This window comes from Micromys minutus (assembly GCF_963924665.1).
Source record: "Micromys minutus genome assembly, chromosome: 33".
Lineage (NCBI taxonomy): Eukaryota > Metazoa > Chordata > Mammalia > Rodentia > Muridae > Micromys > Micromys minutus.
In genome coordinates this window covers 1-56,714 of record NC_137968.1, presented here as the reverse complement: position 1 = coordinate 56,714, position 56,714 = coordinate 1, and the positions used below count along the sequence as shown (strand labels likewise).

Here is a 56,714-nt window from a genome sequence, read left to right as displayed (position 1 = left end):
TTCTTTTTCTGTGAAGCACCAGGACCTTAGTTATCTGCACCACAGTGAACCATACCTGGTACTGTCACTAGGAAGTTCTCTCCTATAGTAACTTAGGGTCAGTATGGTTTGGCCCATTCAACACTATTAAGCAGTATCTTGAAAACCACTTGTATATTATTTTTAGTCTTAGAATATTGGAATCATGAGACATTCTGTAAAAGAGGCCAACTGGAGAAATTGGGTGAAGAGAAAGATGACTAACAAAAAGCAAAACAAAAAAAATCCAGCCAGTTTAGCATGTCAAGTGATATGAGGAAGGCAGCAGTGTTGAGTATTCCCACCGTTGCAGAAACACCCAGCTGAGTCAATTTGGGAGATAACCTGTGTTGAGCCACTAGATTCAGAATTGGTTTATTGTACACCAGAGTTACATGTGTGTTAGATAATCCTGAAACTAAGGATTGCTAGGAGCCAGATATAGTCAGCGTCTCTCTGATTACGTACTGACTTGACATTTAAGGTTCTAAAATACATGTCTAATGTGATATAGATGTGTTTTCATCAGTTCTCCAAGGGGTAAAATGAATAAATAAAACACCTGAGAAAAAAAGCAAAGATTTGCCTGGTCTGTCTATGTCTGGGAACTTCATTTTGCCTTTATGACCAATCTACTTGGAATAGGCTAGCTTGGAGCTAGCCTAACTTAATCAGGCAAGTGCTACTCATACATGGAAACACCAGTTTAACCCCCAGCACCCAAGTAATAACTGAGGGCTTTAATGCACATGTAATCTCAATGCTGGGGTGATGGGAAAAAAGGATCCCTTGGGCTTACTGGCCAGCGAATCTTGCCTAAATTCAGTGAGAGATCGTTTATCAAAAGCCAAGGTGAAGGGTGGTTGAGGAAGACACTGAGCTTAGACCTTTGGCATCCACATACTTACACACATACATGTACACATACATGCACAGATATTGACACACAAACACATACAAACAGAGGCACACAAAGGTTAACTGCACTGCTATTGTGGGCAATCCTAAAATTTTAAGCAATTTTAAAACTTAAAGGTTTGTTTCTTGATGGTGTCTATCTTGAGAGGAAAAGTGGCTTAATGATACAGAATGATGTATCCTAGACACTTTGATTATGACTTGGGTGTTAGCAGTCTACTAAGGGGAAGAAATATTGAAGATTAATCTTTAAAACTTTTTTTGCAGGTGTGTGTAATGTGTCAATGCATCACATATAAAATGTCTAAAATTTAAAGAGTCAAAGCAGTGTAATTTCTATGCTAGGAGGAAAGAATTAAACATTTAAAGAATATTTTTAGTATTTGTTTTAGTAATTTGTGTGTATATGTGAATGTTCACACATGCACGAGGGCAACCACAAGACCAGAAGAGAGCAGCAGATCTCTTAGCGCTACAGTTACAGGTACTGATGAGCTGCTTTACATTGCACCATGGAACCGAACTGAGGTCCTCTGGAAAAGCAGCAAGTGTTTGTAGCCACTGAGTCACTTCCCCAATCCCCTAAAACATCTCAAACCAACATTAACAAGCACGCGCAACCATCAAGCCTTAGGCTTACTGCGCATAAGACTGGACTTTGTGACTATCTTAGATATATGATACTTTTGACATACCTTGACATATGATCTTCCCCTTTAGGCTCTTTCACCCTGGCGCCGAAACTTGTCAGGATGAAGAGTTTAATGAGTACCCTTTGCAAAGCAATGTGGCAATGTACAAATGTACGTATTTGTTCCTTAAGACTTTATGGTGGCCACTGTATATACTACCAGAGCTGAGCAATACAATGCAACAGACACAGAAGAAAAGGGGAGAAGGTAATGGAACTGTAGAGCTTGTAAGTAAAGCCATTAAATAACATCTTGTATTCATGAGACAGTTCTATGCTATCCTAGGTCTCAACTTAAATCTGAAAGGCAGCATGATAAGAACACTATTAAGTCACAGTCAAACACAACAATAACCCCATTTTTTGTCCTTAGTTTTATGTTTAGCCTCTACATGTTGGTGTTGAGATCTTGTAAGTCTATAGTCTATACAGTCTTTTTGCTTGCTCTGCTTTTAATACTATTCGCAAACTCTAAATATATCTTAGGTTAAATATTTTGTTTTGATTTGGGTAAGGTCTTGCAGAACTCCATCCATACCGAGGAGCTGTGTGCCTGAAAATCATCTACGACATATACCTTGGCAGTCTCCAAGCAAAGGCTCCGTTTATACCGTAAAGTTCTTTCCCGTAACCGAGCATTGAATAACACTAATTTCGCACTACTTCTCCCAGCGTGCCACGAAGAATGCTTCTTGTAACAAGAGATCAGGCTAATGTGTGGAGTCCATTCAGATAAGAGACTGAACGTAAACGCCTCTCACGTCAGAGCCGCTCCCCGGCGTCCCTCCCCCACCCCTCCGAAAGTACGCAGGACGCCTGCGCGCGAGCCCGGCGCGTCCTTTAGGACTTACCCAGAAGGCAGCGCTTCACTCTTAGGTCAAAATGGCGGGCCGACCTGCAGGTAAGTGACCTGCTCCTCCTTTTTGGGTATTGTGGAGAAGCTGTATTTTCTCCCGAACTTACTCTCCTTTTGCTTTAGCTAAGTAGTTAGTTTGCGATAAGAGACGAGGTGGCCCAGCAATTCAAAGGACAGTTTTTGCGGAGCCAGGCCGGTCCTGCCCGGGGGTTAGAACCGGGACCTGTGCCGGAAGAAGCCCGCCGTGTCTGACAGCGGTCGGCCTCCTTCCCCTCCGCCTTGGAACAGCTTAGGGAGGTGAGGAGGTCCGCAGAAGACTGCCGCAGCGAGTTGGGGGCATTTGGAGTCAGACACGGGCCTTTTGAGTGACAGATCGGAGCAAAAAGCACCTGAGCCCGCGTGCAGCTCCTCGAGCTCTTCAGAAGAATTAAATAAAGGGAGGTAAGATAGGTTTACAGCCAGGTTTCAGGTTAACCTTGGCATATCTGGACCGTGAGCTGGAGCTGCAGAGCTTTAAGGACTTTCGTTTAATGTAGGCACTAGAACAAATTTGTCATGGGATAGAATGCCAGAATGTTTTCACATCAAATAGTGCGCCTCACCCCGCCCCTCCTATTTTTTAAAGCTAATCTGTGTCCTCTGACGGTATAAATTGCAATAGTCTTTAAAAAACAATACTGATACTTTTCTTATGGCCCCTGAAATTCTGAAGGCATCCATTTTACCCATTTGATACACTTTTAAGGAACCTTACAAAATTTAAGGCATTCTATTTATTTGAGTTTAATTCTTACATAAGCCTACTTTCTTTTCTGCAACAGACTTCTGACCTAGCCAATGTGGTAAGGGCGAACAGAGTAGTGTCTGACACATACGTGTTAAGTGAATATTAATTGATATCTCAACCACTGCAATGTTTACAATTTGGTTCCTATGGACTTTTAAAAAATATTTTTATTTTTTGAGCCAAGGTGTCATGTAGCCCAGATTGGATGTGTATTGAAGGATGACCTTGAACTTCTGATTCTTTTTCCTCCACCCTAAAAATGCTGGAATTGCAGGAATTCACCATTATGCATGTTTTATGTAGTGCTAGAGTCCAGGGCTTTGTGGTGTGTGCTAGGGAAGCAATGTACCAATTGAACACTAGCCCTTAACTATTTTAATTTTCCCTTAGAAACAATTTTATGTATGACTTCTAATTTCTAAGGCTAGAGGAAGCCACTTAGTAGTCTGTACTAAGGAGTAGGAAGTCAGAAGGAGATAATTGAGGAGGAAGCTTCTTTTTTTCTTCTCTGGTAAGAAAGTAGCCTTAGACAAAATTTTAAAAGAAAGTTTAGGGACTGAGAATATAGCTTAGTTGATAAAAAGTTTGCCTTACAATGTAAGTACAATCCTGATTTCAATTCAAAGAACCCATTTTGTTTGTTGAGGGGTTTTTTTGTTTGTTTTTGTTTTTTTAAATAAAGCCTGAGTTCCAGGCCAGCCTTAGTCCATGCTTTTAATCCTAGTGCTAGGGACCAGGAGACAGGTGGGTCTTGGGGCTCACTGGCCTGTTAGCCTAAAGTACTTGGCAGTTCCAAGCCAGTGAGAGATGCCATCTCAAAAATGAAAAAAGATGACTAGGACCTAATGTTGTCCTCTGGCACTCACACGTTCCCTCCCCTATCCCTCACATTTTAAAAAGAAAGGTTAAATGTGTTCTATCTCCTTTCCTGTACCACATCTGGTCAGCATTAGGCACTTTCCTGCTTCTTTGACCTCTTCTCAGTAACCTCTCTTAGTCTCAGCCTTATTACCCAAAGAGTTTTCAGTTGTCTGTTTTGTTTTTTGCATGCTAGGCATGAACTTTTCCAGCCCCTATTTTAGTTTTTGTTTGTTTGTTTATACAAGCCTTGATTTCACAGTCTCAACTTCCTGCAGGCTGCGATTACAGGTGTGCTCTGTTACATTAAGAAATTTAAATCGAGTGTTTCTCCTTATTCATGTTCAGATACTATTATTCTCTTAATGAACAGTTTGCTATTTGAGAAAAGGAAAGTGGGCTTCTTTTACTAATATTTTGATACTTAAATCAAAATATTATTTTGATATTATATTTTGATAGTGTGAAAGTTTTTCTAGAAATAATTATAAACTTTAATTATTTAAAATTATAATTTTAAAGATGATAGCCAAATAAGACAAGGTAAACTAAAAATTTTGGAGACTAGAAGCTTGCCACCTAACCTGACTCTCATAGCTCCCCTTCCTTTGAAAAAATGCTTCAGATCCTTTCCTGTCACCTGTCCTCCGATTCTAACGGTACCTGGTGATGTCAGGGTGGACAGATGTTGGACTTTGAGAACCCAAGTAGCAGGAAGTGTACCTGTGGCTATTACACACCTTTAGTTTTGAGTTTACCATTTGTTCCACAGTGTCATGAGTGAAATAAAGGCTGAGCCATCTCTCCAGCCCTATTCTTAGGTTTATAAGAGAACTGGTTCTTTGCCAATTAGTCCCTTTGTAACTATATTGTAGCAACTAACAGTGTGGTAATTTTAGTTGCAGCATCAAGCAAGTGGCTGGATGGTTTTCGAAAGTGGTATTATAATGCTGCAGGATTCAATAAACTGGGTGAGTATCCATTCTGTGGTCCTCCTTTTGTTCCTGAATTCAGTGCTTTAAAAGAATTCTTATAATTCAAAGAGATACTTAAAATAATATATCATTTGCATATATGCCAGGGTGTGCTTGTGGAGGTTAGAGGAATTCTGGGGGGCTTCTGGGAGTTAATTCTCCTTCTTTCATGGTGTCCAGGGATCAAATTTTGTACAGTAGGTACCTTCACCTGCCACCCATCTCCCTGGTCCTAGTTACATAATATCTTGATCTCACATTAGAAGAAGAGATCCGGTTCATATGGCTTCAAGGTCAGGATTTGCTTTCTGAACTGTTTCATATGAAACAGGACTTTTCTGAGTACTTTTAAAAAGCCTACGTATTTCTTCAAGCGATAATGTGGGTCTAAAATGCATTTGATTTCCATTTTTCCTGGTAATTTGGTGCTTTTTCGAGCAAATCTTGAGTTTTAAGACATAAAGATACTTTGTTCATTAGAAAAGAAAAACTGTATGGAGGAGATGGCTCAGTGACTCCACAGGCCTGATGACCTGAGTTTAGAACCACATAATAACTGACACAGTATAAGCTGCTGTAGTCCCAGTGTGTGCTATTCTGGGAAGATGGGAGCAGAGACAGGAATCTATAGAAGTTGGTTGGTTACCTTATGCAGCAGCACAGAGACAATCTCAAACAAGGAGAAAACTCAAGGACTGATACCGCAGCTTTACCCTTTGGCCTCCACATGTATGTACCTGTACACACACATGCACATGAAAAGTTCCTACTAGATATGGTGAGTTATGTGACTTTAGTAATGGGGAGGCAGAGGCAAGAAGATAGTCACTTCAAGGCAAATGATTTTAAGGCTCAGTAGGAAGAAACACGGTTTTCTATGAGTTTGAGGGTGGCTAAGGCTACAAAGTGGGGCTATGTCAAAAATGGGAAACAAACAGAAATCTCTTTTTTTTGAGATTGTTCTTTAATCTGGTTCTTCTGTTCCTATTGCAGGGTTAATGCGAGATGATACATTACATGAAACTGAAGATGTAAAAGAAGCCATAAGAAGGCTTCCCGAGGACCTTTATAATGACAGAATGTTTCGAATTAAGAGAGCCCTAGACCTGACTATGAGGCATCAGATCTTGCCTAAGGATCAGTGGACAAAATATGAGGAGGTAAAACAGGTTTGATGCGTCTAGCAGTGTTGGCCACTCAAGATGCAGTATCAGAAACAGGAGAAACACACTTGTTTGTTCAGTGTTCTATGCCACATAAGTAGCATTTCAGCAGCCAAGTGAAGTAGAAAGCTGTCAGCTCAATTTTAAAGAACAACAAGGTGAGACTTGGAGGTGAAATGACTTCTGATATCATTAATCTAGTCTTTAGTATGGAAGGCCTGGGCTAGAATTCAGATTTTCTGCCTCCTCAGCCATTGTGGCTTTCCCTCTACTCTGGTTTCTGCTCTATGAAAAGAGTTTTAGTTCTATCAAGTCCGTTGAATGATTTTGTAGCTCTGAGCATGGACATCTGTCCTCAAAAGTCATCGAAACCAGGCAAGCCTAGAAGCATTATACAGCTACTGACCAGCTCACTGCCTGATCTTTCTGAGGTTTTACATTTAAAAAGCAGATTTTTCCTAGAGGTTCAGATTATATTTTCTTAGGTAACAAGCAAACAGTAATTCATTGCAATGAACTTCACTGGAGGTTTAATAAGGCCTATTATTTTCTTCTTTATTCTTTAGGACAAATTCTACCTTGAACCCTATCTGAAAGAGGTTATTCGAGAAAGAAAGGAGAGAGAAGAATGGGCAAAGAAGTGATCTTGTAGTTAAGATCTGTGGATGTGCCTGATCTCACCAGATTTTTAATGAAGTTATTTCAACCTGAATCACAATTTAAGAATTATTTGCTCTACATATGCCTCACTTTAAATAAATGTCTGTTGTAACCATTGTTGGATTATTTGAGTTCAATTCAAACTCTTACTCTCATAATTTTTGTTATCATTTTTCTGCCATATTTTTTTCCAGACTTCTAAGATGTTTTTTGGTTACTGCTTAACTGGAGGTGAAAGGAGCTGCTTTAATCATCTCTTCATTGGCTCGATAACTAGACAGCATACCGAAAGATACAACATTTTATACAAGCTGAATAGTGAGCTTTAGATTCCCTTTTCTGGACTCCTGGGAAGTCCTATCAAGGCCTATACAGGTGTGAGATGAGGGATCAGGCAACCATCACTGAACAGTTGGGCCATCAGCTTTCAAAAGGAGAAAGAAGGGAGAATTTACCCCAGGTTCATTACCCAGGACTTGGGACATAGCCTTTCAGAACATTGTTCTCTACCTGGATTTATTTTGCATCCTGCCATTTAGAAAAAGTCTGTATTCCAATATGGGATTATATAACTTACCTATGTATGTGCAGGTGCACATGCCCCTTTGCTTATTATCAGTAATAAGTAACTAGAGTAATAAATAATAAATAACAAATCAGCCATTAGGAAGACAACAAAAATACAAAGGCAAATTACGCTTTTACGTTCCTTTAAGAACTAGCTTAGAGGTCTTGTGGAAGAATTGGGAGAAGGTTTGAGGGACCCACAGAGGATGGGACCTCCACAGGAAGACCAACAAAACGGACTAACCCAGACCCTTGTGGGCTCCCAGAGACTCAACCACCAATCAGAGAGTGAGCAGGAGCTGGATCTGGGCTGCCTGCTCATGTTTAGCAGATGTGAAGCTTGGTCTTCATTAGGACCCCCAACAACTGGAGCAGCCACTGTCTCTGAACTTGTTTCCTCCTATGGATCCCATTCCCCTGGGTGGGCCACCTTGTCTGGCCTTGGTGCAGGAGGGTGCCTGGCCCCGAAATGCTTTGATGTGCCAGGGTGGGATGGTACTGGAGGGAGGGGGCTCAGTCTTCTCTTTGGCTCTATTCTCTGGTTAGTCAATTCTTCAACTCTGTCTATCCTGTTTCTGTAAAACTGGTAAATGTTGAAGTCCCCACAGCATACCTGTAGCCATTTTCTTTTTCATGCCTGCCAGATATTTCATATTGTTACTGACATGGAAAAAGTGCTTGACTCAGAGAAGGGTCATGTTGACCACATACCCTGTTATGTTCTAAGTTTTTTAATGTTAAATTCCACAACCATGATCACTTGGACCAATCAGAATAAAGTTCAGAACTGTTCTGTCTAGCTAGCCAAAATAGCTTGAGTCAAAACCAACCACTGGGCATGATTCCCGAACCTGCACATGAGCTCATTGTGGGTTTTGCCTATATAAACTGGCCCTGGGGAACATTCCTGGTCACAGTCAGCTCTCTGGGTGAATTCTCAATAATATATCCCTGTCTGACTGAGATCAATGTGCATATGGTTTGTGGGGCGACTCTTGCATCCCAACAGTAAAACCTGCCTCTGAATTGAACTCAACCAAAGCAGCTGCTGAACTCAGCTGGATTCCACTGCACTCTACCCAGAAGACACAGACCTAGGAGGTCTTTAGATGTGATCTCTTTCCAGAGCAGCCATGTTACTGGATTAAAATAGGTCAATATGGAAAGATAAATTACATACCCCTTTCCTTTAGAAACAAGAATCCCTTTTTTTTTTCTTGATTTTCTCTGTATTTATATTTCAAATGTTACTCCCCCCCCACTTGTACCCCCTATCCCCCTCCCCTTGCTTCCATGAAGGTGCTCCCTTTCAAAACCACCTTCTCCCACCTCAGCACCTTGACATTCCCCTACACTGGGAAAAGGAGCCTTCACTGGACCAAAGACCTCTCTTTCGATTGATGCCAGACAATGCTGTCCTCTGTGCATATGCAACTGGAGCCATGGGTCTCTCCTTGTGTTGTTTTATTGGTTGTTTTATTCCCTGAGAGTCTGGGGGTTTTGGTTGGTTGATAATGTTGCTTTTTCCATGGGGTTGCAAACCCTTTCTGCTCCTTCAGTCCTTTCTCTAGCTCCTTCATTGGGGTTCCCATATTCAGTCTGATGGCTAGCTGCAAGCATCCTCAACTGTATCAGTATGACTCTGGCAGTGCCTCTGAGGAGGCATCTGTATCTGGTTCCTGTCATTAAGCACTTCTTGGCATCAGCAATAGTGCTTGGGTTTTGTGGCTGCACATGGGGTGGATCCCCAGGTGAGGCAGTCTATGAATGATTCTTTCTTCAATCCTTGTTCTTCTTTTCGTCCCTGTATTTCCTCCCAAGAGTGTTTTGATCTCTCTTCTAAGAAGGATTGAGGTATCCACATTTTGGTCTACCTTCTTTTTGAGCTTCAAAAGATCTGTGAATTGTTTCTTGGGTATTCTGAGCTTTTTGGGCTAGTATCTGCTTATCAGTGAGTGCATATCATGTGTATTCTTTTGTGACTGGGCTACCTCACTCAGGATGATAGTCTCCAGTTTTATCGATTTGCCTTCGAATTTCATGAAGTCATTGTTTCTAATAGCTGAGTAGTACTCCACTGTATAAATGTACCACAATTTCTGTATCCATTCCTCTGTTGAAGGACATTTGGTTTTTTTCCAGCTTCTGGCTATTATAAATAAGGGGGCTATGAACATGGTGGAGCATGTGTCCTTGTTATATGTTGGAGTATCTTTTGGGTATATGCCCAGGAGTGGTATAGATGGGTCCTCAGATAGCACTATGTCTAATTTTCTGAGGAACTGCCAGACTGATTTTCAGAGGGGTTGTACCAGCTTGCAATCTCACCAATAATGGAGGAATGTTCCTCTTTCTCCACATCCTCACCAGCATCTGCTGTCATCTGAGTTTTTGATCTTAGCCATTCTGACTGGTGTGAGGTAAAATCTCAAGGTTGTTTTGATTTGCATTTCCCAAACATTCAATGGAAAAAGGACAGAATCTTCAAATAGTGCTGTTTCAACTGGCAGTCAGCATGCAAAAGAATGCATATCAATCCACCTTTAGTTCCTTGTACAAAGTTCAAGTCCAAGTGGATCAAAGACCTCTACATAAAACCAGGTATACTGAAACTAATAAAAGAGGAACTGGGGAAGAACTTAGAACACATAGGCACTGGAGAAAATTGAACAGAACACCAATGGCTTGTGCTCTAAGATCAGGAATCGACAAATGGGACCTCATAAAATTGCAAAGCTTCTGTAAGGCAAAGGACACTGTCAAAAAGACAAAATGGCAACCAACATAGTGGGCAAAGATCTTTACCAATCCTACATTTGATAGAGGGCTTATAACCAATATATACAAAGAACTCAAGAAGTTAGACTCCAGAGAATCAAATAATCCTATTAAAAATTGGGATGCGGAGCTAAACAAAGAGTTCTTAACTGAGGAAATCCGAATGGCCAAGAAGCACCTAAAGGAATGTTCAACATCCCCAGTCATCAGAGAAATGCAAATCAAGAATCCCTGTAAAACAAGGACTTAAATTTCGCCACTAGATGGCAATGCACCTCAGCTTTTCAACTTGAAGCTCTAGTTCCCAGTGGGAGATATATCTATTTTGTTCCTTCACCAACTCTTTATCTTTCTGGATGACAACCCCTTGCTGTTTTATGGCCATCATTAGAACTTACGGCTAAGCTATATATTGACCTAATAAATCTAATATATGCTGTTATTTAGTTTGAGTATTTTATTACTTCAATAGTGTGTGACCGTATTTCTTTTTTATGATTGCTCACTCTTTAAACATACTAGATGACTGTACATGAAATATGTAATAAAGTACATATATATTAAAACATAAATGTTTTCATTGACTTGCTAAATTTATTAAACATATGATTATATATTAAACATTTGGTTATATAGGGTTTTGAGATAACTCAGTAGGTAAAGGTGATTTCCACCAAGTGTGACCCAAGATCAATCTCTAGAACCCATATGGTAGAAGGAGAAAATTGACCTCTCAAGTTGTTCCCAAAACCTCCAACTTCACACCTGTTCATGCTCACACTGTCACGCATACACACAAATTAATAAGCATAAAATATAGAAATACTGGTTTTAAAAAATCAGCATTTTAGAATCTAAGATGTCAGATATATTAATGTGCATAATTTTTGCTATAAAATTTGCTTGTCTGTGTTAATAATTGAACATGAAGAGTTGAATCATTTCTAAGGAGCAACATTTTATGCCTGTTGATATAATGTTTTGGGACAAACTACTTAGGTAATTTCAAATTCTGACTAAATCTCCTATACTAGAAAAAAATGTCCTGTTTGTTTACTTTGTATGAAATGTAATTGTAATAAAAGTCTCTGTGAAGCTTCTAATATTACCAAAGTAAGATAATTCGTGGTTAATCTATTTTTTAATTGTATATGCTTGCAAATTTATAATTTGGACAAGAAGGGATACTTTTTTGGATAATTAGTTTGTAGTTTCCTTACATTTATATTTTGCTTTGTCACTAAAACAGATGTGAGGTCACATATTTGACAAAGGCTGACTCTTGCGGTTAGTTCTTTCCCTACAAAGTTAAGGGATTTTGCTATAGAGCTGTTATAACTTATTTCAGCACCTTTGGGGGACTTTGGTCTAGTCTTTGTACTTTATTGTGAAAATTAACTCATACTGATGTGTTGTGGAGTTGGTGTAATGCTTGTATTATGTTATTGGGTTCCCAAAATTGTACAACTGGGGTCTTTGTCCCCAGTTCATCCTGATTGGTAAATAACGTTGCTAGTAGCTAACTGCTAGGCAGAAAGACAGAGTTAATACTTTAGGATTTGTGGGCAAGGGGACCAAAAGAACAAGGAGGATTTAAAACCATGATAGGAAAGGAGAGGATATAGGCCTGAGAAGTATAGGACAAAGAGACTGCCAATATATAAGACTTGGGGGCTGGGGGAGGGGCTGCAGGCCTGGGTCTCAAATGGCCAGGATGGGATATGGGTTTTAGCAAGTAATAATTCAGGAATATCAAGGGGAGAGTGTGCTAGCTGCATGGAGGATTAGATTAGCCCAACCATTGAGCTGCTTAAGGTATATTAAAATGAAAGGCTGTGTGTGTGTTGTTTTTGGTTTTGTTTTGTTTTTATTCAGGAACCCAGAACAATGGGGTGAGTAGAAAGGAACTCAATTTGAGTAGCTTTAATCGACTACCACAACATTGATGAAGCACCAGCCTTGCCCAGACGTTGCTTCCACATTATCTTCCTTTCTCTTCTTTGCATCCTCATGTCATAGATATTTTGCCCATAAAATGGAGTTATAAACTGATCTTTAAGGTTTCACTCAACACACATGCATCTGTACATATTTAAACACGTGTGGACAAATACACTGACACAAGTGCACATTTTAAATCCACATACTGAATTGTGCAAGCATAACTCCAGCATTTGAGAGCCTGAGACTGAAAATCTCCAGTTCAAATCCAGCCTGGGATACACGGTGAGACTAAATTACCCAAAACAAAGTTCATTTGGTACTGTTTCAATAAATATTTCTGTGGAGTTTGAGGATAGAAAATGTATGTATTTATGTTCTGACAAGGAGAAAACAAAATATAGAACATGGGATTTACATTATTAACTTTAGGGGCTGATTAAGTTGTGGAGACCCACCTAGAACCATTGACTGGCAACATCTTTGTCTTCTCTACACTAAATACTGTTGTCACCTCCTTCCTCTCAGTTATTTTGTTTCTGCAAACCAAAAAGATGGTTCAATGAGTAAGAGCACTTGGTGCTCTTACAGAGGACTAGGATTTAGTTCAACTAGGATTTAGTTATATAGAATTATATATAATACACATATAATCATATACCAAATACAATATGTATAATATATAAAATAAATAAATATATAAACAATTGAAGTATTTTTAATTTACCTTTTATAAAATATATATTATAAATTACATATAATTTAAAATAAATATTTAAAATATATGTGTGTTATATATTTGTATGTAAATATAAATAGTATATTTATACATTGTGATTTTTGAAACCTGGTTTCTTTGTGTGTCCCTGGCTGTCCTGAAACTCGCTCTGTAGGCCAGGTTGACCTGAAACTTACAGAGATCCATCTGCTTCTGCCCCTCAAGTCCTGAGATCAAAGGCTTGTGTCACCACTTCCTGGCTAGAATGAATAAATTTTTAAAATATTTTCAAATTTTATTGAGGAAGTAGAATCTTCTCCACTTTGAAAACCACCAATGAAGGGAACATGAGGATAACAATCAACATGGCAGAAACAAATGTATAATTAGATATGTAAGTTAATATGAACATATTATGTAAATTATGTATAATAATTACATACATGGTGTAATAAAAACATGGAGAAGGGAAACTGATTCAGCAGATTCAGGATATAAAAACTCTGACATCTGAGCTGTTTCCAGAAGAGTGAGACAAGGCAAGAAGGAGGTAAAAGAGTTTCCAAGTAGACTAAAATGAGCAGAAAATGTTTCAAGGCACAGAAATAGTTTTCAATTAATAGAATAACAAATATCATCTGGGGAGATGTGGGCGATAAAACTACATACCATACTGAGCTGCTTGGACTTGATTCTGTGTGGAGAAAGTCTTGCTGTATAGATGTTTAATGTTTCACAATATTTAACTGCAAATTCACTTTTATAAAGTTTATAATAACCTATTATCCTCCGATCAACTCAGAAAAGTCCTTTTTATTTCATCTCTCTACTAACACATTTTCAGTGAAAGCAGCCTTTGTGAATCCGACTGGAGAACGTTTCACATTAAGATCTGCATTTCTGGTGTAGGAATTACTCCATTGTCTGGGAGCTTCTGTCATTGGGAAGAGATCTGCTCTCCTGAAATCGCACCACCAAAAGCTTCACCGCAGTTCCTGCCAGAGACTCCAGCTGGCTCAGCCTCGCCCAGTGTCCTGGGCTGCCCAGGCTGGAGGCCTGAACACCAGCAGTGGAAGCAGCAGAACCGGTTTCCCCCTCCCTGCCTGAGTTCTCCCCCCTCCCCGCCCTCCCCTAATCCGTGTACCAAGTCAGACCAGAGATCTCCGTGTGAGGCCTCCGGAACCGAGCCCCACATCTGGCGATCATGTGGAGCTCCAACAGTGACCTAACTGCGTGGACGGATACTGCAGGAAGATCCAGTCTCCTCGGACCTGCCTGGGACAACAAAGCTGCCTTCTTCCAGACACCTCGTCGGACCGAAGACTCCTGAAACACACACTGAGATCCAAAGAAGACAGATTTGGGACCTTCCAGCTACAGATGAACTTTCTTGCCAAAGCCAAATAGCTGCTGAATTTGGGGAAAGTTATATGACATCAAAGAAAACATGATGTCTAGCCAAATGTTTAATACGGATGTTAATACCCTCAAACTGTACAGCCCATTAAACAATTACTTAGTTCAATGATCCTTTGTCTTCCCAACCCCCACCCTCATCCCTCCTTTCCCCTCTGGCCTGTTTAGTGTTTTCTTTTGATACATCAATCACACCAAAATTTTTCAGTACAAATGACACCTCCTTTTTTAAAAAGCAAAAGGGAGAGCTGTAGGGCCATAGTGGTGAAAGATATCCTGATTCCTGGTTGAGATAAATTGAAGCCCTGGAGATACTAAGGGACAGCAGGCAGCTTCCTAGTCTTCCGAGAAATCAGGCCCCTCTCACATAGCTACAGTCCCCCACATCACCCTGTAGAGAGGTTTGAGTTGTGTAGGTCACACCTCAAGTCCTTCCTCCAGGTAGGCTCAAGCCAGATCAGCCATTCCCCAAGCCCCTCCTCTACAGGCTAAAGAGGTGAGCACACATCTTGTAGGCTCAAAACAGAAGCAGGACCACACCCACAAATATGTAGATGAGGTATTCCTTCTTGTCAGACTCTTAAACCATCCCAAAACTGTAGATATGAGGTCTGTCTGAAATTAAAGGTGTGCAGGAATTAACAAGAACAACAATAACAACAACAAAATCTACATTTTTTTGAAAAAACTTTTTTCACTTGGTCTGCCTTCTACTTATGTATTTTTATTTTCATGGTTCTATTTTCCTTACTTATTGGTTAGTTTTTGTCTTAGCAATCCCTCCAAAATTTGTTCAGTTTTTACTGTTAGGTTTCAAAGAAACCCAGGAAAACTCTCACTCAGTACCTTTGGCTCGTCCCAGCACTTCTCACCCTGCCCTCTCCCCTAATGTTCTAAATGTTCCATCCAAGGGTCTGGTCCCTTCTTCCAGCTTCTGCTCCCTATATAACCCCTGCCATTTTGGCTGCACAGTCTCTTGGTCACTTGATCCATGGTTCCTCATCACCACCACCCCCACACACACACTTAAATGAGCATACATTTTTCTCTTCTATTCTCATACAATACACCTTGATGAATTTGCCCTCCCTCCGTCCAATCCTCTCAGGCACCCCTCACATGGATCCACTCCTCCGTGTCCCTTCAGAAAAAAGCAGGCCTCCAAGAGACAGCAATCAAACATGGTTATGCAATATGATAAAGCAACAGCCCTCCTCATACTGAAACTGGATAAGGCAACCCAACAGAAGGAGAAGAGTCTTAAGAACAGTCAGTAGTGTCAGAGACACATTTGCTCCCACTGCTAGAAGTCTAATAGCTGGTATATACATATATTCGTGGTGTAGATCCATACAGGCCTCATGCTTGCTACTTGCTCTGTGGGCCCATATAAGCCCTGATTAGTTGATTCAGTGGTCCATGTTCACCGGGTATCCTCTTTTCCCTCTGACTCCAGTCTTTTTTTCCACAGTGTTCCTTGAGCTTCAAGGGGAGAAACCCAATGGAGACCTTCAATTTAAATTTCCATTTAATGTCTGGCTGTGGGTCTCTGGACCTGTTTCCATCTTCTGCTAAAGGGAGGTAAAGTGGAAACTTCTAGTTCTTTGGAAGGTTAGTTATGTCAAATGATGTTTTGCTGGGATACACAGGTGAAAGGATGTTGTGTTAAAGCAAACACTGGAAAGACTATTTTCCTTAGGCAGATAACAGGTAACAGGATGTTTGATGATGGAGTATAAATATGACCCCGCACACAGTGGGGATAAGCACTGAGCATTGGTTTGAGTTGCTTGTCCTTGATATTCTTTGCTAAAGACACACATGTATTGGTTTGCCTTACATAGCATGGTTGAGCTCAATTTGTAGTAATGCTGTTGTTGAGAGAAACTCACCCAAGAACTGCTTGATAGGTTCCTGGGGCAGTTTGTCACTTCTGCAACCTCACCTCAGGCCAGTTAGTGAGCCTCATGGTTTCTTCAGGATTGAACTACAGTTTCCTGGTGTCTGCTTGTTGGGAGGACTGGACTATAGCAGTCAGTTCAAGCCTGGTGTCTGCCTGGCTAGAGGACTGGTCTGCAACTGCTAAGTCATATTTGGTCCTTGCTACAGGACTGAATTGCTGCCCAAGAAGCTCAAGCTCCCCCAAGGAGCTATGCTGAACAGGTCTACTCCCCTCATATTCTAATACCTTTTCTCTTCCACTACTTCTGCTGGGTGGTGGGCTAGAGGAGAAGTTGAATCCTTATTAAAAGTAGGTTGCAAAAAAAACTATGCCAACAGGAAGGAAGCCTTTCTGATGACAACTTAACAAAGCATTATCTATGAGTATAGAGAATATCATTAGAAATAACTTTTATTGGGTTTTGGTTTTTGCCAGTTGTATTTGGTTCTACCCCAAGTCTCTTGGCTATTTAGTCTCCAGTTCCTGGGTATTCAGGCAATGTAGGGATCTCTCTGGTGAATGGCCAAGCATTTGTTGGATACTCTTACAGTTCTACACCACCATTTCCCCAGCATAACTTGCAGGTAGGACAGACTGTAGGTTGAGGATTTTGTGCCTGGGTTTGTGTCCATGATTCTTTCTGTAGCCTGCAGAGTACCTTCGCATGCAAAGAGACAAGAACACAGGAGTGAAGGCTCAATCTTTCTACATTCAGTGAGCTATGTGAATGTTGCCCTCAGCAATAGAGAGTTGTTGTCAGGTTTTAGACAGAGACCCCGTGTCCTGGCCTCAGCATGAGTTTTTGGAAATCTTCATGGGACCTCCTACAGCCAATAACTGAATGCAGCTGAGTTCTACCACTTGAATCATTGCCTGGCTACAAAAGATGGCCAGGGCAGACTGTTTCCTCCACTACTAGGAGACCTCAATAGGGTCAACTTCAAAGATTCCAGGAAGTTTCCACTGCACTAGATTTATACATTGCATTACAAATGCTGCCCCCAAATTCCAGCTGTCCATCTTTATGTTCTTTCCCTACAAATCCCCCATTTATTGTTTCCCTTACTGTCACCTCCATCCTCCCAGTCCACCCACAAAATCTATTTTATTTCTTAGGAACATCTCGGCATCCCCCATGGCTATTCTCTTTACTTAACCTCTCTGAGTCTGTGGATTGTAGATTAATTATTACTTACTTAACAGGTAATATCTACTTATAAATGAATACCGTAGAGAGATTTTAACCCAGCAATGTGGCTACTCTAATTGGAATGCAGACATGCCCTTAGAACACACCTTTAACCCCTCTGGCAAGAATACAAATATGCTTTTAGGAATACTATGAAGGAAAAGTTAGTTTGTAGAATGAAGCACCCATGTTTGAAAGTGATATCTAATTGAGGGGCAGTCAAAGTGGCAAATCAATGAAAGTTTTGACAGAATAAGATATGCCCAATTTTCATAAAAACAAATATATATTATATATTTATAACAAATACATATGATATATATATGTATATGTATGTATGTATATATATATATATATATATATATATATATATATATATATATATATATGAGAGAGAGAGTGAGCAGTGTTACCAGGACAGTTATAGAAAAACAGGTTGCAGAGCGAGAGAACACACTATATCTAGGTGAGAACAGAATGAACCAGAGAATAAGAAGTAGTCAGATGATTAGAACTTACTGCTAAAGTGGGAATCAGAAAGAAGCCAGTTTGAGTCATTCTGCTTGGAGAGGAGTTTGGAGCCAGAACAGCTGAGTTGAACCAGCCAGCCAGAGCTCAGAAAAAAATGAGCTTATTCAGCAGTAAGTCACAGAGGCTGAAAATATTCTAGGTCTAGAGAAGATTGTACAGAGACTAGAAGGTTCCAGGACTAGGTCTAGGTTAACAGACTGAGGTAGTAAGCCTTGGAGATGACAATTACATTTGACAATTAAAAGTTACTTTTACAGAATACACACTTTCCTGGGTTTTGGTTGAATTTTTTTCTTCTACTTGCCTGTATTTGCCTGATAACTTCATGATGTCATTTTTTTTTTTTTTTTTTTTTGAAAATTCATTCACTGATTCAATGATAAGTACATTGCAGCTGTGCTCAGACACACCAGGAGAGGGCTTCAGATCCCATCACAGATGGTTGTGAGCCACCATGCAGTTGCAGGGAACTGAACTCAGAACCTCTGGAAGAGCAGTCAGTGTTCTTAACTGCTGAGCCATTTTTCCAGCCCGATGTCATTTTTCAATGGAGTTCTGATTAAACAATGAATCCAGCACTGATAAAACTCTTCTGCTATCATCATAGTCACAAGCTCAAACTTTTAAATTTCATATGACTGATTTTAAGTATAGATTTAAAAACATCTCTGTCCAATGTACAGAGCCACCCTCTCTGAATATAAAGGAAATATGTTCATAATTTTAATCCATAATCATTTTGGGATTTCCAAGGTTTTGCTATTACTCAGGGTGTGAATCTTCTGCTTTTTTTTACAATGTGGATTTCATTACAGATTACAGACAGTGGTAATGCTAACATGTCTAAAACATTTACCACTTTCTGTAAACTAAAAAAACAAATTTAAGTAAGCTTTAGGGAATTGCCTTGGATCCATCTTTCATAGGTTAAATGAACTCCAGACAAGCTTTCCAATCAACTACAGACTGAACACTGCCTTCAATGGGCCAGTCCTAAATGTTCCTTTGGAACCTTCATTTTAGACTGCTCCAAAGCTGCCTGTAATTCCTAATCCCAGGTAGTCTGGCAGAACTGAACAGCTAGTAAAACAAATTGCCCCCCCCCACCCCCTGTCTGCATGCTTCTCTACCTTTCTATGCTTTGATCCCCAATCCAGTCTTTCTGGGTACAACAATGCCCCTGTTTTATCAGGAAGTATTTATATAAGAGATTATCTCACTCCTTATTATCAACAAAAGGCATGAATGTCAGGTCTCAAAGAAACCCGGGATAAGTCTCACAGTACTGCTGGCTCTTCCCATCACTACTCACCTCACTCTCTACCTGAAACGCTCCAGGCTAAGGGCTAAGCTTCCCTTTCCCTAGCCTCTGATCCCAAGCCTCTTGATACCAAGAGACAATGGGCCACATTGTCTCTTGGTATCACTTGCTCTTGGCCTCTTGATTCTCAGCTTCTCTGCTGGTCTGCTTGCACTCCTCTTCTTCTTTCACATTTTCTGCCTCCTCTCATCGCCTGGTTCAGTCTGCTGGCCATGTTCAGTTTGAACTATATTCTATATATCTACAATAAAACTTCTTTTTAAACACTGCCTTGGAACAGCCATGCCATCATTTTTTTCTTTCATTCAATAATGAAGAAAACCAGGCTTGGAGTACTAATATATATATATGATGAATCTTCTCCCTTGACTTCCAAGTTGTTAAAATTTTAAGCATAAGACATCATGTCTGATTGCAGAGGGAAAAGGTACAATATCCAATACCTATTCATGATTAAAATGGTCAGTTTTCAAATTTTCATTTGAGAGAATGTGAGGAAAGTCATGGCGGCAGTAATCAGATCTGAGCAGATATGCTTTCTAAAAGTTCAGAGGGAGAAATGATGGGGAAACTGCCTTGTGATGCAGCAGTATAGATAAAGCATCATGTACTGCCCAAACACAAGCCTGCAAGGCACTACATCTAAACCTCTACTTATGTAGTACAATTGTCAAAAAAATTTACATTTAAAAATAAAATTTACGCCACCCAGACCCCAATCCAGGCATCTGAACTAGCCCCATCCCAAAAATCTGTGAATGGTTGGGACATGAGAAAGGTATAGCCTGCTGATCCAAAGCTGTAGAATCTCCACAACACAGGGCAACAATAGGAAAAGTGGGTGGGCGGAAGCCTGCTGAGGATCCAATTCTGATGGTGTTCCAGAAGCCAGAGATCTTGAACAAGACACCAATGATTACTTCTATGAGCATTTGCAAGTAAAGTTGTGGGGATAGAGAGATACATTGTGATACACTACAGCTTCTACAATGAGATGTCTGTTCCTTTGTGTGGTTGTATGAAGCTTTTTTTGGTGGGGGGGGGTTGCAAAGGTGAAGGGCTGATGTGAGGGACTAGGGAGATGAGCAGGATTGGGGTGCAGGACATGAAACTCACAAAGAATCAATAAAAAAATTACAAAATAATAAAAAGAATATTAACCCTAAGAAAACCATATGTCCCATTAACAGCCATTCTGCTTTTATCTGCACTGAACTAATAAAATCATTTTCACAGAATCTGGAATTAATCTAACAGAAGTCATCGTTTAATTATATTATCAATTATGCAGATTAAAACTGAGTGAACATTGCGTAACTTGTTTATGTCAAGTCTCTTGAACCTCCTTTCTCCATAATTCATTATATATAATATATATGTATATATATATAATGAATATAATAGATGTATTTGTAAATATGGTGATATATACTATATAACAAACCAATGTCCATGAATGTTAATTGACTCTAAGTTTGCCCTTACTTGTGATTATAAGAATAAAATTTAAAATGTAGTTAGGGATTACTCTGGTCAAGCAAAGAGGCAGTGTTGTTATTTTACTAAGGACCATGACTTTATTACCTTCAAGAAGCTGGATAGATTTTCAGCATCAGGTATAATTTCCCACCTTTTGAGTAGACTTTTAAGTCCACTTACGTGGTTCCTGCATCTGTGGCTCAAGGAACATTGCAGAAGAGGGAAAGAAAAAGGTGATACAGTTCAGAACACCAACAATACATATACAAGACCAGGTAACTGCAAGATCAATGGGCACTTTAACACGGAAAGAGGAAATTTCATGAGGTCCATCCCTCAGATAAAGAACTACAGGCAACTTTTGCCTGTGTGGAGACAGAGAATTAGCATCTCTCAAGGAAGAGCCACTTTTTGGTTGTTCAGTTCACAGTGGTCAGCTCTGATACTATTTACACATACACAAAAACTGACTCAGAAGAGGTGTGTGTGTGTGTGTCTGCATGTGTATTAAAAAAGTAAAATTTCAAGAGGGTAAAATTAGTATATTAAAAAATAAAAAGCAGTCTATTAACAATAACCTCTATTTTCAACACGGGTTCTCTGTTTATCTCTGCTACCATCTACTCCGTTCCATCTTTGCACGCTACATCTTATTTCCACACACTTTTCTTTCACATCACGGTCACCCCAGCAATACTCTTACTTTGAAACTACATATTTACATCTATATGTGGGAAGCCACCACATTCGCCATTACAAGATGGTGCCCAGCCCGAAGGAAGGGTGGCCAGTTTTGAGATAAACAACCTAAGTGCGCATGCACACATGCCTGTTTTGCTGACTCATGCTGACTCAGAGTATGCTAATTAGGGCGCACAGAGTGCACCAATCAGGTGGCGACACAGACCTCCTAAGCATATATAAGGAGGGTTGGTTTCTGGGCTCAGAGTCTTTCGCCACTCCAATCAAACCCACAATAAACGCCTGTAGAAGGATCCTGTTGTGGCGCGTCTTACTTGCTGGCGAGATAGGCGATCGCTACATCTATAAAGTTATTAAATTGTCTAATCAGCTGGCAACCGGGTTCAGAGGTTGATTTGTCTCTTTCTATGTAGACCCAGATCAGGCAAGAGGTGACACACCAAGCTGTGCATATTCCTGGAAGAACTTACGCTGGAGACTTGAAAGGGGCTCTGCAGCTAACCCGCTCACCGTTGCAGCCTGCTTTTCAAGACTGTGACTGTTGCCCAGAATACAGAGGTCCAGAGACGGCCCTTCTGGTTCAGAGTTGGCATGCATGATGCTGAAATGTGGCACCCTATGTCATCCGGAAAACAGTTCAATAGGACCTGCGTGTACTGGAGACTGCATCCCATTTACCCAGAAGGGTACACCTTAAGTTTCTTCAAGTCATCCACACAACGGTCCTGTGAGTTTGTTCCCACCATGCCCACTCGATTCACCATCCCTATACCCTGGCACACTAGGCCAAAAATGGTATGTTTTCCATCTAGCCATTGCGTGGGGGCCAGGAACACAAAGAACTGGCTGCTGTTGGTCTGGTCCTGCACTGGCCATTGTGAGAATCCCAACCCCAGTGAATTTCAAGTCTGGATGGAGTTCATCTTCAAACTGTTTATCATAATTAAATGTGTCATCTCGACCTGTGCTTGTTGGGTCACTGCCTTCAATCATGAAGTCCTTGATGATCCTGTGGAATTTGGTGCCACTGTAGTAGCCCCGCCGAGCCAGCTCTGCAAAGTTCTTGCAACTCCAGCACAATACTTCCCATGCTAGTCTCCAGGTAGATGTTGGGTGGCTGCCAGGTGTACTGAGCGGAAAGGATCCCCTAGCAGTCACTACTTCCAGCGGAGGTTACTGGGGACCCATCCCTGATGCACCCATGTGTTTCTCCATACACAATAATACAAGGACACACAGGCACATATCGACTCATATACCCTGTAAGCTTGTCCACAAATGGATCCAATTACTTGCATATTAGGTACTACATGAATTTCTTCTAATCTATTAAATAAAAGAAGTTTAACTTTATTAAATACATCACAAAAGTTGATGACAAATGTAGAAATGTTTTTGAAAAAATCGAGTATTTATATCGATAATATTTCTGATAAAATTGAAGATTCACATTGAAAAAACAAGATAAAATAGTAGATAATGAAAGCATTACTCAAAAAATTGAAGAGGCATGTAGAAAATATTTATTTATTTATTTATTTATTTATTTATTTATTTATTTATTTAGATGGTTTAGGGATTGAACCAAGTCCTTGCATTATGCAAGTGCTCTACCACTAGGTTATATCTGTAGCCCTTTTTAATTTTTTATTGGATATTCTTTGTATTTACATTTCAAATATTATCCCCTTCCCTGCCACTTCCACCCCTGCTCCCCCTCTACTTGCTTCCATGAAGGTGCTCCCTCTCCCAACCTCTCTTTCCACCTCAGTACTTTGGCATTCCTCTACACTGGGAAAACACTCCTTCACTGGACCTAAGGCCACTTCTCCCATCGATGCCAGACAAAACTATCCTCTGCTACATATGCTACTGGAGCCATGGGTCTCTCCATGTGTGTTCATTAGTTGGTGTTTTATTCCCTGAGAGTTCTGGAGGGTTTGTTTCATCAATAATGTTGTTCTTCCCATGGGGTTGCAAACCCTTTCATCTCCTTCAGTCCTTTTTCTATCTCTTTCATTGGGGTCCCCATGTTCAGTCTGATGGTTAGCTGCAAGCATCTTCCACTGTATCCATATGACTCTGACGAGGCCTCTGAGGAGGCATCCATGTCTGACTCCTGCCAGTAAGCACTTCTTGGATTCAGCAATAGTGCATGGGTTTGGTGGCTGTACATGGGATACATCCTCAGGTGAGGCAGTCCCTGAATGATTTTTTTTCTTCAATTCCTGCTCCTCTATCTGTCCCTGTATTTTCTCTCAAGGGTGTTTTTTTCTCCCTCCTAAGAGGAACTGAGGCATCCACATTCTGGCCTTCTTTTTGAGCTTCATAAGGTCTGTTTTGGGGCTAGTACCCACTTATCAGTGAGTGCATACCATGTGTGTTCTTTGTGACTGGATAATCTCACTTGGGATGATAGCTTCTAGTTGTTTGCCTAAGAATTTCATAGAGTCATTATTTCTAATAGCTGAGTAGTACTTTATTTTGTAAATGTATCACAATTTCTGTATCCATTTTTCTGTTGAAGGACATCTGAGTTCTTTACAGCTTCTGGCTATTATAAGTAAATCTGGTATAAACATGATGGAGCATGTGTCCTTGTTATATGTTGGAGCATATTTTGGGTATATGCCCAGGAGTGAAATAGCTGTGTCTTCAGGTAGTAGTATGTCCAATTTTCTGAAGAACTGCCGGACTGATTTGCAAAGTGGTTGTACCAGGTTGCAATCCCACCATCAAGGAAAGAATGTTCCTCTTTCCCCACATCCTTGCCAGCATCTGCTGTCCCCTGAATTTTTGATCTTAGCCATTCTAACTGGTGTGAGGTGGAATCTCAGGGTTGTTTTGATTTGCACTTCCCTGATGACTAGGAATGTTAGCATTTCTTTAGGTGCTTCTTAGACATTCAGTATTCCTCAGTTGAGTGTTCTTTGTTTAGCTCTGTTTCTCAAATAGGATTATTTGATTCTCTAGAGTCTAACTTTTGAATTCTTTGTATATATTGTATACTAGCCCTCTATCACACATAGGATTGGTAAAGATCCTTTCCCAAACTGTTGGCTGCTGTTTTGTTTTCTTGATAGTGTCCTTAGCCTTACAGAAACTTTGCAATTTCATTAAGTCCCATTTCTTGATCCTTGGTCTTAGAACATTAGCCGTTGGTGATCTGCTCAGAAAAATTTCCCCTGTGCCTATTTGTTCTTAGCTCTTCCCCACTTTCTTTTCTATTAGTTTCAGTGTACCTAGTTTTATGTAGAGGTCTTTGATTCACTTAGACTTGAGCTTTATGCAAGGAGATAAGAATGGATCAATTTGCATTCTTCTGCATTCTGACTGCCAGTTGAACCAACACCATTTGTTGAAGAGGCTGTCCTTTTTTCATTGAATGATTTTAGCTCCTTTGTTAAAGATCAAGTGACCAAGTATGTGGGTCCACTTCTAACTTTAATTCTCTTCTATTGATCTACCTGCTTATCTCTGTACCAATACCATTTTTTTTTATCACAATTGATCTGTAATACAGCTTGAGGTTAGGATGATTCTCCTGGAAATTATTTTATTGTTGAGAATAGTTTTTGCTATCCTGAGTTTTTTGTTATTCCAAATAAATTTGCAAATTGCTCTTTCTAAATCTATAAAGGATTGAGTTGGAATTTTGATAGGGATTGCAGTGAATCTATAGATTGCTTTTGGCAAGATAGTCATTTTTACTATGTTGATCCTTCTAATCCATGAGCATGGAAGATCTTTTCATCTTCTGTGATCTTAGATTTCCTTCTTCAGAGACTTGAAGTTTTTGTCATACAGATATTCTTCTTGCTTTGTTAGTGTCACAGCAAGGTATTTATATTGTTTGTGACTATTGTGAAGGATGTTGTTTTCCTAATTTCTTTCTCAGTTTATCTGTTGAGTAGGGGAAAGCTACTGATTTGTTTAAGTTAATTTTATATCCAACCACTTTACTGAAGTTGTTTATCAGCTGTAGGAATTCTCTTGGTCAGAGTTAATAATACTATCATATCACCTGCAAATAGTGATATTTTGACTTCTTCCTTTCCGATTTGTATCCCTTTTACTTCTTTTTGTTGTCTAATTGCTCTGGCTAAAACTTCCAGTACTATGTTAAATAGGTAGGGGGAGAGTGGGCACCCTTGTCTAGTCCCTGATTTTAGTTGGACTGCTTCAAGTTTTTCTCCATTTAGTTTGATGTTGGCTACTGGTTTGCTATATATTGCTTTTTCTTTGAGTTTGTTTATGTAGTGCATTACATTATGGATTTCTGTATATTGAACCATCCCTGCATCCCTGAGATGAAGCTTACATGATCATCATGAATGATTGTTTTGATGTGTTTTTGGATTTTGTTTGCAATATTTTATTGAGTATCTTTGTAACAATGTTCATAAGGCTCTTAGATATAGAGATAAAACAGAGTTCCTTCTCTAAAACCTGGAATGTGTTTGGGAGAGCTGGTAATGGCCAGGGACCAGGGCCTGAGGGAGTAGTTGCATCAGATTCTGAGAACACAACTCTTCCCACCACATGGGACTGTGGTTATCAGTCCCAAGGCTTGGTCAATAATGTTTTTTAAGACATACCGAGTTACCTTTGTGCAGTACTTTTTAATTAGACTCCTCCTGAGTGTGTCCTATTGTATGATGTTTCTTATAACTTCATAGAAATCTCCCATTTCCTTCCACTTCCTACATGCAAGTATTATAGAAGATGGTATTCTTAGTAAGAAGCTTACTTAAAATAAGGCATAGCTTGTGCATGACCTCTCCTCTCCAGATTTTCTAGTTTCTACCTTCTCCTATGTTTTTCATCTTCTAGGACCTTCCACTTCCTGTGTAAATTTCCCATCTGTCTAAGTAACTAGGCTTGCAGTCTCTAGTCCATACGTAAATTGTTCATAACATAACCTGGAACCTGAAACTAAAAGAGACTTTAGGGTGGCAGCATGAATGGAATGCTACCTCTATCCTAGGCTGGCTCTTTTTTTAGCATTTACCATTGTAGCTGGTCTTTGTTACTTTGTGATTTCTAAGAAGAAAGGATTTCTCCACCCTTAATCACCCCTTTACCCAGATAGGAGAGAAACAAGGATGGAGGAGAAAGAGATCCTTGAATTTAACTTCCTTCCTTGTACTCAACCCACCAGCATGCTTTGAACAGTGTCTGAGGGAAAGCAAGGATGAAAGACAGTAAATGCAAAAAGAAGAAGTTTTCTTCTATGATTTTGTTGAAGATATTTATTGGGACTTTTATTTGGGAGCCTTTGCCCTCTTCTACACCTATTATCCTTACGTTTGGTCTTCTCATTGTTTCCTTGATATCCTGGATGTTTTGAGTTATGAGCTTTTTGGTTTTTGCATTTTTTTCTGACTATTGTGTCAATGTTTTCTATATTGTCTTCTGCCTCTGAGATTCTCTCTTCCATCTCTTGGGTTTTCTATCTCCAAGGTTGTCTCTTTTTGTAATTTCTTTATTGTTTCTATATCCTTTTTCAATTCCTTCACCTGTTTGGTTGTGTTTTCTGTGGGTATGAGGGACTGTGGGCTCAGGAGGGAGATTGTTCCTGGGTGTTTTTTGCAGGCAGGCAGTGATTTCTGATGACAGTGATGACGGTTCTGTCTCCATGGGCTTAGGTGGGAGAGCATTTGTGAGGCTCTTTTGGGTGCTCAGCCGTCTGCAGGCAGGTCCTAAGTCCTGATGTTGGTGACCCAGTTCTCTCTCTGGGCTAGAAAGAACCCGTTCCACCAGTCTCTTCGTAATCATCACTAATTTCTTAGCTCCAGCTAACCAGCATCAATTGTCCCAGTAGTCCCATTTATTCTGGACTCTAAAGCCAGAGCCATTAGGCCAATGCTGCTGTGAGTTCTGCTGCTTGCTATGGCTGGAACATAGCCCCCATTTCTATTACATTATCACCGGCATTTTGTTTTCTAACTTCTTCACTGCCTAGCTTGACTGTCCTGAAACTTGTTCTGTAGATTGTCCTTAAAATCAGAGATCTGCAGGCTCTGCCTCTTGGGATTAAAGGCCTGTACCATGTCCGGATATAAGATTTTCTTTATCTTAAATTTGCTGTGTTCAAGGCTGACCTTGAGTTCAAGAGATCTGCTTGTCTTTGTCTCCAGGGATTAAAGGCTTGTACTACCATGAACCTAAAGTTTAACTGGGCGGGCTCTTGTTCCAAGGTCACTATTCCCTTAATTCAATTTAATATCTTTAAAAATAGTTATTTCATTTATTTACATTTCAAATGTTATCACCCTTCCTAATTTCTCTTCTGCAACACCCCATTTCATCTCCCTTGTTTCCTGCTTCTATAAGGGTACTCTCCCACCCACTAACCCACTCCCACCTCACTATCTCCCACTTCCCTTCCCCTATGCTGTGGCACTGAGCCTATGCAGGAACAAAGGTCTCCCCTCCCATTAATGCTAGATAAGGCCATCCTCTGATACAAATGCAGTTGGAGCCATGGATCCCTACCTGTGCATTCTTTGGTTGGTAGTTTAGTCCCTGGGAGCTCTGGGTAGTCTGGTTGGTTGATATTATTATTCCTCATATGGGATTACAAACACATTCAGCTCCTTCAGTCCTTCCTTCCCCTAACTCCACAGGATTCGGATCCATTTCACTTTGTTGTGCTTCATTAAAATTCAAACAATGTATTTTATATTTTTCTTTCTCAATTGTCTATGGTTGTTTAAAATGCTCTTACTGAGACATAATCAAAGAACAAACTCTATGATGGGTGTTTTTGAGACTTCCCTCAGGAAGACTTTTCAGACAAGTGCAAAAAGTATCCACATTCTTTACCAAAATGCCACTAAAACAATCTCTAGGCCACATATTGAAATTGTTCATTGAAATCTCTTGGGTTAGATCTGCACAAGTCAAATCACTCTCAGTAACAAAGTCTTCCATGGTCCTACTAGAATAGCCCATTAAGCCCAGTTTAAAGCATTCCAATGCTTTTCAAATTTAAAGTCCCTGAATCCACATTCTTCCAAACAAAAGCATGGCCAAGCTTATCACAACAGTACCCCAGTCCCTGGTACTTCTGTCTTAGGCAGGGTTTACTGCTGTGAACAGACACTATGACCAAGGCAAATCTCATGAGAACATACTGTGGTTGGTTTATAAGGTCAGAAGTTTAGTCTATTATCATCAAGACAGAAACATTGCAGCATGTAGGCAGGTATAGTGCATGAGGAGCTGAGATTTCTACATCTTCATCTGAAGGCTGTTAGCAAGAGAATGACTTCCAGGCAGCTAGTATGAGGGTCCAAAAGCCCACACACACAGGGACACACCTACTCCAACAGGTCCAAATCTTGTAATACTCCCGCACCCTGGGCCAACATATACAAACCATCACACAGTCTTCACCTTCCATTTCTACTGTTCTTAGGTTAGGCCTTTGATGGTATCCCAGGTTTTCTAGATGTTTTGTGTCAGGAATTTTTAGACTTAACATTTTATGACTGATGTCTTGGTTTTGTTCTATTGTATATTTATGTCTAACTTTCTCTCTTCCATCTCCTTTATTCTGTTGATAATTGTAGCATCTGTTGTTCCTGTTGTCTTCCTAAGGTTTTCTGTCTCCAGGATTTCTTCAGTTTGTATGTTTTCATTATTGCTTCTATTTTCAACTGCAGATCTTACACAGATTTAATTATTTCCTTCACCTGTTTTATTGTATTTTCCTTTATGTCTTTAATGGAGTTGTTTCCTCTATTTGTTTGATTGTATTTTCAGTGATTTTTTAAATATTTATTCATTTCTTTTTTAAGGCTTCTATCACTATTGTAAGATTGTATTTAAGGACATTTTCTTGTGTTTCAGTTTTGTTGGGATATACAGAGCTTGCTGTAGTGGGGTTGCTTTGCTTTAGAAGAGACGTATTACCATGGATTCATTTTCTCTTTAAATGCTTCTATTTGATTGTATTTCCAGTGGGTTTTTTTTATACTTATTCATTACTTTGTTTCAGGCCTCTATCATTATTGTAAGGTTGTATTTAAGTTCATTTTCTTGTTTTTCAGTTTTGTTAGAATATACAGAGCTTGCTGTGGTGGGGGTAGCTTAGGTTTGGAAGAGACATATTGCCATGGCTTTTGTAGATTGTGTTCTTTTGAGGGACAATAGCCATCTGGATGGTTTTGGTCTCCCAACATTTTTGTTGTAGTAAGTATTGGGAAGAGGGTAAACCTCATTTACCCTGGATGGCAGGCTTCTGATGTGAATCCTTAGGCCTTATGTTTTTGGATCTGTGGTTCTGTATTTTAGAAGTCTGATGAAGTTTGAGGATAGCTAGTGGGAGGGTGGAGGTTTGCCTGGGATATCAGTCAGCTCCGGGCAGCTTGGGTTAGCTCCGAGGGCCCAGAGAGTTGTTTTGGTTAGTGTTTCCAGTAGTTATATGAAAAAGAGGGAGCATTTTTAACTCCTGTTTCATGTGAGACCACCCTCTCCTACACTAGAAAATGGAAGACATAATTTCCCATAATTCAACTCAAAGTCTAAATGACATGGGATAGTTATCACGTTACCAACTCTTGCCTTACTATGGACATTCTGATAAAATCCATTGTCATGATTGCAAATTGTGTTTGTATATCTGGCTGTTGACACATGTTCTGACCCAACCTGCTCAGGAGAATATCGTCCCTGTAGTGTCTGCCATGCATATGAATGAAATCATGGCACCTGAGGATGGAAAACATGATCTTCAAAACATGTTTTCAGAAATGTTTTGATCAAAAGTTTTCAGACCACAGATGCAGAGCCTAAGGCCATAATTTTCCTGATGTTTCCTGGGATTATGACACATGGTAAGTAGGAAGGAACTATAGAATATAATTAAATGCATCTCCAGACAGCAATAGCATTAAAACAGACAGAGGTGTAAAAGCATGTGCATGATTTTTATCTTCATAAAAAACAAATTTCACAATTGCTCCATCATAGATGCTAGCAGACATGAGGAAGCTGTGTACTTACACTATTTCCTTCGTTCTCCTGAAGTTTTCTTTCATCTTGTACTGTTCGACTGAGCTCAGTTGCTTTTGGAGAATAAAGACTAATGAAGATCATGGTAGAGATCTGCAAAGTGACTGTGGTTTTTTTCTTTTCACATATGAGGGACCTATTGAAAAAAATTTTTATAATAATACTATCAATTTTAGGTAAGTCATTAGCTTTATTTCCTACTGGAATGTCATGAATTAGAAACATGAAGCTTTGTAAACAATCTATAAGTGACTGTCCTGTTCTTCCCAGGTAACATTAGGAACCACTGAAAATTATATAACATATCAAACAAAATTTTAAGACTTTCAAATATGTCACAATTTTGTTTGATTTTAGTACATTGTACTCCAATTTACGTAGCAAATACTAACAGATATATGGCAAGAGTGTTGGATAGATGAACATGTTTCATATAGAGAAAAAAATCTCAGTGCTGAGTCATCACTTGAATGATAACAAAGACTTAAGAAGACTGAGGTGTTAAGAGAAATTTTATAACTATTTTTGTAGTAAATTAAGACAGTAATATTCACACTAAAAGTTAATATTAAATTGATGTGTAAATAAGCCTAAAAGATCATAGTCTAGTTGTGTGGTATAATGTATTACTTTATATATTTTGAAATGAATATATAAATTTAAATAGAATGTATCTTAAAACAATTATCATGTTTGATAAACATTAACATTTTGAAGTATTAGATATAGCTGTTTCAGGCTTTGTCAGAGCCCGATCAATACAGATGAGGAGGCTTAGAGCCAACCAGTAGACTGAGCATGGGGACTGTGGTATTTTTATGCTTGACCAAGGGAGTGGTACTATTTGGAGTTGTGGCCTTGTTGGAGTAGGTGTATACACCTGTGGATATGAACTTTAAGACTCTGCTCCTAGCTTCCTGAAAGTCAGGATTTTACTAGAAACCTTCAGATGAAGATGTAGAACTGTCAGCTTCTCCGGTATCATATCTACCTAGATGCTGCCATGTTCCTGCCTTGATGATAATAAACTGAACCTCTGAATCTATAATCCAGCCCCTATTAAATGTTTTTATAAGAGTTGGCTTGGTCATAGTATCTGTTCATAGCAGTCAAACCATAACTAACAGAGAAGTTAGGACCAGGAGTGGTGTATTGCTGTGAAAGGTCTGATCATGCTTTTGCTTCGAAAATGTAGACTTGGGAACTTTGGAGAGCAGTGGAATGTTTTAAATTGGGCTTAACAGGCCATCTTTGTAGGGATATGGAAAGTATTATTTGAACTGTGCAAAACTGGTCCAAGAATTTTCAGTGGAGCAGAATTTTAGAATGTGTCCTAGAGACTGTAATTATGGTATTTGCATTAAGAATGTGGTTACCTTTAGCCCTTGTCTGAAAAGTATAACTGAGACTATGGTATTAATCGCATTAATCAATGAGTCTCAAAAAAGCCCAGCAGAGACTTTATTCTACGGTTAAGTCTCATAAAGAGCTTTTTGAACAATTGTAGCAAGATTAGAAAGGAAAAATGTAAGATTCAGGAAGTAAAATGGAGCTAAATCCTATGTTCTACATAATAATAGATTATGGGATGTTTTTGAAAGATCTTACCCAGAGAAATTTAGATCCAGGAATGGTAATACACATCTTTAATACCAGAGTTTAAAGCTAAACAGATCTTTGAGTTCAAGGCCAGCCTGACACAAAGCAGGCTGTAGGTGAAGCAAAGCTTAAATTCAGACATGGTGGTATATACCTTAAATCTCAGCATTGTAGGAGACAAAACCATGAAGTACTCTGAGTTCAAGGTCAATTGAAAGAACAAGTTCCAAGAAAAGCAAGACTAGGAAGAGAGAGAGAGTGAGAGAGTGAGTGAGAGAGAGAGAGAGAGAGAGAGAGAGAGAGAGAGAGAGAGAGAGAGAGTGAGTGAGTGAGAGAGAGTTAGAAAACAGAATGCTGGCAAAAGAATGGGGGAAGAGTGACGTTATAGCCCGAGAAAGCAGCAGAACACAGTAGCTTCAGCCATGTGAAAAATTAAAAGGGCTACTGGGACAATTGATGCTTGTTAGCTGGAGCCAAGAAATTAGTGGTGATTTAGAAGAAACTAACATCACTGAAGTGACCTCTCCTGGGAAGTATTTTCTGAGAGCACAAAGAAGAGTTCTAGAAAGAGCCAAGGTTGTGCCTCAGGCTATACCTGTACTTGGTACTGTGTAAGATTCACCAATGTGGTACTGGTTGTGAAGGAATAAAGGGGTCATGGAGAGCATCTATTGCTTGGTTCTGTATGAGGCCAAGGGAGGCCCTTGGCTAGGGTACAGGCTGAGTTGTAAATGACAGCTCAGGACTGAAAAGATCATTTATGCAAAGAAGTTGATGCTTGGTACCACGAAGTCATTCTATAAGAGGATATTGTTGAAGCCCAGTTGCAACAGAAGACCACAGGGTATTGCAAATGCCAGTACCATGAGATGTTCACCAAAAACAGCAGCAGAAATGGTGTGGATCAACCAGAGCTTAGAGTACTACAGAGGGCAGAGCTCAAGAAGTGATGGCAGGCCTTTGGAGGAATGCAGAAAATAATGTGTGGATCTCAGACATTTTGGCAAGAAATTGTAAAATTGAACTTGTTTTGGAGGCCCCAATTCATAATGCCAGAGCCATGAGATTTCTGCTGAGGAAATATTCTAACAAGGAGTATAACCACCCCAGGTTAAGATGTTGGTTGTAGTTAACAAAAGTAAAAATTGAGTTGGAGTTCTGAAGACCACTTTGGCATCAAGTATTGAGATATTGAATTTCAAGTTTGCGCATCTCATTTCCTGTGTTGCTTTGGAGATTACAGTTACATGATTGGATGAATGCCACAACAGACTTTGAACTTTGGAGTTTTTACACTGTTGAGGCCAGGATAGACTATGGAGACTTTTGAAGTAATTTTGAATGACTAAATGTATTTTGCATTGTGCTATGTATGGATTTCACCTCTATAGACCTATATATTTGAACAAACTTATGTGGGCCATGAAGTGGAATGGTATGGTTTCTATATACTTGGTACAGGGAGTGGCACTATTTGGAGTTGTGGCTTTGTGGATTATGTGTGTCACTGTGGACATGGACTTTAGACTCTACTTTTGATTGACTGAAAGTTGACCTTCTACTAACAACCTTCATATGAAGATGTAGGACTCTCACCTTCTCTTGCACAATGCTAGCCAGGATGCTGTCATGTTGCTGCCTTGATGATAATGGACTGAAACTCTGAACATGTTAGCCAGCCCAATTAAATGTTGTTCTTCTAAGAGTTGTCTTGGTCATAGTGTCTGTTCATGACAATAAAGCCCTAACTAAGACTGGGACCCAAGTAGAAGAGTTAGGAGAAGTACTTAAGGAGCTGAAGGTGTTTTCTTCTTCTTTTTTTAACTTTATTTTAAAAAACAAAGGTAAAAGAAAAAATTTTTAAACATTTTTGCATAAATGTATACAAATACATTTTTGTCAGTGCTTGGTTTTTTTTTTTTTTTTTTTTTCTTTTTATTTAAGGTTTGATACTCTGCATTAAGGTCTTACTAGTTACAATGAGCAAAAAGTACATGTAAAACAGGATATAACCTGGAATTAGTCAACGTTTTCTTGGTGTGTAAGGATTGAGCATAATGTGTTTTTTTTTTTTTGTTTGTTTGTTTGTTTGATTTGTTTTCTTTTTTTTCTTGAACTTCACACAGTCTGTGAGTTGTTTCTGGGGTAGTCCGAGCCTCTGGGGTTACCATTACACTATCAGTGACTGCATATTATATCTGTTCTTTTGTGACTGGGTTATCTCACTCAGGATGATATTCTCTAGATGCAACCATTTTCTTAAGAATTTGGTTAAGTCATTGTTTGTGATAGCTGAGTAGTACTCCATTGTGTAAATATACCACAATTTTTGTATCCATTCATCTACTGAAGGACATCTGGGTTCTTTCCAGCTTCTGGCTATTATAAATAGAGCTGCAATGAACATTGTGGTGCATGTATCTTTGTTGTATATTGGAGTGTCCATGGGGTATATGCCCAGAAGTGGAGTAGCTAGATCTTCAGGTTGTACTATGTCCAATTTTCTGAGGAATCGCCAGACTGATTTCCTGAGTGGTTGTATCAGTTTACAACTCCACCAAAAGGGGAGAAGTGTTCGTCTTTCTTCACATCTTCGCTACCACCTGCTGTCATCTGAGTTTTGGATCTTGGCCAATCTGACTGGTGTGAGGTGGAATACCAGGGTTGTTTTGATTTGCATTTCCCTGATGGCTAAGGATGTTGAGCACTTCCTTAGATGTTTCTCAGCCATTCGATATTCCTCAATTGAGAATGTGTTGTTTAGCTATATACCCCATTTTTTAATAGGGTTGTTTGATTCTCTGGTGTTTAGCTTTTTGAGTTCATTGTGTACCTTGGATATTAGGTCTCTATCTGATGTGGAGTTGGTAAGATCTTTTCCCATTCTGTTGGCTGCCGTTTTTTTTTTTTTTTTTTTTTTTTTTTTTTTTTTTTTTTTTTTTTTTTTTTTTTCTTGACAATGTCCTTAGCCTTACAGAAACTTTGCAATCTCATTAAGTCCCATATCTTAATCTTTGACCTTAGAGCTTGAGCCATTGGTGTTTTGTTCAGAAAATTTTCTCCTGTGGCTATGTTTTCTAAGGTTTTCCCTACTTTCTTATCTAATAGTTTCAGTGTATCTGGTTAGTGTGGAGATCTTTGATCCACTTACACTTGAGCTTTGTACAAGGAGATAAGGAAGGGTCTATTTTTATTCTTCACCATGCTGAGTGTCAGTTGGACCAAAACCATTTGTTGAATAGGCTCTTCTTTTTCCACTGAATGTTTATAGCTCCTTTGTCAAAAATCAGGTGGCCATATACGTGAGGGCTCATTTCTGGATCTTCTATTCTATTCCATTGATCCATGTGTCTATTTCTGTACCAGTACCATGCAGTTTTCAGCACAATTGCCTTGTAATAGAGCTTGAGGTCAGGGATAGTGATTCCCACAGATGTTTTCTTGTTGTTGAGGATGGATTTTGCTATGCTAGGTCTTTTGTTGTTCTAGATGAAATTGGACATTGATCTTTCCAACTCAATGAAGAACTGGGTTGGACTTTTGATGGGGATAGCATTTAATCTGTAGATTGCTTTTGGTAGGATGGCCATTTTTAAAATGTTGATCCTTCCAATCCATGAGCATGGGAGATCTTTCCATTTTCTGAGATCTTCCTGATTTCCTTCTTTAGAGGTTTGAAGTTCTTGTCATACAGGTCCTTTACTTGCTTAGTTAGAGTCACACCAAGGTATTTCATAGTTTTTGTGACGATTGTAATGGGTATTTTTTCCCTAATTTCTTTCTCCACATGTTTGTCCTTTGAGTATAGGAAGGCTACTGATTGGTTTGAGTTAATTTTGTATCCAGCCACTTTGCTGAACTTGTTTATCAGCTGTAGGAGTTCTCTGGTGGAATTTTGGAGTCACTTAAGTACACTATCATGTCATCTGCAAAAAGTGATGTTTTTACTTCTTCCTTTCCGATTTGTATCCCTTTGATTTTCTTTGGCTGTCTAATTGCTCCAGCCAGGACTTAGAGTACTATGTTTAATAAATAGGGGGAGAGTGGGCAGCCTTGTCGAGTCCCTGATTTTAGTGGGATTGCTTCAAGTTTCTCACCTTTAAGTTTGATGTTGGCTGTTGGTTTGCTGTATATTGCCTTTATTATGTTTAGGTATGGACCTTGGATTCCTGTTCTTTCCAGGACTTTTAACATGAAGGGGTGTTGAATTTTGTCAAATGCTTTCTCAGCATCTAGTGAGATAACCATGTGATTTTGTTTTTGAGTTTGTTTATATGGTGGATTACATTGATAGATTTCCTTATATTAAACCATCCCAGGGATGAAGCCTACTTGGTTATGGTGAATGATCGTTTTGATGTGTTCTTGCATTTGGTTTGCAAGGATTTTGTTGAGTATTTTTGCATCAATGTTCATAAGTGAGATTGGTCTGAAGTTCTCTTTGCTTGTAGAGTCTTTGTGTGGTTTAGGAACGAGGGTTATTGTAGCCTCAAAAAATGGGTTAGGTAGTATTCCATCTGATTCTATCTTGTGGAATAGTTTGGAGAGTATTGGTGTTTTGTCTGCAATAAATGTCTGACAAAATTCTGCATTTAACCTGTCTGGATCTGGGCTTTTTGGGGTTGGGAGGCTTTTGATGACTTCTTCTATTTCTTTAGGTGTTAGGGGATTATTTAAATGGTTTACCTGGTCCTGTTTAAACTTTAGGATCTTGTATCTGTCTAGGAATTCATCCATTTCCTCCAGATTTTTCAACTTTGTGGGGTATAGGCTTTTGTAGTAGGATCTAATGATTTCCTGAATTTCCTCAGTTTCAGTTTTTATGTCTCTACTTTCCTTTCTGATTTTGTTAATTTGTATACTCTCTATTTGCCCTCTAGTTAGTCTGGCTAGGCGTTTATCAATCTTGTTGATTTTCTCAAAGAACCAGCCTTTGGTTTTGTTGATTCTTTCGATGGTTCTTTTTGTTTCTATTTGGTCTATTTCTGCTCTAAGTTTGATAATTTTTTGCCGTCTACTCCACTTGGGTGTATCTGCTTCTTTCTGTTGTAGAGCTTTTAGCTGTGCTGTCAAGTTTCTTACGCATGCTCTCTCTATTTTCTTTTTGGAAGCACTCAGAGCTATGAGTTTTTCTCTCAGTATTGGTTTCATTGCATCCCATAGGTTTGGGTATGTTGTGTTTTCCTTTTCATTGAATTCTAGAAAATCCTTAATTTCTTTCTTTATTTCTTTTTTGACCCTGCTATCATTTAACAGAGCTTTGTTTAGTTTCTATGTGTATGTGGGCTTTTTGTTGTCTTTGTTTTGTTAAAGACCAGCCGTAGACCATGGTGATCTGAGAGGATGCATTGGAGTATTTCAATCTTCTTATATTGATTGAGGCTCATTTTGTGTCCAATTATGTGGTCAATTTTTGAGAAGGTGCCATGGGGTGCTTAGAAGAATGTGTATTCTTTTACTTTAGGATGATAAGTTCTGTAGATATCTATTAAATCCAGTTGGTTCATAGTCTCTGGTAGTTTTACAGTGTCCTTGTTCAGTTTCTGTTTCCATGATCTGTCCATTGGTGAGAGTGGGGTATTAAAGTCTCCCAATATTATTGTGTGGGGTGAAATGTATTTTTGAGCTTTAGTAGGGTTTCTTTTATGAATGTGGTGCTTTTGTATTTGGAGCACATATTTAAGGATTGAAAGTTCCTCCTGACAGGTTTCCCCTGTAATGAGTAAAAAGTTTCCTTCCTTATCTTTTTGGATAAATTTTGGTTGGAAATTTACTTTATTCGTTATTAGAATAGCCACTCCAGCTTGCTTCTTGGGGCTGTTTGATTGGAAGTTTTCTTCCCACCCTTTTACTCTGAGATAGTGTCTGTCTTTGTCTCTGAGATGAGTTTCCTGTATGCAGCAAAATGCTGGATTTTGTTTATATATCCAGTCTGATAGCCTATGTCTCTTTATCGGGAGTTGAGTCTATTTATGTTAATAGATATCAAGGAATAGTTGTTTCTGTTTCCTGCCATTATTGCTTTTGTAGGTTGAGTTGTATCTATGTCTCTTTCTTCTTTTGGTTTTCTTGCTTAGGAGTTTTCTTGTTTTTACTAGGATGTAGTTCCCTAATTGTATTGGGTATTCCACCTATAATTCATTGTAGTGCTGGGTTTGTGGTCAGATATTGTGTAAATTTAGATTTGTCTTGAAATATCTTCATCACTCCATTTATGGTGATTGATAGTTTTGCTGGGTATAGCAGCTTGGGCTGGCACTTGTGCTCTCTTAGGGTCTGCATGATGTCTGTCCAGGCTCTTCTAGCTTTCATAGTCTCTGTTGAGAAATCGGGTGTGATTCTGATTGGTCTGCCTTTATTTGTTACCTGACCTTTTTCCCTTACTGCTTTTAGTATTCTTTCTCTTCTTTGGGCACTTGGTGTTTTGACTATTATGTGTCGGGAGGAAATTCTTTTCTGGTCTAACCTATTTGGAGTTCTGAAGGCTTCTTTTATGCTCGTGGTCATCTCATTTTTATGGGTAGCGAAGTTTTCTTCTACTATTTTTTGAAGATATTTACTGTGCCTCTTAGTTGATATTCTTCTCCCTCTTCTATTCCTATTATCTTTAGGTTTGGTCATCTCATTGTGTCCTGGATCTCCTGGACATTTTGAATTAGGAGCTTTTTGGTTTTTGCATCTTCTCTGACTGTTTTGTCTATGTTTTGAATGTTGTCTTCGGCCCCTGAGATTCTCTCTTCCATCTCTTGCAGTCTATTGGAAATGCTTGCATCTGTGACTCCTGATTTATTTTTTAGGTGTTCTACTTCTAGGGTTATCTCTTTTAGTGTTTTCTTTATTGTGTCAATTTCTGTTTTAAATTCCCTCTTCCATTCCTTCATCTCTTTGGTTCTGTTTTCCTCAAGTTCTTTGAGTTCTTTGAGTGTTTTTCTTGTTTCCTCTTTAAAAGCTTCTGATTCTTTTTGCTTTTCCTCCCGTTCTTGTTTAAGTATCTCTATCAGCGTCTTGAGGTATGATTTCAGGTCTGCGTCTTCTTTTTCTGGAGTATTTGGCATTTCAGTGTTTGCTGTTATGGGAGAGTTGGGTTCTGGTTTTGCCAGGTTGTCTTGGTTTACTTGGGATATACTCTTTCGCTTTCCTCTTACCATCTTGTTGTCAGTGATATGGACTTACCTTTCCCTTGTATCTGGTCTATGACCCTGGATCTCCTCTGGTCCAGGTGGCAGATGGTCCGTGCCCTTTTCTTTGCCTCAAAGCCCCAGGGTGAAAGCAGGATGGGGGCACTCTTTCTGTGTGCAATCCGCAGAGCTCTCTCTGCTCCCTGGCTGCCCAGATCTCCTACTCAGCAGTCTTTAAAACTTTAGGAACTGCTGGTCCGGGTGGCAGATGGACCAAGCCCTGTTCTGTGCCCCAAAGTCTCCGGGTGGAAACAGAGGTTCCATTGTTGAGTTCCTGGTCCCTGGATCAAGCTGGGGGAAGTGTGCTTTCTGTGCGCACTCCGCAGAGATCTCTCTGCTCCCTTGCTGCTCAGATCTCCTACTCACCAGTCTTTAAAACTTTAAGAACTCGCTACACAGATTTAATCCCAGGAGACAAAGTGAAGTAGATCTCAATTTTAAGCCAGCCTGGGATAGAACAAGTTCTAGATGAACAAAAGCTTAAACTCCGGCATAGGGGTATATAACTTTAATCCTAGTATTCAGGATGCACAGCCATGCAAATCTCTGAGTTCAAAGTTCAAAAAAATTGCTCTACAGAGCAAAATTCAGTAGTAAAAGTATGGGAAAAAAGAAATTTGCTAATAGATTAAGTGATTTGTGTTCCAGCACCAGCCAGCAGCAGAACAAGGCAGCTTCAACCATGTTACTCTGCCTTAGAGTGAAGAATAGACTTCTGGGACACTTAATGCTTCTTAGCTGATACTAAGAGATTTGCAGTGACTCAGAATAAACCAGCATCTTAGAGGTGCATTCTTCTAGGAAAGGTTTTCTCAGATCAAAAAGAAGTTGTGTTTCAGGACAGTGATGGCTGTACCTTGTGTGACAGCTGGACTGGGTAATTTGTAAGGATAATGCAGGTGGTACTAGTTTTGAAGATATAAAGGGGTCATGGAGAATAGCTTAGGTTTCACAGAATGAGAAGACAGGAAAGAACATTGGTGATGGTTCAGCGTCAGCTGTAGTTGATGACCCAGGCCTGGAAAGGTTATGTAAAGAGTTGAGCTTTGGCACCATGAAGAGAGCCTATGAGCAACTATTGGTGAAGCCTAGTTGCAGTAGAAGTCCCCAACATATTGGAGATGCCAGTACCATGGAATGATCACCAAATCAGCAGCAGTAATAAAGTGGAGTCAACCAGAGCCTAGAGTGCTACAGAGTAGAGGGTGAGAGAAGTGACCAAGGGCCTTTGGAAGAGCCCAGAAGATCATGTATGAATCACAGACATTGTAATAAGAATCTGTGAAGTTCCCACTAAATTTAAATACTTTTGTATTTTGTGGATGCCCTTGAAAAGAAAGCTATATTTGAACAGATACTTATTTTATATAAGATTTTTTTTTAAATAGGATAAAACTTAGCTTGGCCAATGTCTGATTGAACTTTTATTAACCTCTGGGGATTAGATGGGAGTTTTCCCTGGTTTAGTAAAACCCAATAAAGAAAAACCTTACTATCATCTTTCTGGGTCTGGGAGGTCTAATCATGGTGTCCAGTGTGAAGACAAAACAAAATGCCGCGAATAAAGCAAGCTTTTGACATCCTAAAAAAAAAAAAAGAATCTGTGAAGTTGAAGTTGAGTTGGAGACACCAAGATGTTAGAGATGTCTTATTCTGCATCATAAGAACTTGAAGACTGTTGTGTAACAGTATAACTTTATAGGGCTGCAATCTAATACAGGTATGTCATTCAGAGATAAAACAGCTCTTTTTGGATTTTTCATAAATATAAAATTATCATATCAGAGTAACTTATTTGGGCGATTCTTAAGCTTCATTGAACTCTAAAGATGTCTAATTCCCGAGTTTATGTTAGGAAAGGTATCATTTACTCATAAACTTGTTGTATTTTCTAGTACAAAGTTTACTGCAGTTAGAAAGAAAGTTTCATGTTTTAAACATCCTCCTTAATTATCCCTGTGTCTCTTTTTAGAATACCAAGAGGAAGATATGAGTTTTTTATGGTACTGATTTTTGCTACCGAAGAGATTAATAAGAACCCTTATATTTTACCCAACATGTCTTTGATATTTTCTATCACCGTTGGCATGTGTGAAGATACATTTGGAATTCTGGATAAAATACATTCATCACCAGAAAATATTTCTGGTTTCATTAATTATAAATGTGGGTTATGGCAAACATGTAATGTAGAACTTACAGGACCATCATTAACAACATCTTTAAAACTGACAATTAATTCCATGTCACCAAAGGTGAGACTGTGTGGTACTGGACCAATTGACAACATTTTTTATTCTATTCATATTTGCCTAGAGAGAAAACTTGGCCAGCATAGCGTTGTGTGTGAGAGCTACTTAACCTACATTAAGGAGCATTAAATAATCAGATTGTCTAGAAACACTGTGAAAACAGGCAAATCCAGTTTCTAGAACAGTAACTCTTGTCAGGAGTAGTCTAGAATCTAATAGCAATAATATATGATATTTATAGGGTAATCTTACTATCCTTAATAGGAATTATGAAAAGTGAACAACTACAATAGTATATACGTTGAAACATTTTTACACTCATATTCCTCATGTATATATTTCATCTTCTTTGTACATCCCTTAGGTTTACTTTGGACCATTTAATCCTACCCTGAATGACCCTGACCAGTTTTCCTATGTGTATCAGATAGCAAACAAGGACATGTATTTGTCCCATGCCATGGTTTCTTTGATGCTTCATTTTAGATGGACTTGGATTGGACTTGTCACCTCAGATGATGACCTGGGTCTTCAGTTTCTCTCAGACTCAACAGAAGAAATGCAAAGACATGGGATCTGTTTAGAGTTTGTGAATGTGATACCAGAAAACATGGAGATATACACGGCCCGGACTAAGATATATGACAAACGAATTATGGCATCAACTGCAAAGGTTGTTATCATTTATGGCAAAATGAACTCTACTCTAGAAGTCAGCTTTAGAAAATGGGGATATTTAGGTGCACAGAAAATCTGGGTCACAACCTCACAGTGGGATGTGATCACAAGTGAAAGAGATTTTAGCCTTGATTTCTTCCATGGAACTGTCACTTTTGCACACCACAATGGAGGGGTTGCAAAATTTAGCAATTTTATAGAAACAATGAACACTTCCATATATCCAATAGATGTTTCTCAGACAATGTTTGAGTGGAATTATTTTAATTGTTCAATCTCTAAGAACAGTGTTAGCACAATGGAACAATTTACATTCAACAACACAGTTGAATGGTTATCACAGCATGGATTTGACATGGCCCTGAGTGAAGAAGGTTACAATTTATATAATGCTGTGTATGCTGTGGCCCACACCTACCATGAACTTGTTCTTCAACAAGTAGAATCTCAAGAATTGGCAATATACAGAGGAATATTCCATGACTGTCAGCAGGTAAAAATTACTGTTCATTATGTTTAAATTGATCAATGTCATGTTTCAAATGATCCCTGAGAAACTCACATACATTTATTAGAGATTATTCTATCTGTGGGAAGATTTCTACACTTCAAAACTCCCTAATGAATCTTTTCTTTGGATAGATATTATTCACAAGAATAACATTTAATAGGAGACAATAGTTTTCATATGATTATCAGTGAGTTTTGTGAAAATGTGTCTCAAACTTTTTTGTTTTTAAAATTATTTATTTATTTATTTATTAATATTTAACCTTAACTTTTTAACAATTCAGTTATTTTCTGCTCCTGGTCTTCCCACTAAGAATTTCTTATCCCATTCATTCCTCTTTCTGTTGTCTCTAAGAGGATGTTCCCATCCCCAGACCACCCCAGCCCTGCAGGCTTCCCCACTCCCTGGGGCATCAAATCTCTTGAGGATTAGGTTTCTCCTCTCTCACTGAGGTCAAACCAGAAGTCCTCTGCTGTTCATTCATAAGGAACCTTGGACCAGTTAGTAAATGCTGCCTTGTTGTTGGTTCAGTATATGAGAGATGTCTGGGGTCCTGGTTATTTGAGACTTTTGGTCTTCCTAGAAGTTTCCCTCCTCCTCATTTTCTCCAGCTTTTTCCTACTTCAATTATAGGGGTTCCTGATTTCAGTCCATTGCTTGGGTGTAAGTGTCTGTATCTTAATCAGGCAGCTGCTTGCTGGTTCTTTCAGAAGACAGCCATGTTAGATTCCTGTCTTTAAGCATACCACAGATTCCGTAAATAGTGTCATGTCTAGGTGCCCTGGCCCCTAGATGGATCCCCAATTTGGTCAGTCACTGTACCATTTTTTCTCAGTACTTCTCCATTTTTGTCTCTTTATTTCTTTATTTCTTTTTCTTTTTTCTTTTTTTTTTGGGTTCTTTATATATTTTTTTTTCTCTTACAACTTCATTTAAAAAGGAGGGATACATGTATAGATTTTTAAAGGCATTTTGGCATAATACTATTTGAATATATTTTTGTCAGTACTTAATTCTTTTAGAGGTTTGATGGTATACATTGAAATCTTACTAGTAATCATAAGCATAAAGTACATGTCAAACAGAACATAACATGGAAACAGTCACTTTCCTTGGTGTTTATAGATTAAGAATAATGTTCTTTGAATACCAAAAATTGCCATAAGGCTATATTCTTAGCTCTTGTATTATTAATGATTTAAGGTCCAGGCCTGTGAGTTTTTTCTGGGGTATTCAGAGTTTTCTGTGGTTAGTATCCAATTATCAGTGACTGCATATTATGACTGTTCTTTTGTGAAGGCTTACCTCACTCAGGATGATATTCTCTAGATTCATCCATTTTCCAAGGAATTTCATAAAGTCATTGTTTCTAATAGCTGAGTAGTACTCCATTGTGTAAATATACCACAATTTTTGTATCTATTCATCTATTGAAGGACATCTGAGTTCTTTCCACTTCCTGGCTATCATAAATAGGGCTGCTATGAAGACTGTGGTGCATGTGTTCTTATTGTATGTTGGAGCAACTCTGGGGTTTATACCCAGATATGGAATAACTAGGTCTTCAGGTAAGACTATGTCCTATTTTCTGAGGAACCGCCAGACTGATTTCCAGAGTGGTTGTACCAGCTTACAACCCCACCAACAGTAGAGGAGTGTTCCTTTTTCTCCACATCCTCGCCAGCATCTGCTGTCATCTAAGGTTTGGATCTTAGTGATTCTGACTGGTGTGAGGTGGAATTTCAGGGTTGTTTTGATTTGCATTTTCCTGATGACTAGAGATGTTGAGCACTTACTTAGATGCTTCTTATCCATTTGATATTGCCAATTGAGAACTTTTTCTTTAGCTCAATACCCAACTTTTAATATTATTTTTTTGATTTTCTGGCATCTAAATTCTTGAGTTCTTTGTATACATTGGATAATTGACGTCTATCAGATATGGAGTTGGTAAAGATCTTCTTCTAATCTGTTGGCTGCGGATTTATTTACTTGACAGTGTCCTTAGCCTTAGAGAAACTTTAAGTCCCATTTCTCCATCCTTGGTCTTAAAGCACAAACTATTGGTGTTCTGTTCAGGAAATTTTCCCCTATGCCTATGTGTCCTAAGGTTTTCCCTAATTTCTCTTCTAATAGTTCCAGTGTACCTGGTTTAATTTGGAGATCTTTGATCCAGTAGCACTTGAGCTTTGTATAAGGAGATAAGAAAGGATCTATTTTCATTCTTCTGCATGCTGAGTGCCAGTTTAGCCAATACCATTTGTTGAAGAGGCTGTCCTTTTTCCATTGAATGTTTACAGCTTCTTTGTCAGAAATCTAGTGACCATATGTGTGAGGGTTTATTTCTGGATCTTCTAATCTGTTCCATTGATCAACCTGCCTATCTCTGTGCCAGTACCATGAGATTTTTAACACAATTGACTTGTAACATAGCTTGAGGTCAGGAATAGTGATTCCCGCAGATCATTTCTTGTTGAGAATAGATTTCGATAGTCTAGATTTTTTTGTTATTCTAGATGAATTTGCAAGTTGTTCTTTCCAACTCTATGAAGAATTGAGTTAGAATTTAGATGGGTATTGCATTGAATCTGTAGATTACCTTCGTTAAGATGACCATTTTTACAGTGTTGATTCTTCTAATCCATGAGCATGGGAAATCTTTCCATCTTCTGTGATCTTTTTCAATTTCTTTCTTGAGAGAATTGAAGTTCTTGTCATACAGTTCCTTCACTTTCTTAGTTAGAGTCACACCAAGATATTTCATATTGTTTGTGACTATTGTGAAAGGTATCTTTTCCCTAATTTCTTTCTTAGCATGTTTGTTTTTTGAGTAGAGGAAGGCTACTGATTTGTTTGAGTGAATTTTATATCCAGCCACTTTGCTGAAGTTGTTTAACAGCTGTAAAAGGTCTCTGGTGGAATTTTTAGGGTCACTTACATACACTATCATGTCATCTGCTCTTTATTTCTTTTAGGCATGTACAATACTGGGTCAGAGTTTTGACTCTGTGATGGCAACTCCATCCCTGAACTTGATGCCTTTTCTTTCTACTGAAGTGGACTCTTCTCACTGTTGGGCATTTCAACTAAGTTCCTACCTCTGAGTTTTGAGAGTCACCTACCAGGTCTCTGGGACATTTGAGAGGGTTGCCCCACCTCCAACCTCCTGAGGTTGCATATTTCCATTCACTCTGCTGGCCCTCAAGCCAAAACCTGATCATGTTTCTATTTTCCCTTCCTCATCCCCTCTCCAACTCAGGTCCCCCCACCCTCTGCCTCCCATAATTTTTTCTTCTCCCTCCCAAATGGGATTGAAGCATTACCACTTGAGCCCTTCTGCCTGCCAACCTTATTTGTGGCTTGTATCTTAGGTATTCTGTACTTTTTGGCTAATAGCCACCTACTAGTGAACACATACCATGCATGTTCTTTAGGATCTGAGTTATCTCATGCAGGGTGATATATTCTAGCTCCATCCATTTGACTGCAAAGCTCATGACATCCTTGTTCTTAATAGATGAATAATATTCCATTGTGTAAAGGAACCACATTTTCTGTATCTATTGTTTTGTTGTATGATATCTGGGGTGTTTCCCACTTCACGCTATCACAACTAAGACCACTGTAAGCATAATGGAGCACAGCCCCCTTTGGCAGAGTTGTTCATCTTTTGGGTATATGTCCAAGAATGAGTGGTATAGCTGGATATTTAGGTAGATCTCTTTTTAATTTTCTGAGAATCCTCCAGATTGTTTACCTGAGTGGTTATACCAGTTTACAAACCCACAGCTTCAATGGAGGAGTGTTTTTCTTTCTCCACATTTCTCTAACATGTGCTGTCACCTGAGTTTTTGGTCTTACCCATTGTGATTTTTGTAAAGTTGAATCATGGTTATTTTGGTTTACATTTGTCTGATCACTAAGAACTTTGACTACTTTCTTAAGAACTTCTTCATTTGAGATGCCTATGTTGTGAATTCTCTCTTTAGCATTGCACCCCATTTTTGGATTGGGGAATTCTGCTGTTCTGGAAGTTAGCTTCTTGTGTTCTTTAAATATTTGAGATATAAGCCCCTTTATCAGATGTGGGGTTAGTGAAGTTATTTCATTCCAATGTGTAAGTTGCTGATTTTTCCTGTTGACTTTTTTTTTTTTTTTTTTTTTTTTTTTTTGCCTTACAGAAGGTCCTTAGCCATCAGGTCTCATATATCAATTCTTAATCTTAGAGCCTGAGCTATTAGAGTTATGTTTAGCAAAATTTTCCCCATGTCAATGAGTTTGAGTCTCTTTTCCACTTTCTCTTCCATTTGATTTAGTGTATCTAGTATTATGTTGAGGTCCTTAATCTACTTGCATTGAGCTTTGTGGAAGAAAATTAATTTTTAAATTTTTGTACATATAGACTTCCAGTTAGACCAGTACCATTTATTGAAAATGTCATCCTTTTTTTTTTCTGTTGTAATTTTTGCCTTGCTTGTCAAAGATAAAGTGTCCACAATTGTGTGGTTTTATTTCTGGGTATTCATTTTTGTTCCAATGACCAACCTGTTATCACTATTGGTCTGTAATATACCTTCAGGTCATAATTGGTGATTCCCCCAGAGTGCTTTATTGTTAAAAATTAGTTTAACTCTCCTGGGTTTTTTTGTTTGTTTGTTTTTTCCATATGAAATTGAGAGTTGCTCTTTCCATGTCTTTGAATAACAGTGTTGGAATGTTGGTAAGACTTGCATTAACTCTGTAAATTGCTTTTTGTAGGATTGTCATTGAAAAATTTTAACCTGTTATTTTTAAATATTTTTTATTTATTTAGACAAAATATTTTGTTGTCTTTGGGGGGTGTTTTTTCTTATTAAATTTTTATTTCTTTTTAATTTTTTTCTGATCTTGTGCTCTGATTCAAGTGACATTTATTGTTGAAATTGGGGTTCCAAATGCTTTAATACTGAGTTTTAGCCTCAACCCCCTATAATTTATAGCAACTAGCTTAGCAGAGCCTGTGGAGCAGACTTTTACTCTGAGCCCTTAGGAGGCCAAGGCAGGAGAATCTCTGAGGTCAGGACCAGCCAGATCTACATAGCAAGTTCTAGGACAGTCAGAGCTACAGAGAGGGACCTTGCATTAACTCCCCTGACTACCCCACCTCCAGGAAAAGGTAATTCATTGCAAAAGGGAGTTTTTAGATTTTCACAGTTTATAAGACTCACACATTGCAAACACACAAACACACACACACAATCATAAAGAAAATGAAGAAACCTCTCATTTAGAGCAGTCAGTCCCTTTGTCCTTCAGTCACTACACTGCACTGTCTCCATCATTGTGAATAGACTAGGTTATTGACCTGTGCTTTGATCAAACATCTAAATTTAGCCACCAGGCCGAGCAGTGCTAGCCCATGGCTTTAATCCTAGCACTCAGGAGACAGAGGCAGATGGATCTCTGAGTTCCAGACCAGCCTGTTCTACATAAACCTGGTCTACAGAGAGAGTGCCAGGACAGCCAGGGCTAAACAGAGAAACCCTCTCTCAAAAAAACAAAACAAAATAAAGCCTTACACATAGAACAAAGATAGGTTTAAGATTGGCTGTTACTTGTTGACTAGGGAGATTTAAGATAGCTCCACTGGGCAGTGAAGTTACTCCCCTAAATTTTCCCAACCAGAATGAGAAGGGACTTCCGTGTTCACATTTTCCCTTCTTAACTAACCTCCAGAGAGATATGGCAAGATTTTACTGGACAGTGCTCTCAGGGGTGTGCAGACAGTACCAGCCAGTGTGTCTTAGAGCTTTCAGACCCTGGGTTAAATTAATTTTCAGATTGCCCTTGAGATTCCAGGTTGAGTCCAAGACAGGAAGTTGCAATGGAGAATTAGTCCAAGGAGCCAGTAGGTCAGGAAGTAGAGTAAAATGTATTTGTGACTGGAGGGCAGGTCTTCCATTTATATAAGAGTTTCATGACATAGTTTCTGGGGACCTTTTCTACCGGTGGGAAATTATTCTCAAGACGTTTCTAAGGTGCTGTATCTATAAACCTCAACAGCAGTTCTTGATCCTGAAGTGGGTGAACTGGAAACCAGTACACCATAGGAGTAGAAGAGCACCCAAATCGTGAGAGAACCTGCACATGCATGCACAGACCTGCAACGATCATCAGTGCTGCAGCGTGAAGCAGATACACAAACGCCTTCTTACTGAGGAAGCCAGGATAGGGCTTCTCCAGCTCTCCCTGTTCTTTGTCCTTTGTAGTCCAAGTGTAACGCAGAGACAAGGATGGGTGGTCACATATGTCCAGGTTGTCCACACAACCAGTACAGTCACTAGTGTAGCTAGTAGGAAACTGCGCACTTGTCTGAGCTCATAGTACTGCAGAAGACTAACATTCCAGTAGACACCCTGAATATAGTTGTATATTAGAGGAAGATCCCAGGAGTACCATGGGAGCTCATTTTCTTCTGCAAGCCTTTGTCTGAAGCTAGCAGAAGCAAGGCCTCAGTGATGGACTCGGCTGTGCCTGGTCAACAGAACTGAGTCCAGAAGACCTTCCACAAGCTGCTCCACAGAGCTCAAGGGGGTGAGGCAGGGAGGAGAAAAGGCATCTATCTGCATAGTGATCTGGGATGATGATATTGAAGAGTACCTGCAGCACTAGAGTCAGGATGTGGCAGCTTGTTGCATATCTCAACACCTTTTTATGGGTTTGGTTCAGGAGCCCTATCCTCTCACCTTAAAGACTGAATGTCCTTAGGCATCTAAATTCTCCCTGCCTCCATCCTGGTCCCATTTGTCCCTTGAAAGACCCTGTCTCACACCCTTTCCACTGCTCCTATGAGGGTACTCCCCCACCCACCCAAACACTCCTGCCAGCCTCCATGTTCTGATAATCCCCTATGCTTGGACCTCAAGCCTTCACTGGACCAAGGGCCTCTCCTCACATTGATGCCAAACATGGCCATCCTTTGCTACATATGCAACTCAAGCCATAGGTCCCTGTATGTGAACTCTTGTTTGGTGGTTTAATTCCTTGAGAGCTGTGGCGTGTCTGGTTACTTGATATTCTTGTTCTTCCTATGGGGTTGCAAACCACTTTAGCTCCTTCAGTACTTTCTCTATCTCATTCATTGGGGGCCCAAAGGTTGTCTGCAAGCATCTGCCTCTGTATTTGTCAGTCTCTGGCAGAGCCTTGCAGGAGATGGCTATATCAGGCTCTGTCAGCATGCAATTCTTGGCATCTGTAATATTGTCTGGGTTTGGTGGCTGTATATGGGATGAATCCCCAGGTGTGGGTGTCTCTGGATAGCCTTTCCTTCACTCTTTGCTCCATAATTTGTTTTTATAATTCCTCCTGTGAGAATTTTTTTCTCCATTCTAAGAAGGACTAAAGTGTCCACATTGGTCTTCCTTCTTCTTGAGCATGGTACGGTTTCTGAATTATATCTTGGGTATTCCAAACTTTTCGGCTAATATCCACTTATCAGTAAGTGCATACCATGTGTGCATGGTTACCTCACTCAGGATGATATTTTCGAGTTCCATTTATTTGCTTGAGAATTTCATTAAGTCATTGTTTTTAATAGCTGAATAGTATTCCATTGTTTAAATATTTTCTGTATTCATTCCTCTGTTGAAAGACATCTGTGTTCTTTCAAGCTTCTGGTTATTAAACTAAGGCTGTTAGGAACATGGTAGAGCATGTGTCCTTGTTATATGTTGGAACATCATTTTAGTATGTACCTAGGAATAATATGACTGGGTCCTCAGGTAGTACTATGTCCAATTTTCTGAGAAACTGCCAGACTGATTTCCAGATTGGTTGTACCAGGTTGCAATTCCACAAGCAACGAAGGAGTATTTATCTCCACATCCTCACCAGCATGTGCTCTCACCTGTTTTAATTTTAGATATTTTGACTCATGTGAGGTGGAATCTCAGGGTTGTTTTGGTTTGCATTTTTCTGATGACTATGGGTGTCAAACATTTTTTATGTGCTCACAGTCATTCAGTATTTGTCACTTGAGAATACCTTGTTTAGCATTGTCCCCAATTTCAATAGGGTTATTTGATTTCCTGGTTTCTAACTTCTTATTTATATTGGATATTAGTCCTCTATTGGATGTAGGATTGGTAAAGATCTTTTCCTAATCTGCTGGTTGCCACTTTGTCCTATTCACATTGACCTTTGCCTTACAGAATCTTTGAAGTTTTATGAGGTCGCATTTGTCAATTCTTAGAGCATAAGCCATTGATGTTCCTTTCAGGAAATTTTCCCCTGTGCCTAATGTGTTCGAGGTTCTTCCCTACATTTTCTTATTATTTTTTTTTGTGGGAGTTTTTTTTTATCAACTTGGACTTGAGCTTTTAAAAGGCAATAGGAATGGACTGATTTGCATAGTTCTGCATGTTGAACCTCAGTTGAACAAGCACCATTTGTAGAAAATATAATGATATTTAAATAATCCCATACATCCTATTAGATCACCATGAACAAAGCTTGGTCTTCAATAACAACAGAAATAACAGAAAAGCCACATACACATGGAAGCTGAACAACACTCTACTCAATGATAACTTGGTTAGGGAAGAAATAAAGAAAGAAATGAAAGACTTTCTGGAATTTAGAAAATACTGACACACCATACTCAAATTTATGAGACACAATAAAAGCAGTGTTAAGAGCAACACTCATATCTTTGAGTGTCTCTAAAAAGAAGCTGGAGAGAGCATACACTAGCAGCTTGACCATGCACCTGAAAACTGTAGGACAAAAATTAGCAAATAGATGCAGGAGTGGTAGACAGAAGGAAATAATGAAATGCAGGGCTGAAACCAAACAAGTGGCAACAGAAAGAACTGTACAAGAACTAAGAGAACCAGGAGCTCTTTTCTTGAGAAAATCAACCACATAGACAAACCCTTAGCCAGACTAATAAGAGGAAACAGAGACAGTATTCAAATTAACAAAATCAGAAATAAAAAGAAAGACATAACAGAAAATGTAGAAATTCAGAACAGCATCAGATCCTTCTTTTTTTTATTTTATACAACTTTATTTTACAAAACAAAGATAAATGTACAGATTTTAAACATTTTTTGCTTAAAATTATACATTTTTGTCAGTACTTTTTTTTCAGATTTTAACGTAATTCTTACATAAAACTATATGAATATATGTTTTAGTCAGTACTCCATTTTTTTCAAGGTTTGATAGTATGCCTTGAAAACTTAATAGTTACAATGAGCTAAAGTACATGTAAAACAAAATGTAACATGGAAATAGTTAAAGTTTTCTTGTTTTGTAAATATTTTTTTGTTTTGTTTTGTTTTCTTTATTTCTTGGACTTCATACAGTATGTGAGTTGTTTCTGGGGGAGTGCAAGCCTCTGGGGTTAGCATCCCACTATCAGTGGCTGCATATTATGTCTGTTCTTTTGTGACTGGGTTATCTCACTCAGGATGATATTCTCTAGATGCAGCCATTTTCTTAAGAATTTGGTTAAGTCATTGTTTCTGGTGGCTGAGTAGCATCAGGTCCTTCTACAAAAGCCTATACTCAACAAAACTGGGAAATCTGAATGAAATGGGTTAGTTATGCTGTCTATTTTCATTGAACATTGTGCCAATATCTTCTATGTTTGTCTTTACACCTGAGATTCTCTTCTGTCTCTTGTATTCTGTTGGAAATAGTTGTATCTGTAGCTTTTAACCTCTTTTCTAGACTTTCCATTTCTAGGGTTGTCACCATTTGTGATTTCTTTATTGTTTCTTTTCAATTGTTAGGTCTTAGATCACTTTATTTTATTCACCTGTTTGATTGTGTTTTCCCTCATTACCTTAAGGGATTCGTTTGTTTATTCTTTATGTTTTAAATTGTGGTTTTCTGCATTTCTTTAAGTGAGTTCTTCACATCATACTTAAAGGTCTCTATTACCTGCATGAGATGGGATTTTATGTCAGCATCATGCTTTTCAGGTGTGTTGGCTTACCCAAAACTTGCTGTAGTGGGAGGCATGGGTTTTAATGCTGTCAAAGGATATTGGTTTCTCTTGCTTTAGTTTTCTGCTTGCATCTCATTATTGGTTTATTTTTGGTGTTAACTTGCCTGGATTTCTCTGTCAAAAACCTAACTCCTATGTCCGTGGGTTGCAGCAGATCTCCTGGGGGGATCTGCAGACTGTGTGGTGTGAGAGGGGCAGACATGCTGTCTGCCCTTATGGAGATGCACAATGAAAGGTATGTATCAGGATCTTACCAAGTGAGTTCAAAATTCAACAACGGACCAATAGTTTTATCCTAAATGTCTTAAATGATTACAAGAGTAGAATAATTTCCTCAAAAATAATTTTCTCAAGAATTCATATATTTGCTGTGACTAACAGTTATTCATTTAAAGTAACCATTAGTTATAAAAAACACAGATGATAAAGACCACGCGTTTTTTATGTTCATTTTATCTATGTATACTCTTTGTCCATGAATGGCCCATTACCACATTGCTTTCAAAAGTTCCAGATATTCAAAGTTCCCATTCATTCTCTCGCATGCATGGCTTTATTTTTTAAAAATTATTTTGACAAGCATATGTGCACATATGCACACAACACAAACAAACAAGAACACACACAAACCATGCTACTTGTCATTTTAAAAATCTTTGTTGTAGGACTATTTATTATGGAACATCAATTTAAAGTACATAAAGTTTTAATTAATTACTATGAGGTACATTGTATTTTTTACATGGAATAACATTAATATAGCTATTTCTTCTGGAATCAATTAGAAAAAAATTAGAGGATATTCTCAATTTTTCACTCTTAATTGATATGCATATGTAATCATCTAATGATGCATCTCATTTAGGTGGCTTCCTTGTTGAACACTAGGGTATTTACTAACCCAGTTGGAGAACTGGTAAACATGATGCACAGGGAAAATCGGTGTGCAGAGTATGACATTTTCAACATTTGGAATTTTCCACAAGGCCTTGGACTAAAGGTGAAAATAGGAAGCTATTTTCCTTGTTTCCCACAGAGCCAACAACTTCATATATCTAAAGATTTGGAGTGGGCAACAGGAGGAACTTCGGTGAGTATGAGACAATCTTTCATTATATCTAAATTTTAAAATATGAGCAACTGAAGTGTTAGCTCTATGGTTAAGACTATTTACTGCTCTTGCTAAAGAGTCATTCTTAGTTCCAGCAATGAAATTTGAAAACTCACAACATTTTCTAATGTAGGTCACAAGTACCCAAGGACTCTGGAATTCATGTTCAAATGAATCTCAATGCCTTATACCCCACCCCACAGAAACACATTAAAAATTATCTATCTATCTATCTATCTATCTATCTATCTATCTATCTATCTATCTATCCATCTATCTATCTACCTATCATCTATCTATCTATCTAATTTGTATACCTATATATATATATATATATATATATATATATATATATATATATTCATATATGAGTATATATATCTACAAACAATTTGAGATTTTGTATGAGCATATTTATACTCTAGTGAACAAAGGCTTTTATCCATTTATAGAAATATTTCTTTATATTCAAACTTTTCTTTTAAGCTTAGAAAAACTTTATTACTTTCATGAGTGTCTTATATTCATTGAACAACTCTTTTGATCTTTCTTCTCTCACCACCCAACTCAGTACTCATATTATTTTTTTATTAATAGATCATGTGAGAGAAGCTGAATACACATATATTTTTGGTATTTATCAATTTGGAAAAAACAATTTTTAAATCTCTACAACCCAAACTTTATACATATAATAGTGCATGAATTAGTAATTATCAATTGACTCTCAGGGCATTGCTATCTTATAAAAACAATAAAGTGCCCAATATTAACAAGTAATGCCTGTTAGTAGAGGACTATGTATAACCATATCTGTTAATGACATATATATGTCATATATGCATGTATAATTATATAAATATATTGTCTCAGGTTCCCACCTCTCTGTGTAGTGTGACCTGTGCTGCAGGATTCATGAGAATTCATCAGAAAGAGACTGCAGATTGTTGCTTTGATTGTACATTGTGCCCAGAAAATGAGGTTTCCAATGAGACAGGTACACATTTGCATGCAGAAAACTTGTATTGAATGTAAATATCTTCTCTTTCCATAATAGAATATTAAAATGGCATAGAGGAAAAATTGTAACAGAAAACCTAAAACCTCTGTGTTTCAGAATTTAACATTTTGAATAGTATCAACTTTTTTTGAACTCAGCAAATAACCTGTATGATTTATTACAACCTAATTTCTCTGATTTCATATTTTGCAAAAAACATTTAGGCTGACAAACATCTATATCCATTTTAGGGAGAAAAAAAATCAGGCATAGTTTATACATATATTTCTTCTTAGTTGATTTGGATTTTTTGCAAAGGAACTTGACTATATGATCAGTCAACATTTTTTCTTCCTATTATCCATCTTGGTCCTGATAAAATCCAGATCCTCAGGGGAGCAGTTATTCTTCAAAGAAATACATTTTCAGAGCTCAGATATCTTAAAAAATGAATCAGTTGGTGTTAAAAAATTAGAACAAGAGTGACAGTTTCAAGAATGCTCCCAGAGATGTACCAGAGCTAATCAGAAATAACAGCCTAGATAAGGAAACAAGGATGATTATGAATATCCTTATTCTTCATGCCATGTAGCTTGTAATGTGTAGTTGTGAAAAAGACATCGTACCACATTGAAGGGGACGTGCATTGGTTTATGAGGCATACAGCTTCCATAACAGAAATACTAGTTTATGAAAACAGTACTTGCATGATGAATTGAGTTCTCGCAGCTACGTGAAAGTACCAACCAAGTACACATAACTTTCAAAGCCAACAAGGAGCATAATGTAATGTATCAGCTGGCATTGAAGGCAATGTCCACACAATTCACATGTCTGTAAATAGTGAGATTAGGTTTGAGGAATTAAATAATTTGAGAAATGCCTAGCATTATTCATAATTCAGTATAAATAAAATGTATTTCTTTCTCTTCCAGTAAACAAGTTTTTTTCTCTTCCTTTCTCTATTATGGTACATAGGATAATACAGACAAGACTTAATGCAGACAAACCTTAAATCAGTGGTCGTGAAAGAGCCCCAGATTGGGAAAGCCCCTCACTCTAGTACCGGGAGAACGTGAACCCAAGAACTCACAGAAATCCAATCTTGCTGCAATCAAGCAAGAGGTTTATTGGGTGGGGGTCCAAAGCTCTGGGGATGACACCTATCTCATGCAGGAGATAGAGGAGTCGACCTGAAACTCAATTAGGGGAACATATTTATGGGCAAAATTACATAGGCCGTTAGCAACAGGCACTTAACAATTTCATTGGTTCATTCAAATCGGAATATTCTGGCAGCTTTTAGGTATGATTTAACTCCAGACCACTCTGTTTTGGGGCACACTGACCTTCATACTTGTTTTTCTCAGGACTGCAGAGTCAGACCTTATTGAGACTAGGTGGTCTGCAGTTTTTGTTCTCAGCCTTGGGACATACTTGTCCTCAAGGCAGGGTTAGTGGGGGCTAGCTTGAAATTTTAACTCTTTCAGTCATTACACCAAAATATTTATTAAGGGATACAAATACTGAATAAATTAGTGTATATCTTATAAGGTTTCTTTGTTTTTTGTCAGCAGATTTGGAGCAGTGTGTGAGGTGTCCTGATGATAAGTATGCCAACTTAGAGCAAACCCACTGCCTCCAAAGAGCTGTGACATTTCTGGATTATAAAGATCCACTGGGGATGGCTCTAGGCTGCATGGCTCTGTGCTTCTTGGCCCTCACACTTCTAGTACTAGTCACTTTTCTAAAGCACAAGGAATCTCCTATTGTGAAGGCCAATAACCATATTCTCAGCTATATTCTGCTCATCTCTCTCATCTTCTGTTTTCTTTGCGCATTGCTCTTCATTGGACATCCC

General features: G+C 38.7%; 2 protein-coding genes and 2 pseudogenes across 4 annotated transcripts; 2 read left to right on the top strand and 2 right to left on the bottom strand.

Annotated features, from left to right (window-relative positions):
* Window positions 1-2,473: 2,473 nt before the first annotated feature.
* Window positions 2,474-7,041, top strand: UQCRB (ubiquinol-cytochrome c reductase binding protein). Its single transcript, XM_080909489.1, has 4 exons — window positions 2,474-2,528; window positions 5,028-5,099; window positions 6,096-6,262; window positions 6,832-7,041. The coding sequence occupies exons 1-4, from the start codon at window positions 2,510-2,512 to the stop codon at window positions 6,907-6,909; spliced, it is 336 nt and encodes a 111-aa protein (XP_080765615.1). The 5' UTR covers window positions 2,474-2,509; the 3' UTR covers window positions 6,910-7,041.
* Window positions 7,042-22,183: 15,142 nt separating this feature from the next.
* Window positions 22,184-30,115, bottom strand: LOC308414196 (peptidyl-prolyl cis-trans isomerase-like 1; annotated as a pseudogene). Its single transcript has 2 exons — window positions 30,071-30,115; window positions 22,184-22,638 (listed from the first exon to the last, which is right to left on the bottom strand). The product of its transcript is annotated as a peptidyl-prolyl cis-trans isomerase-like 1 (transcript).
* A 385-nt stretch (window positions 30,116-30,500) lies between these two features.
* On the top strand, window positions 30,501-56,709 carry LOC308414195 (vomeronasal type-2 receptor 116-like; the record flags this gene model as incomplete). Its single annotated transcript, XM_080909402.1, has 6 exons — window positions 30,501-30,706; window positions 41,280-41,562; window positions 41,924-42,730; window positions 53,608-53,832; window positions 54,727-54,850; window positions 56,431-56,709. Coding segments are annotated over 6 exons (1,924 nt in total), but the record flags the coding sequence as incomplete, so codon positions are not given.
* Window positions 48,564-53,277, bottom strand: LOC308414290 (GPI mannosyltransferase 2-like; annotated as a pseudogene). Its single transcript has 3 exons — window positions 53,234-53,277; window positions 49,388-49,466; window positions 48,564-49,143 (listed from the first exon to the last, which is right to left on the bottom strand). The product of its transcript is annotated as a GPI mannosyltransferase 2-like (transcript).
* Window positions 56,710-56,714: the final 5 nt, after the last annotated feature.

Bases quoted from the DNA above. Each gene is read 5' to 3' on its own strand.
- UQCRB (XM_080909489.1), top strand. The intron at 5,100-6,095 runs GTGAGTATCCAT...TTCCTATTGCAG, and splicing joins TGCAGGATTCAATAAACTGG to GGTTAATGCGAGATGATACA. The intron at 6,263-6,831 runs GTAAAACAGGTT...TTTATTCTTTAG, and splicing joins AGTGGACAAAATATGAGGAG to GACAAATTCTACCTTGAACC.